This window comes from Saccostrea echinata, unplaced genomic scaffold (genome assembly GCF_033153115.1).
Source record: "Saccostrea echinata isolate AGI-Se365-2 ecotype Australia unplaced genomic scaffold, CSIRO_AGI_Sech_v1 ptg000025l, whole genome shotgun sequence".
Classification (NCBI taxonomy): Eukaryota; Metazoa; Mollusca; class Bivalvia; order Ostreida; family Ostreidae; genus Saccostrea; species Saccostrea echinata.
The window spans coordinates 5,425,497-5,497,585 of NW_026889774.1; the positions used below are offsets into that span (position 1 = coordinate 5,425,497).

A 72,089-nucleotide genomic window follows, 5' to 3' on the forward strand; every position below is an offset into this window, starting at 1 on the left:
CACTATTTACAACCTAAATGCATTCCTGATTTATATTAAAAACGGGATAGAAATAAGTTAATGAGGCATATGCAAATTTAAATGTGATTAAATCTAAAATTCGTACATCCGGAAAACATATAACAAAAATTAAGGGATTAAAATTAACAATGACAGATTCTCTTTAAAGAAAAGGTTATGCACATTAGCCTATTTAAAATGAACCAAAGAAAATATACATGTAGACGTACACGTGTAACATTTCAAATCGGTTATTTATCGAGAGACTGATATCAATTGACTATGTTAATGATAAGTCAATTCTATAATGAATCAACTAGTTTCTATAAAGTCAGATAAAATTCTATGGAATGAAAAAACGTTTTTATTCTGAAAGAATCCCCCCCCCCAAAAAAAAAAAATCAAGAAAATATATCTTTTGGGGGGAAAAAATATTTCTTATCTTCCTGTTCATAAGATATCGGAATCACTGCATGTTTTAATTATGCTGCATGCTATGTATATAACATAATATTGACAGAAATTTAAGAACATGTACCGTTTGTGATTTGTAAAAGTATTGGTGATGATTTTCTTTATGTTGTGGAATGTAAGTACTACTCAAACGACATAAAAATATTTCTCCAAAATAGATACATGCATTGTAAAAATCCTCACATTTCCAAGTTTAATGAATTATTACAATGTAGAAATACAAAAATCAATGTCGAAATTTATTAAGACAATTTTTAAAACCGTCTGTCTTTATTGAATCCTCTATAACTGACTATATTTTTACCTTTTTTCCCCTTTTCTTTCAATGATTGTCTTTTTTTAACTTTGTTATTTGTGTTTGTATATATCTATCTATCTATCTATCTATCTATCTATCTATCTATCTATCTATTTGTATATAGGTATCTCTTGTACCAATGATCTGGTTTTGAGGGAATAAAGAATTGAATTGAATTTCAATTTTAATTTTTAGGTCAAAGTGACTAAAGGTACATGTATAAAGTGTCATTGCCAAACCTCAAATAGTCAAATACAAGTATAGAGCTATCAACAGGAAACCATTTTATGCATTGTGTGAATTTTTGACCTTGACTCTTTTCCCCAATCATCAAAAAGGGCCTTCTTTATGACATTTGGAGCTATGATATAAAATTTCGTAGAGAAAGCTCAAAGAAAGCTTAAGTTATCATCTGGAAGCCAAATTTTGCATTGTATAAATTTTATGACCTTGGTCTTTAGTTTTGACTGAAAACTCAGTATAAGTCTGGGGTTTATCATAATTTAATTGATTGAAAAAGCTCAAAGAGAGCTACATGTAAAGTCATCATCTCGAAACTGTTATTAGCAATGTATAAATATCTGACCTTTGACCTTTTGACCTCAAAATCAACAGGAGTCTTCTTTAGGCCATAAAAAGTTATTCGCAAAATTTTTTAAAGATATTGTCCGGTAACGAAAGTGTTAAACACGGAAAAAAGTATTATGATAAATTGTTTAGATTGACCTTTGACCTTATCAATAGGGGTTTTCTTTAGGCCATAGGGAGCTGTGATATGAAATTTCGTTGAAAAAGCACAAGGGCTTTTTGAGATATCGTCCGGAAATGAAAGTGTTTCACTCAGACTGAATGACAAACAAACGGACGGACAGACAGGCCCAAATTAATATTCCTCACTTTCAGTGAAAATCGGGGACAAAAAATCAAAGTGAAACTGCATATTAAATGCTGTAATTTCATCTCAGGCATACATGTATGTCCGGCATATTTACATATATAGTGTATTTGTTATTGATGTGAAACACTTGGGTGATTTAACAAGAAAAACTGTCAGTTTATTTATTTTCAACTGGAAGAAAAATTATTTTTAAAAAGAAGCAAAATAATTATTCCTTGAAAATTAAAGAAAATATTTCTATTTCTCGATAAAATTCCTTGTGGTGATAATTTATCAAATTCTTTCTCCAGATTTCTCTTTTCTTTGATAAAATTATTTCCAGTAGACTGGGAAATCATGATTAAGATACAGTTTGTTTTACATTAAAGGTATACTTTCATAACAGTCTACATATATATCAAGAAGTGGACCGATTACAAAATGGAATAGAAAAAAAATTTAGACAAAGTTATAAGATTTGATGCGGTGCATGTACATGTACATCCTTGGCACAAAATTTAGTTATTGAGGGTTAAATCAAGTGATTTGAAGGGGGAAGGTAATGTGCAGGAGATTACTAGAAAACCAGCACCTAGTTTTGTTCCAGTCAGTTTTGCCCGAAGTCTGGGTGGGTTACATAATTTCAAAACCTTATATTTGTGATCTTGAGGATTAAAAGATTTAAAGGAGAATCATTAAATATCTGTTCTTTGATGACTGGATTTCACGTCTGATGAACAAGAATTTTGTTCTTTTATTTCCCTGTAATTAAAATAATAAAGCATTTTATCTTGAAATCTTGTGGTCAAAGTCTGTCTAACTTTATCAACACTCTGGTGCTCTTTCTTTGTGATATACGCTTTAGATTTCTTACATTTCTCTTTTTTCTATAAAGTTTTATTTTTTAATTTGAAATGTGATGAGAAAATGCAGAAAAACCTGGGGCAGTTTAGAAATGGTGGTTATTTCTATCTCTTTCATTAAATTTTTAAACATTGTGGCGCATTCAAAATTCAAATATGTGTCACTCTATATGAATGTACATTAAAAAATGTCGACTTTTTAACTGGATTCAATCAAAGAGGTAAAGAAGAGAGGATAAATATTTATATATGTATATAAGAGGAAAAAAGTTTTATGTGCATAATATGTCTTTTGCTTTGATAAATTGTTCTATCTATATTTCTTCCAAATTCTAAAATTCTAGAAGAATTTTACAAGCATTTGATAACAAAAATTTCTCTAATTAAAATAAATTGAATTTTTTGTGCAATATCCATCTTTTTTAAAAATGTTTTGAAGGGAAAGTCCCTAGAAAAAATATAATGATATGAAAGAGGAAAAGAAGTTAATTTCTTTATCAAACTCAGAGTTAGATTTTTTTTTATTTGTAGGAAAAAAATTTGGGAAATTTTCTTGATATGCGATTGATATATAACACATAAAAATAAATTAAACATCAAACATTTATCAAATAAACTCCCATCAAATTGAAGTCCAATTACATGTTAATATGAGAGTTGACTTTTTATAGATACTGCATTTTAAATTTGAAGGTGTTCATTTGTTTCCTGTTACTATACAAGGAACTTGACTTTGAAATCTCCATTGTTGCAACCCTACATTATCGTAAACAAAAAAAAATCGTTCTTAAAAGTTTTGCTATATTTATTCATGTATGATACATCAGATTTAGTGTACTTTTAAAATAGGGGGAAAAAACAGTTTTATTTGAAAAAAATGTTCAAGGGGATTTTAAGAGAAGACTGCCACTTGAGATGTTTTCTCTTAAAATTGAAAATCTATTTAAAATCATTTACATTTATAATTTATTGATATTCTAATATGAAACTTATGTATATTCCAGTTGGTTATGCGCATAGAGAGATCCGTATGAAAGTAGATATATGGACATCTATTGATGAGTTTGTCATCGTAATCTTCGTCAAATAACATAGAAATTTGTACTCTTTGTTATCCTCCACCTTCGCTGGCTGTTGTGGTGGGGGGGGGGGGATCCGCCCCTCTCCTCCTTTGGCAGATCCAGCCGCGGGCCTTCAGATCGATTTAATTCAACTGACAAACTTGGGGTATAAACTTTTTAAAATTATAATCAAGCTGTATGTCAGTCGGATTATATTAAGCAATTTAAGGCTTGTGAATCAAGCCGATATGAAAAGAGAAGAGGAGTGGGTCGTCACCGATGGACAATCTCTTACTTTCTTTTTACCTTGATCTGCTCATAATAGACTGTAAAAATGTACATGTATTTACAATGTAATTCATAGAGAGAGAGAGAGAGAGAGAGAGAGTAGTTATACTTTGAGATGACACAGTGATATATGTATTTTAACAAATAACCTCCTTACTTCCTAAATAAATACCTAGGCATGCTCGTCGGCCGTTTCTTGGTCTGTTTTCTTTGGCTGTATGTAACTTAAGATTCATGAGACGGAAAGATTTTAAAATATATAAACTCAGACCGAATTATAGATCCCATCTTTTCATTGTTATGCCTTTTAATTGTAATTTTACACTAGATATCAAATAATTTATTATTGTTGATAATATCCACTTGAACATGAGTATACTTCAAATTGAAAGAAACTTAAATATTTAAACGTGAAAATCGTCACAAAAATAATAGTGATGAGCCCAAATATAGACCAAGTTTTTAATATATCAATTGTAACCGTGTAAATTTGTATCAAGTTCTGTGCACCTCTTGAGAGTCATGCTGGCTGGGTACAACTTGAAACATTGTATTTGGAGGGAAAATAGCTCAAATCTGAGAATTATATCGGCGTTTGCTCTTTTGAATGTGTATCTTACTCTGTAGTTTACGATAATGCATTTAATTTCCATGAATTGAGCAACGTTTATATTCGCAAATTAAGGTTTCTTGACCCCCTGATCACTCCATATAATTTTTTCCTCCTTAACACTAATGATTTTTTTTTTCAAAATAAATTTTATTTATAATTAAAATGCGTACAATTTCAGTATATCTTGCGGTTTCAAATTCGACAGAAGTGGCTTTTTGATTTAACAATTTCTTGTCATTTATGCCAGTGATCACTTAAAGGAAACGTTCTTCCATTTTCCAAGGCAGGAGTCTTAACATGATCAACTCAAGAGAAAGACAAGCCAAGAAAAACAACTCTTAACGTTCATTTGAGATTCAAACATGACTTTGTTCCTCGTGTTATGCAAATAAATTTATTAAGGATATCCGATCCTCAGCCAGGAAGGATAACTGTTAAATTTATTATTTTATTTGAAAAGTTTCAAAACGAAGCTCGAAATTGAGATCTTTTCGTGCAACAATTTTCATTTTATGCATCTTAATATGATTTAAGGTTCTTTGAAGTCTTAGAAACGGTCTTGTAAAAAGTTAACATTTGTACCCCAAAAATGAATTCATTTTTAGATAAATTGAATTTCCTTTAGTCTAGCATTAGATACCACTGCTTATTAGCATGATATGAAATCAGATGTGATATGTGATGTCTAGCAATGATAGCGCAAGATTTTTATACTATGTTTTATATGACAACTGAAGTAAAAAGAGGAACTAAAATACTGCATAAGCATAAAAAAGATACATTTTTCTCCTCGCTTTTTGCCTGGATACCTATATTTTTCTATCCTTTATATTTCTTGATCAATTTTCATTAGAAAATGCATAGCTGGTGTTTTTATTCGCATTTCTGGAAAATATATTTGAGATTTGATAATTTTCCCTATATAATATGATTAACTATAATGAAGAACTTTGAAGAAATTCCATGGGTAAATTTACGTTACTATGTGAAATCAGAGACATTTTTGTGAACCTTTTCAATTACTTAAAAGCTGATTTTCAGAATCTGAGGATCGGACTACCTTTATCTACATGTACTTATGAGAAAATTGCTTTAAAAAAATACATATTGTCATTGTAAACGTCTATCAAAAATGTTAATGATTAAAAAAGTTACGAAAATTAAAATTAACCTCGACATACGATGCAGACTAGTTGCTTAAAATTTCCACTCCCCGTGACAGAAAAGACACACCCAAGGACGATACCGTCGTATATTTAAGTAAGCTATCATGTAAACTATACCTGTCGACCATGGCGGGTGTCTAGCAGTCTAAAGATTTTTCGAATAAAACTGTGTTAGCATTATTATGAATCCATTAATTATATGTAAAGGATATACATTGTACTTAGAATCACAAAGCTCGGTAACGAATTAAGTTCAGAACGTTTCGAATATTAGCTGCAGAACTGTAGTGTTTTATATTTAAGTCTTTCACCATAATGCAAAACTATAACGCTACAGTTTTGCATCTACATCTACTTGTATTCAAATATCTGCGAACATTCTCAAGATGGGTTAAAGAATAGATTAAATAATAAGACTGGTCCAATATTTAGACAATATACATGTAGATAAAAAACTATAAAGATCGCTAAACTCCTGAAGTAACTAAATGACCATGTTATATCATGGGCATTTATTTTTACTGTTGCTGGAATTGCTAGAATTACTGACCTGAGATACATGTATATTTTTACACTTTGTTTTCCTTTCACATGTAGATATTTAACCCATTTTTACTTTCTGTTGAAGCTCAAGAAACCCCGCGGTAAAAAGCATAATGTCACTGAAAGTTAGTAATAAAAGTGGTCACAGAAAAATATTTAAAGCATTGTCTTGATGTTCTTTTACTTAGCAAAATAACTAGTACTGTTAGAACGAAAAAATACGTACATGCATATTGGAAGACCTGTATATATTATGACAGCTCAAGAGCTCGAATGTAACCTAAGAACAACAACTCTAGTCAGATTTTAAAAGATTTGTGACATACAAGTAAAGGAGTTATCTTTCTTTCCTCTATCTGAAGTCCCCCTGAAGTTTTGAATTTTATCAATATGTACATTTTTAAAGTTACCACATGTTTGACATGAATTCATTCTAGATAAATTACACTCACGATATCTAATCAAAGATATAAAGGTGAAAGATGGAATTTTATCGGATATATTATTGACTTTGTATTACTAAATGTGATCCTAAAAGATGTAAGTATTGTATCCAGCATTGCATGAATCTGTACTGGGTTGACCTAACACCTTTGCATAATTAGATTTAGATGTAGTAAACTTCTTCCTAAAATTTTCCCCGTTATCTTACTTTTTCTTTCTTTCTTTCCTCTTTTTTTTTTTTTTTACACTTGTCTAACAATTTTACATATGTATGTTATTTTATGTTAACATTTTTACTCATTTTTATTTCAAAAATATTTACACATAAGTTTGATATGGATACAAAATTTAATCGTCGTAGGGCCTACACCAAGAAAGTAAAACAAAAATGACCTTGTAAAAAATAAAATGATCGCAATCCGGCGCAGCCCGCTATTCAATTCTCAACGTCAGTAACGTAACAAACGTTTATTGTTTATTTGTTTGTTTTTACACCCTCCTCCTCCCAAATTCCTATTCTCCGATCATTTGGCTACATCATTACTGGTGCCGATTCACCCATATACTGAAAAAGATTTAAACCATTCCGGATCCTAAAATTGATATTTCTATTGCTTTCCTAGATTCACAAAGATCGCTTAACATCATGTTGAGATTTCTTTTCAATCTGCAGAAATTGGCAAAAACTCGCAATGTGTGGAAAATTCTCCCCTTCACGAGACAGATGTAAACTTTAAGCATCACAGATTTCAGGCACCCCGAGCATAGATTGACTTAACTGTTTCCCGTCCGTCCCTGAATCTGATATGCTTCTTAAAAACTAAAAACTTCAATTTTTGAGTCCATTTTTTCTTCCTCTGATAGAATCAAATGAATATATTTTAAATGTTTCCATTGGCCATATCCCGAGTTTTAAACGAAACTGTACAGCTAGGCACTGATCCAGGATTTTTTTCCCGGGGGGGGGGGGGGGCACTTCAATCTCCTCAAAAAATCCAAACCCAGGGAGATCGTTAACGTTAACTCCTTTTCCAAGCGTGTGAAACCCGGGGGGGGGGGCATTTTCTTATTATAAGCTTCTTCCTTCTTCAACTTCATGTGCATGACTTTTCATCAAACTTAACAGGGGTTTGCGTTTTGGGGAGGGGGAGGGGGTCATTTTTAGTTACTTTACTATGTACATTTAATAACTCCGCAAATTCGACCGGGGGGGGGGTGTTTATATTTTTTAAAAACAATTTTAAAACATTATATAAAAGCTCTGTGCGGTCATACATGTACATGTACTGGTCATGTACTTATTTTGTTGAAAAGGTAAAAATGAGATTTATTTGTGCTTTGTTTACTTAATTTACCTAACGTAATTTGAGGTTGTGCCGCGTTTGCAAAACACTATTTGAATATTAGTCAGTACTTTTTAATATAATCAAACTGAGTCAATATTTGACAAGTATGTGCATTATGGCACTATCAGAAAGTGTGCAAAATTTGATATTCATATCTCACAAAATATCATTTGTATTGCGTTTGCACGAACATTTTGACCACCCCTCGTATAATTAAGCCCGTTGTACCAATTTTAAGAGTATAGATCTAAATGTGTGTTACACATAAAGAATCGTATAGTTTAGCTGAAAGCAAACGTGGCTATGCATGTATATAAAGTATTGTAAGTGCCCTCTAAAATGTATATTTTGTTCATTAATGCTAAAACAGAAAGCAATAATATTCATGAATGTTCAAAGCTGAATTATTCAACATTTTTAAAGAGAGATATCTGATTACCCTCTTCCGTTTGAAATTTTACTTTGTCAAAGTGAATTTAAAAGAAATGTAAATTGAAGGTATTATAATAATTGTTACAATATCACATAAAAGTAAAGAAGACTAAACGTTTACATTGGAATGTAACACCAGAGATTAAAAAAATGCAACTGAAGTGTTGATTGCTATGCTGGACATTTGTGTTTGATATTACGTATTTAACGAATATACTCGAATGGATATGCACGTTGAGGATCGGGTGGAAAAGACATCTCTCTCTCTCTCTCGTTCGTAAGTACAGGACTATTCATGGCCACGAGATTAAATTATCAGCGATAATTGAAATGTGTATGTACATAGGGTAAACAGATATAGATATAGAAATAAAAGTTATCAGATGAAATAGGAACATACATAACTTACTTTCAGAAAATAATTTTTGCGTTTTAATTTTATCTAGCGATTATACTCATTCAGTTGAAAAACAAGGGCAATGTACGCGCAGTTAACGAGAATATTCCGAGATACAAATGATAAATAGTGAATTTTGAAAATGTCATACCTACAGTACAAAATCAATTGGCGATTAATTCGATATATATTTCTTTTTACTGGTGAAAAAAACCTGGTTAAAACAGTTCATTTTTTAATGTTTATGTTTATTCAACAATCAAGCGCCCTCACGGGGCATTTACAATCATATCAGTATCATTAAATTCAATAAAATTAGATATTTTATAATTTATATGTTACACAGAATGACAAACAGATGGACTGACAGACAGATGGATGGGCTAACCCAGGCTTCGGGGCCACCAACGCTGAGATTTTCTCAAGTCTGAGATTTTTTCTCAAGTCTGAGATTTTTCTCAAACATGCGTGCCACTAATGTTTTTTCCGACTCAGCTGAAAAAAAATTCTGAGATTTCTCAGAAAAACTTGAGATTGATGTATACCAGTCTCAAACAAAATCTCACAGAATTATTTTGTGGTAAAATGATAGCAAATGTTATGACAGTGCAGATTTTAATCCATGAATACACAAAATTAACATACAAGCAGAGAAAGAATGTCATTTTCTCCCAAAACTTGATCATCCTGTGAGGAGGGGGGGGGGGGGGTTAATTACGCAGATGTAAATATTCTTATTACAATATTGTCCACGCATGGAATCGAGCACTTTAAACTTTACTACATGTAAAAGAAAAAAATAGAGAGAGAGAAAGAATAAAGAATAAAAGGAATATTCTAGTGATACATAAATGCATAACATTTATTTCTTCATTCATACAGGGATTAATTAAATTCATATTTTAATGTGCTATTTGTGGAATGGCATTTTTATTACATGTAATTCACAATGTTCATGTATTTCAGAAAAGGAAATATGACTAGGTAAAATATCAAACCTCCTCGACCCCGTCTTTGTTTGTTTTGTTTTTTTCCGGTAGTTATATTTTACTATTTATTAGTGTAAATTATATACATTGTCAAATATTAAATGAAATCTGTCTAAAATTCCATGTACAAATATTTCTGTTCTTTCGAAATAATACGTAAATTACCAGTTATTAATTACTAATGATAGCAGTCTGTCTAATTTGGTTCTTAATTAAATCTATAAAATTTTCAATTGAGAATTTGGATCGACTTTATATATATACATGTACTCACAATGCATTGTGCGTAAACTTAAATCCCTGACCGTTTATGTAATTATTTATAGAATAAACTTGACTCATGACCATTCTAAGATACATGTTTAAATCACAACAAGTACTGCATCTATTGAAATGTACTTGTTAGCTAGTACTTGCACGAATGGATTTTTTTTTAACAAAAAGTATTTTTTTTAACACGACAACTTACATTTTGAAGCAAAAAAAGTATGATCCATATTATGGTTTTTAAAAAATTTACATCATTAGGCAGTGAAACTTTTAATTACGATATGATAGTAGAAATGAATCAGTTTCTCATAACTCAAGCGTATGCGAGATTGATTTGGGTTTCCAATGTAACGATGATTATTTGTCAAGTGGTGCTATATTCGTTGTTTATTATTTATCTAAAAAAAAGACTTTCCGAGACATTTGTCACAGGGGATAATAGAAAAATGCGATGTGTTAGTTTGCCGCTTCCCTATACATGCCCTTAGTTCAAATTTCAGCCGGTTTTTCTTCCTTCTGGAGGGGGGGGGGGGTATGAACTGATAAACAGTGCCTCGAGAAATTTCCTTGATAAATAATCCCGTAAAACTAAGCATGCGCATGTTACCCGCTCCTGGATATGTTCGCTGTTCATCTTATCACCCTTATCCACAATTATGGTATACTCGCGATATTTATTACAGCATGTGAGAAATTTAGCTATATATGGAGGTTTTTTTTTTGATCTGCAAGAAAAAAATCACTCAGGTTTATTCTAAATTTAAATGGTCCCTATTGCTCAATTTTTCTTTCTTTTTTTTTTTTTTTGCTATGGAGAATTTAAAATAATACAGATATATCTAACATATAACAAAACAAAGAAAAATGATTTCTTTTCATCGGTCTGGGAAATATAGTCTTGATCCGCCTACCTGCTACACGTTTCGTCACAATCGTGGAAGTGACGGCTCGGTGTATGTGTTTGTGTGTTTATGTCGACAGACGAGCCGAGACTACAAAGTTTAGATATGTTTTTGTGTTATTCTTCTGTAGGGATCTTTTACGGGGGTTCGATGAAAATTTATTGTCGCGTATGTCGAATTGGAATCCTTTCTGTTGAATGACTCGAAACAACAAATAAAAGACGAAGGAAGTGTGGGATGTGTTTTTTTGGTGATCTTCACCAAAATATTGCATAAACAAGTGACTAAAAAGTAAATTCAATCATTGATTCAACAAATTCGTGCATCATCAGAAAAAAGGTCCTATATAACAACGAGAATAAGTCTAAGATTTTTCTCAAATCTCAGCTAACGTGAGACGAATCTCGGAAATGTTGGTGGCACGGTGTTTTAGGAAAATCTCAGCTGAGGAGAAATCTAAGATTTGAGGCTGAGATTTGAGCTGATATTTTTATATGTTGGTGACCCCGAAGCCAGATCATTATTCCCCACTTTTAGCACAAGTGGTGCACAATAAAGTACATAGGCACTACAGACTAAAGTTTTCTCCTATTAGTTATGCATCAGATTTAAACAAACATTTTTTTCGCACAAATGACCTTGGGTTAAGGTCCTCAAACACAACCTCAGCTCACAAAACATCTTCTTGCAATAAAATCATGGTTAAAAGAGGAATTATATATTTTGTAAAAGTGACCATTAACCCTGGTGCACGTGCAAAGTCATAATACAATGTACACCCTCTGGTTATAAGTTATCTTTCTGTGAAATGTGAACTAATTCTCTCCATTAGAAACTATGGATCGACATGGAATATACACATTTTTTGTCAGAGACCTTGACCTTATCCAAATGACCCTTGGGTAAGGTAATAACACATTCTCATCTCATGAGAAATATTTGTGTAAAGTGCAAACTCTTATGATATCTCAGTAAGAGACTTTTGGATTGGACACAACTTTCACACATTTGGACCTTGAACATGCCAAATGTTCTTGGGTAAATGGTAAGAGAATTATGGATTGGACTCAGTTTTCACACATTTGGACCTTGAACATGCCAAATGTTTAGGTCATTGAACATCCACAGGACATAAGCAACCTTTACAATAAGAATTAGCTCACAATGATTCTACATTAAAAGAACTTTCCAAAACAAAAATTGTATTTTTTCTGGAAGTGACCTTGAACTACGTGCATGGTTTTTAACAAATTGAACACACCCGGTGGAACGTAAATTGTTTGGTAAACAGGGCACGAGCTCTCAGACTGTTTTTGTTAACGTTTACGTGTCACCGGGTGTGTTCAATTTGTTAAACTCTGCACACATTACTGAGCACGGATTGACAATACTGGTGAGTTGGTTTTGCTTTCTCACATTTCTACTCTGAATTTTCTGGATTATATCTTTAATATTTTTCATTAATACACAACAAAATTTCTACTTTTCTTAAGTAGGGCTCCGCGTAAAAATCATGCAGGTAGCACAGAAAAGGCGCTACATCGATAATCTGCAAATTCATTAAAACTGAGTTGAATATATTCATTTGGGTCTAAAATGAATGATAACGAATGGATTTGTTATAATTCTTCTTTTTTCATATAGCTAGGGATAGGGTACTCCAAGGGTAATTTTGTATGGATAGTGTGTAAATAGTGCATATTTCAGAAAATAATTTCTTCTAAACCCAAGAAGATGTATAAAATCTAAACACATAATTACAGTGAAAATGGAAAGTGTAAATTAAATTTACTCTAATATTTTTGTGCAAATGAAGGATTGAAAAGATACAGGGTGTTAAAAATCTGGAATTTGTGAAGATGCTTCGTATGAGTGATCTCCCTTAGGAAATTTATATAGGTGGCGGTAGTTAAAAAAAATGGCGGCCTCCATGAAAAGCTGTACTCTGCAAAGTTATTTTGATGCATCATGTGATGTTCATTGCAAATATCCGTGTGAATTGAGTAAAAATGATTGAAAGGAATTTACAAGAACAGATTGGACATAGAGCTCGTGTAAATTAAGAGGAAAAAAATCCGTGAAACGAGAAAGTGTAGCTTGGGAATATTACTGTGATCGTGTTGATAAGGGTATCAGCAATTTTCCTTATTACTGACATCAGTATGGTCTATGTCGGAAGTTTAGCTTCTAAGTTAATCCACCAGAAGCCAAGAGTAAGCCCTCAGAGAGGAGTTGCAGTCCGATTGTGTCAGCTTACTCAACTTGGAGAGGGAAGATAATGTACCGGCGCCACCGGTACATTTGGACAGCTGTTTGAACAGCTTGATAGGTAGGATTTAGTTTAAATTCACTTCTTATATATGGTTATTGATATTTTATACAGTAAAGTATGTATTGGGAAAATTGTTGGGGATGGCCAGTTCCTACATATATCAATATCATGTCCATTTTGAAAAAAATGACATCTTACACATATATATGTTAGAATAATGTTACTGTGTCTTGGGACAGGCCCTGACCACAGTTAGAATGCCTTCCATATTCCCGCAATGTAGCAGAAAATGGTGGAAACACTCTGAAATGATTTTGGAGAAAATAAATGAAATTGCATTGAAAAATAACCGTCAAGTTAATAATAACAAAGTTAACCTTTTTTGTCACAAGGATACCTTTCACCCCCAAAAATTAATCCATATAATGTAAGAGTTCAACACTTTTTGTCAACATTTTTTTTTACACGATTCAAATTTACATGCCATGTTGACAGTCAGAAATCTCCAAATTGTTCAGAGTAAATGCATTGACCAGAGTTAGTTATGACACGATAGCTCAGTGTTTTTCTTTGAAGTTTGCCGTTCTGTATTAATTAGCAATACAGAACAGGACTACAGAGGGCAGAGCTGATTTCCATTCTGTATTAACCCTATATACTGTCTTGTATTAGCCAACTATTCTGTATCTAAAATACAGCACAGTCTAAAAATAAATCTGATTCAATTTATCAAAAGCAAGTACAAATAGTAAATGCTGAGTTTTTTCTTATTATAAAATTTGGAGAAATATATCCCTAGCAATGTAAAATATCAAAATTTCTCAATTTTTAAAAAATTATTCCACACAGAATCTACACGTTATTTCGATCCAAACAAAAAGGAAAATTCGCAGTTATGGAAAGCATCCTATGTTTAATAAATTTCTGAAAACCTGTTTGCTTTCCCTGCTTTTTTGGGGTCCCCTTCAAAATAGTTAAGCCAATGGATTCACGGGTGCAGCATACATTATGTGAACTTCGCACAGTCCCCCCCCCCCCCCCCATTTTCCACTCTTCTCGTGCAAACTCATTCAAGTCCATTTTGAGCATTTTTTTTTTAACATTTCATCTTAAATTCTTATCGCTGACGACTGCCGCACATCTCTTTCTCTTTGTTTTTAAATTTAATGTCGCATTTCAATAAGAAAATAAAAATTTGTGACATCAAAGTTCATTGAAGAACTGTCTGTATTGCCTGCATGTGTATCTAGTTAAACTGAGATTTTAAGACACCTGAAATAAATTAGGATCAGTCTCCATCTACAGCAAGGTTAAATCATCCACCTTATCAATTAAGACAACGTCTCCCCTGTTGTCAAACTAATCTGACTAAATCTTACGTTGTCCGTGGAAATATATATCTACTGCGGAGGCATACTCCCCATCAAGGCCTCATCTACAGAGAGAACAAACAAACACTGGCAGAAGTTTGAATGCTGCACAGCTATAAAGTGGGCAGTGCTTTTTCTTGATTGATCATGTCACAAATCATTTAGAGAACTCAACAGGTTCTGTATTGTAGATACAAATCTGGGGGCGGAGACACCCCCAAATTTGTATCTACGATACAGAACCCGTCTCATTCTCTAAATAATACTTATTGCCAGGTTTGTTTTGCTACATAACCTTGCTAATACACATTCTTTCATTAAAACGGGTCTGTAGGAGAATATCATCTTAACAATAGAACGTTTTATCATCATATAAGACTTAGTATGAAACATTGTCTGTGCTCTCATCATTAATCAATACATGTCCCATACAACAACCATTATTTAACGTGGCCAGATTTAAGGGATTCAGTGGGAAGGCCCAGGCCATTAGCTTAAAAAATTCTTAGTTTGCAGTTGCCGACCTATAATTTTTAGAGTGGATAGGTAGTTGTTTTTTTTTTTTTAAATAAGTTATTTTTCAGACTTTTATTAGATAACAATTTATAGAGATATTCATACTTCAAGGGTTACTTAACATAAATAAGCTTCACTTGATAAAAACAAAGATAAAAAATAGAACATTTTCAATATCCTGAAAAACTGAAACTTAAAAAAAATAATAATACAAAATGGCTGAAAAAAAAAAGTTTGGGTCAGGTGCATTTTCAGTGCGTGGGTAGGTAACTGCAAACAAATTAATTTTTATTTTAGGCCCCTGGTTTATGGTAATTCAAATTGAAAATGAACATGTAAATTTTACTAATTAAAAGAAGTAAATGCTTTATGTGATAGGTTTTGATTTTTTAGCTCACCTGAGCCAAAGGCTCTAGTAAGCTTTTCTGATCACACTTTGTCAATTGTCTGTTGTTGTTCCAGGTGTCATTGTCATCTTTGTTTAAAACTTTTCACATTTTCATCTTCTTCCAGAACTGCATGGCAAATTTCAACCATATTTGCCACAAAGCATCCTTGGATGAAGGAGATTCAATGTTGTTCAAATGAAGAGCCTTGCCCTCTTTCAAGGGAAGATAATTAAAGATTAGTAAAAATTTAATGAATCTTTCAAAAATCTTCCTCTCAAGAACCACTGGAACAGAAAAGATGAAACTTATGTGAAAGCTTTATTACATAATGTAGTGGGAAGTTTGTTCGGATCATGACCCCAAGGGATATGGATTGGCCGCAATAAGCAATCAAAGTTTTACATATAGAAATATATATGTAAAAAAAAAACTTTATCAGTCTTTTTCTCATGAAAAACTGGGCCAAAAGGATTGAAACTTTTGTGAAAAAGTGGCGGTAGCATGGGGCTTTAATGGGTGGTCAAAATTTTACTTTAAAAAATGTAGATACTAGGTAACAATCTTTAGAAATCTTCTTCTCAAGAATTAGACATACTGGTAGTATAGGGCCATAATGGGGGATCAAAGTTTCACACTAGATAGTGATAATTCTTCTTTTTAAGAACAGCAAAGCCATGATTAGTCATACAGATACATGTATATATTGAAGAATCCTCAAGTAGTGTAGATTTAAATCTGTTGAAATCATGAACCCCTGGGATAGGGTAGGACCACAATGGGGATCAAAGTTTTACATATGAATATATATTAGACTCAGGTGAGCATTGTGGCCAATTGGCCTCTTGTTTGCTCTACCCATGTCAACATGGCACTAGTCAGAAATGATAACTAAATAACAAAATCAAGTATGGACAGGAAAAAAAAATCAACCAAGATATAAAAAACCACCAAAAAGCTTGATTTATTTAATAAATATATATAATTTTTCAGACAAGGCTGTTTATGCACATTTTTTAACATTACTGATGGTATAATTTGTAAAAGATATATCACTGAAAATTCTATTAGTCTTGTCAAGCTATTGCTGACTTACATTTGACTGGCCCAACAACATTTTTAATCTGAATAGGGTTGTTAAATAGGTATATTTAGTTGTCTTTATACATGTACCTACTCTCTCTCTCTCTCTCTCTCTCTCTCTCTCTCTCTCTCTCTGTATGTCATATTGCATATAAATCTAGATGAAAAATATTCCTTGTTGTTTTTCAAAATGATCAAGAACTTGTTTGACTGAAGAGATAGAATGAAAAGGGAAGACCCAAAAGTGTTTTATAACAGGTACTGTGAGAGTACCGGGTATTTGATTTTGTAGTTTTAATTTAATCAGTAGCAAGATTACAGAATTCAGAACTGGTTACAGTTTAAATTGTAATATGGTTAAAACCTGAGACATAAATGATAGAAAATATGGTAAAGATATTTTACATATTTCATAAGTTAGTAATTTGAATTATATACTTTTGAAATGAAACCCTATATCATTTTCACAGAATGCGCAAGATGGTTTGCATCATGGTTATGAAGGAAAAGCTGACAGTATTTTTGAGACAGCAAGAAAAACATCATTGAACACCACCAACTAATAAGACTCCAAAGGTGGGGGACCACATGCCATGCACATGCAACCATTTGAGATTTTACATGAAATTACTGCATTACATACATGTAAACTTGAGATTCCATGTAAAGTAATTTATAAATTTAAAAAAAAAACCCTTTAATACCTGTAAATCAATGTAGAACAATGAGTTTTAATGTGGTAAATGATAATTATATGTAACTATTATTTTAGGAATAACAAAGATTAGAGTTTAAAGAATGGATTCAATGCTGGTACTTGGATAAAGATAATCAGGCATGGACTCTCATCTCCTATGGATCTTCAGCACCTTTAGGTTACAGTTTTATATTTCACTAGAAGAGACTCATAAATAAACAAAGGACAGTCAGTTACTACAAAAGAGAAGCATCGGAGATTAGTGATATTTTGTTCAGCATTGTTGCATCTTACAAAGATGTAAACTATTAAAATATTGTTTACATCTATCAATTAATGATTTTGATACATGTACCAGTAATTAATAATTTTGATGTGGGGTAAACTGGTAAAATTGAATGGAAAACAAGCAGATGACTTGGTAATGGTGTGTAAAAAACATCATTCATTTAATTAATACATGCAATTGCATGCAGTTAAAATTCGGTCAAAATTCTTGTGGTGTATATTGAAAGGTGTAACCAAGAGGGAAACATGAAATGATTTTCATATTATCATGAAAATAAAAGTCAAGTTGTATATTATACAGTTATTTCTGTTTTTGAGGTCATTATAATGGTTTGGCTTGCCTAGATGTATGCATTCACCGATCCTAAAGAAGGAAGTAAATATTGTCCCTCGATGGTTGTTGATCAATATATTAACCCCCCCCCCAAAAAAATAAATAAATGCAATTTCAATTTTTGTATAATACCATATGTATCATACCCATAGGGTATGGTGTGTACAAAACAAGTGTGACCTTTTGATTTGGCTGTTGGACTTAAAAAAAAAAATTTAGGCTGAAAAAAACCCCTCAAAAATGGGATATGATACTGTTTTTGTAAATATGGATCGTCTCCCTTTTCAGCTTAAAATTAGAACATTTTACTGGTCATGAAAATATTTTGATTAAATGAAAAGTAAAATTGTGTTGTATTTCAAATTGGAAAATTGAGAAATTTTTTTGAAATGTCAATTTATTCTTACATGCATACCTGGTATATATTCATGATATGTGTATAGGGCATATTTTTTGTACTGTGACAAAAAAAGGGAAATTGCCATTTTTTATATGAAACTCATCAATCGTTTTGAGAAAATAATAATCATTTGCACAAAAATGTTTTTATTATTTTATTTGCTATAGGGTATGGTGTCTATGAAATTAGCATGACCTTTTGGTTTGGCTGTAGGGTTTTTTAAATTTTTGATAGCTGAAAATCCTCAAAAAATTGATATTTTGCTGTTTTTGTCAATATGGATTATCTCCCTTTTCAGCTTAAAATTGGAACATCTTACAGGTCATGAAAATATTTAGATTAATTAAGATAAGTAAATAATTGTGTTGTATTTGAGTTTGGAAATGTAAAGAAATTGTGTTGAAATGTCAATTTCCTTTTACATGCATACATATACATGTATGGCATATATTGTACTGTGACAAAAAAAGGGAAATTGCCATTTTTTATATGAAACTCGTCAATCATTTTGGGAAAATAATAATCATTTGCACAAAAATGTTTTAATTATTTTATTTTCTATAGGGTATGGTGTCTATGAAACTAGCATGGCCTTTTGGTTTGGCTGTAGGGTTTTTTAATTTTTTGATAGCTGAAAATCCTCAAAAAATTGATATTTTGCTGTTTTTGTCAATATGGATTATCTCCCCTTTTCAGCTTAAAATTAGAACATTTTACTGGACATGGAAATATTTTGATTAATTATGAAAAGTTACTATTTGAGCTGTATTTGAATGAGAAATAAACAAAAATGTGATTTATTGTCTGATTTTCTTTTAATTTCATATGAAATATTGATATTTTTGCCTATTTTTAGAGGAAATTTCAGCCATTTTTTACCGAAAACAGTCTAACTGTTGCCATGGCAACCAGACACAGAATTGATAAAAAATCATTTTATTTTTTGTAGTATCTTAGCATACTCTACCAACATGCAAAGTTTGAAAAAATTCTGAAACCCCCCATGTATCACCCCCTGCATGATTTTTACACGGAGCCATACTTAAGTATTAAGGGTAAAGTTTACTTTGTGAAAGTGCAAGTATGTGTCAATCAAACGCGTCCCAAAATTCGTAGTTTCAATAATTTCCAGGTAAAATCAGTTTTTTAATTATTATATTTCCGTGTGAAATGATACAGCAACATATAAGTAATGAAATAATACAGAAAATTTGAGAAAATATTAACTGCAAATCTGTGTCTATGTCCCTTTAATTAGCAGCATACTATTGTATAGTGTAAAAAAAGGTGGCTTTAATGCATAGGGAACCAACTGAAGGTACGATGCCTGTGCACAGTCAATCTGACTGGCGATGTTTAGGGGGCGACCATTTAATTTCGAGAGGGGGGGGGGGGTCGTCAGATTTTTTATTTCCATGCCAGTGAAGGAGGACATATATTTCATTTCCAAGATAATCAGGGACAGGTTTTTTAAATTCTCTTCTTTACCGAAAAAAAATTTGACGAGCCAAAAAAAAGGGGGGGGGGCGTTAATACAGGTATACAACACTTTCCTAAGTCAATATTCTTCTGATATATGACGCCCTTTTTTCTGAAGGGGTCGTGTTTCCTAGGGGGATCCAAGATCATTTTTCGTTCCTTTTTTTTAATAGAATTTAATAACTCTGAAAATTCTAGGGGGTTCGGAGCCCCCTCTACCCCTTGTAGATCCGCCCATGGCACCACACAAGGAAATATAATTTATTTTCAAGTAATCAAATAGGTCATCTTTTGAGAAGTTTTAAATGAGATTTCATATAGGAAATACCGTTCACGGTAGCTCAGTCGGTAGAGCGCTCGCTCCGTGATCGGGAGGTCGTGAGTTCGAATCTCGGCCGCGACAGACCTAAGTCGATAAGAAATAGGTAGCAACTGTTCCTTCACCATGCGCTCGGCACTTTGAAGTGAAAGTTGCGGGTCTTTCGGATGAGACCTTAAAAACCGAGGCCCCGTGTCACGGCAGGCGTTGGCACGATAAAGATCCCTCACTGCTCAATGGCCCTGAGTGCCGAGTAAAGGTCAAAATTTGAAGCCCTTCACCGGTATATGGTGACGTCTCTATATGAGTGAAAAATTCTCGAATGGGACGTAAAACAATATACAATCAATCAATCAATCATATAGGAAATATTAATACAAATCATTTTTATCCCTGAACCCATGTGAGGTGTGACTCTTCCCGTGTTTTTCAAGCTCTGAGCAGCTTTTCGGTAGTACATGTATTTGGAATTTTACAACTAACGTAGAAATTTTTACCGAAAATCAAATACTGGGTATGTTCTAGTAGATTTTTTTTTCATTTGCGTAGAAAATATAAACCGACTATAGATATTAATCAGAATCAACTTAGTGCACATTTGCAGAATGAATTTACAGACTGAAGGCCAACTCGAAGTATATGGGTCGATTTTTTCCTCCCGATAAGAAAATTTATATAAAGCATGCGTGCTGTGTGCAGTCAAAGACCCGTCACTTGTACAATAACCGAATGCATTAATAATATACAGATATGTACTCAAGTGTTCAGGTACATAGACAAGTTTTATCCTACATTTTAAAGTTTTAATCGATCTTTTATTATTGATTAACACACTGTTCAAAACGACATAAAATGCTTTTCATTTGTTTAAAAATATATGTCCGTATAGGGTATCTCCAAGTTGTTCTCAAAAAACATACAAGACAGCAGGAGCAATGTCTACTTTTGCTTTTGTTACCGAGAAAAAAAAAGTTTGTCACATGACGAAGGAGTTCATAATGTATTGGCTGATCTATTCCGAATGCACGCATTTTTTGTAGAGTAACCAACCCGACACCACACTAAACAAAATAGAAGAAAGAAAAACGACTCATTCGACCAGGTAATTTTTATTTTGTTTTAACTATTGCGGCATTATGATTTTCTGTTCCAACAGTATATGATCAGATGATGGTTTCTATTTTTATTTGTTAGAAATGTTTGTATGTGTATTTGTATACAAGTATATTTATTTGCTGACTCGGGCACATGAGGTAGTTTTTTTTAACTTCCTTTTCATCCTCTGATATAATATATATTTATTTTATTCATTCGCCAAAACAGGTTAGGGGCAAAATGACCCATCATGAAATGTACCTTCAACATGCTTAAGACTTTTTGCCTTCGACGGCCCACTTCAATTTGCGATCATAGCACGATTCATTTGAAATATTTTTTTTCTGCTTAAAAGCCATTTTACAATTGTGTAAGATTTCTCGATACGTTTGAGTCATATTCTTGGTTATAAATGCACAAAGATGTGAAATAATCTGATAGGGCATGTACAACTATATGATGACTTTGTTGTATGACTATGTACATATGTAAAAAATAGATGTTAAAAATTCGGTAAACTATAAAATGGAGATAAAAAATTTAGTGTTGAGATAGTTAATCAGGTTGTTTCGATGGCCGATGCGGGCCGGGGCAAAAAGTAACCACGAGTTGTATTGGAGTTGCCGGTAATACCTAGTTGGCAAAACGAAATCACGAGTTGTATTTGATTTGCCGGCAATTCTAAGATGCCGGCAAATCTTAGGTACCAGTAATTCTTACGGTACATATAATATTTAATTAAAATGCCAGAGGATATCGAGGTCACAGAAGCCAAGTTAACTTAACAGGGCAAAAGGTTTGACAAAAAACAGAGATAAGTGAGTGGGAAATCGCGTACATGTAGACATTGTTTAGGAACCCTCTCTACGCTGCACACTAAAGAGTTCTGATTATGTGGTATTTTTCTGCAGGTAGAGTGACCTGCCCTTAGTAGATCTAAATTCAAATAAATTGAGTGTATTTCTCAATTTGTAATCAATTCAAGCATTCTTAACATATAAGAAGGCCAAAATAAATTAACTGAACACTTCATTTGCATATATTTTATCCACTGAAGTAAACAACAGTGATTTTTGTTCATTGATACTTTGTTGTCTTTGAACATTTTTTCCTGGGAGTAAATGAAACTTACCATATATTGAAAATTATATAGATGAGCTCAAAATTTACACCTATATACAATATAATTTTCTCAATGTCCAAAAAACATTTTGCACTGGTGTACATGTATAGAGGGTCCTTAAGGGGTTTCCAGACCTGTGCACTCCACTAAAAGTATAATATCTTTATTAAAAATTCATTACCAACTCATATTTTATTTGATCATGATCTGTAATAGTTGCGTTATTTAATATTAAAGCTTGTGTTTCCTCAAATACTAAATGAACGCTGTGCACGCTGCCTGTTGATCATGTAGTCAATTGATTAGATGTTTAAAAAACTTGCCTGGCTACATGTAACTACCATTAACACTTAGGAGGGTAATCATGTGAATACAGAAAACTTCTTAATTTGTTAGTATTGTCCATTTTTATCTAGGCCCTGTCATATCTTAATCAAAGATTATGAAAAACTGGAAAATGAACTTCTATTTCCCTTTTAATGAGGATGAAGAGCAGTTTACACTTGTCGATTTGCGTAGGTATATCTGCAGAACCTCATATATCAAAGAGGTCCAATGTACATTACACAAGAAATGTTTTATTTTCTTATACTTGATTTTTTTTTAAATATTTTGTATAAACGACATCCAACCAGTGTTGAAATTGACCCCCACTCTTTTTTTTTTTAATTTTTCGGGGAGAGGGATGTTGCTTCCTAGCCATTTCAATAGCTTGACTTCGTTTTGATATATCTTACATATACATCCACTTCCGGAACTTCCAGCTATGTAACTTTCGTCTCATTTCCGATGCTTGTGCTTACTATAAGCACAGTCTTTCCGTACTGCAAATTTGCCAGTGAGGATGCTTCCCACACCTTTATATCTTTCTGTTTTCCCAATGTTCATCCATAGAATTTTTTTTTTGTGATAACACACAAGGACATTATAGATGTGTATGAAATATAAGTAATGCCTAATTTTTAATGATATTAAAGAGAGCAAGACTGTTTTTACTTTCACATACGTCGTCTGAGATCACCACTTTCGGATTTTTCCATCAAAGAATATTTTGTAAGCAGGCGCGTAGCCAGAATAGAAATGATGTGTACGCAGAGAACGGCAGGGGTTGGTAGGGGCAGGGGGTTCTTGACCCCCCCCCCCCCCCAGTGTTTAGGGGCTCTGGTCAGGCACGTAATATAGTTTTTGCCAGCCAGGAAAAAATTACAACTTTAAAAATTTTGAGAAGCAAGGACGAAACGGAAGATTGTCAAAATTCGAAGTCCTATTTCTTGTGTGTGTGTTTATGTGTTTGTTGAGGGGGGGGGGGAGGGGATGGGTGTCCATCTTTCACAAACCAAATTTTTATTAATACATTACCAAATTACCATGATTTAACAATGGTGCAACAAACAGTGGGGGCCCACCATTTCAATGTACACTGATTTTCAATAGTAAAAGGTTAGGTTCTGGGAATAAGTTGGGGGGGGGGGGTCCCCTGATACTACGTGCCTGCTGGTGAGGGACCAGAAGCTCCGGAGTTTTACCAAATATTTCATTCATTTTCTTGAAATATAAAAATTATGCCATTTAGTTTTTGTTTAGGAAATAAAAGACATAGTAATACTTATTGTTTTAACGAAAATTAATATTCCATGGAAACTTATTGTACATATAATTGAGGCTAAAAATTTAACCGATATAATAATTGGTATCATATAATCATTCTTAACGTTTAAAAACAGGTATACAAAATTTAAATGATGAACAAAAAAATATTGTATTGTAAATCATACTAGTAGCTTAGAGTAATCAACGATGTGACTGAAATTTAATTTTTCAAAGATCTTTAAAAAAAATATCAATGTATTATAGAACAATGACAAAATAATGAATGATTTATTTGGATTTGGCAGTTATTAAATAAAAGATTTCAAATCTTATCATACAGCCATGATAATTTAAAATTTAAATCGACACAGTATGGCACAGAATAATTTGAAACACGAATATTTGTTGGATGGTACTGAGATTTTTTTTCTCCGAATAATTCTCTCTTTTTCCCTTTCTTTTTTCCTGAAAATGATGTGTACGCACTTGCGTATTTGCGTATAGACAGCTAAGCGCCTGGTAAGTGTCTTTATTCAGATTTCTCGTGTTTTTGTTTGATTTTTACTTCTTCCACGACAACGCAATATTAAAATTCATTCTTAGGCCCCAAATACTAGACTAAGTTAAAGATTCCAGAGACAGCGAAGCTTCATCTTTAAGTAAGAAGTTTATTCATTTCCTCATTCTATTATTTTCCTTGTTCTAATGAAAAAAAGTAAAGGAGAAAAATATTATATTGGAACAAGGAAAAGAGTAGAATGAAAAATAAACAAACTTCTTACGTATGCAGATCATCAAGCGACAGTCTTTCATCTGGAGGGAAGGGAAATGATAAAGATGCAGCTTCATTGTCCTCTGGAATCTTTAACCAGTATTTTGGGGCCTGCGTTGTCGGATAGGAGATTAAAATCAAACAAAAACACGAGGAATCTGAATAAAGACAATTACTAAATATTCTTTGATTGAAAAATTTGAATCTTGAGATCTCAAACGACGTATGTGAAAGTAAAAATAATCTCGCTGCGTTTTGTGATCATTAAAAATTTAGGCATACAGCATTTATTTCACAACAACAAAAAAGGGGGAGGCGGAAGAAAAGAGAAGAAAACCAGACAGATGTGTTTTGTTTTAAGACCGCAGAACATTGGCAATATGCAGCTTACGTCATTTCCATCTGTTACAGTCAAAATGTTTCATGATAGACAATGACATGGGCGGGTACAATTCGACACGGACGTCCTAGAAAATATTGGATTGAAATTCTAGTTTGAAATTCATTTCAATCCACCTGAGCTGTTTTCAAACCTAAATTGTGAATGTATGATCCAAAAGACAAATAATTTCAATTCCCAAATACATGTTGTTGAAATTCCTATTTGTATGAGTTTTTAGCCTGTAATTTTAAGGACACTTGCATGTAATTGACGTAAAAGTCATAATACACAGAGATTATTTTTTCAGGGGACGACCATTTGATTCGAGAAGGGATCTGACTCGGCTATCTGTCAAAAATTGTCGAGTCAGATCATGCCTTCATATGACATAATATATTTATTTGTAGGATGACAAGATTTTTTTTAGTTTCGTCTTCACTGATAAATGTTTGACAAACAAAACAGGGAGGGGTTGTCCAAACTAAAATTTTTTTTTCATAATTTTCAAGATTGTTCAGCCCCCCCCCAGCACACTCATACACATACCAAACAGAATATTTCTTTAAAATACTGGACAGAAAATTCTGATTTATATAAATTTCAAACTATTCCGAAATTGAAATAATTTGTCTTCTGGGTCAATCAGTAACACCGTGCGTTCTAGCGTAGCTGAGCTGGATTGAAAATGAATTTCAAAGTAGAATTTCGATACATTGTTTTCTCGGACGTCCGTGTCGATTTGTACCCGCCCATGTCATTGTCTATCATTAGGACGTCCCTGTCGAATTGTACCCGCCCATGTCATTGTCTATCATTAAATGTTTTGACTGTAACAGATGGAAATGACGTAAGCTGCATATTTCTAATTTGCCAGTTAATGTTCCGCGGTCTTTGTCTCTGTCTTAAGTTTACAGATAATCTCCCCAATGAATCTGAGGAATGTTGAGTAGTTTCAAATGTATTTTGTCATAAGATTTGTTCATGTACACATTTATATTACAACTACAGGCGTTTTGTCATTGACAAAGAAGTACATGTACAAAATGATATTGGCAGTACAGACTGTGAAAGTCAATTCATTCTGCGTACATAATAGTTACTTTTGTAATTTGACGGCTCATATCGGCCATGTTTTCCAACATGGAGAATAGGACACCCTGCCTTTATGATTTTATTGTTAAGGAAAAAATTACACAAATTTTTATTTCCAGAAATCAACAAATTAAGATCAGTTAGATTTTTATTCATATTATAGATAAATTGAATAATGTTTACCAAAGCAATTGTGGAAATTAATTAGGTCTTTCCACCTTTCTGTGGAAAGACCTATTGAAATTGTTCTGTTTATTATTATCTTTCCGCCAAGTGTGTTTTTTGAGTTTCAAGATTTATCAAAAAGATTTATAGTACATGAGAATGTACTCCTTAAAAGATTTTTGCAGTTGACCCTGCGTATATGAACTTTGACCCCTCCAAGAGTTATTACCCCTTTCGCAATAAAAGCTTGTTATCGCTACTCCTCCGAAACCGTAAACCATAGAGATACTAATCCATCACCAATATCTTCGACTAAGTCAGTAGATGCTCTGACCTTTTGAGTGCGGAAGGAGTCATCAACCCCATTAAGTAGTTATTGTCCCTGAAAGTTTTTGAGGTTTACGAATAATGAAAAATTTTCAAAACGATAAGTTGTAGAGACATGAAACCAACTGCATTAGATTCCTTGACCTTAGACATTGAAGTTTATGTCAAGGTCAGAGGTCAAGGTCAAGGTCATTCCAAATATGAGGAATTAAGCTCTTTTTATAGCTCTTTTGTCTTTCATCATATAGTGTATATCTTTGCATCTTTAAAATGTACTCTTAAAACTATTTCAAAGATTTCAATCTTATCCCCTAAGCTTAACCCCTTCAAAAGTTATTGCCCCTTGTGCGAAAAACCTTGTTATCGCTACTCCTCAGAAACCGTAAACCATAGAGACACGTAACCTTCACTAATGTCTTCAGGGTCTTTAGACACAACTTCAGTCTTTTCAGTGCAAAAGGATCTGATGACCCCTTATATGAGTTATCGCCCTTTAACGTCTTTGCGCTTACTATTAACCCTTATAACTTTAAATATAAGAATATAAATGTATAATAAATGTAAGAATATAAGTCATAGAGGCATGGGGTCAATTGCAATGTGACCCTTGACCTTTGAGCTTGAAAATTCAATGAAGGTCAAAGGTCAAGGTCATTTCAAAATTATTAGAATTTTCATTTTTTTTTTCTATTCTCAAGCCATATCTGAATTCTTTTTGCATAAGAATTAACTTAGACAGTAAAATATAAAAAAATTAAGAAATTTAAAGAAGGTGGAAAGACCTCTAATTGTTCGAGAACAATTAGTCTACTAGTTTTGTAAGATTTTGTTAACATTATAAACGGCAAAGATTTCCTACGGTTTTTATCCTTAATATTTTAGGAATCTATTATTATTTATGTTATTTCTTTTTTAATTAATCAAAAAATATATATCTTATTCCATATATGTTCTATCCTTAAGATATTTGAAATATAAATTGTAAGAAAAATCTGTTCTGATGTTCTGATACTAAGAAAAATATTATTAAGTCAGATCCAAAGAAGATGGGCGTATTTGGCGGGTGATCTGCAGGAATCGTGTAGAAAACATTTATAGTTTAAATGTCCACAATTTAGTCGACTGACCACAGCTGGACAGTTTTTACAAAGCTACGCACGCAGGAAAACGTTTCATTTATACTTTTAAATACCATATCAAATTGTTATATTTTAGTTTTCTGGTCTTAACTCTTTAATCCCCAGTAATAACGCTTCACATAAATAACAAGCATTCTGAGAGTATTGCATTAGCAATACTAGTCCCCTACCGGCAAGTGTAATCTGGTTCCCGTTAAGAATTGAAAATGCCATAATTCCGTCAAAAAGTAATGAAGCGGGACGAAATGCAAACTTGATCTATAACTAATCAAGGTAAAGCCACATACCAAAAATCAGCTCAATATCTACAAGCGTTTAGAAGAAAATTGCGGAAAACCCCTTAAAAATTGAAAAGGCCGTAATTTCATGGCCCAGAGTCAGGGGTTCTGGTTTTAGGGCGGGGCTCTAATGATTATATAGTGAAAATGCATTAATTCTTTGAAAATCTTCTCCTCTGCTCCTGGGTATTGAGCCGATGAACTGCACTGTAAGTACAAAGTTATAAAGAGGAAGAGTGCCTCTTCCAAAATTGTGAATTTTATGGCCCAGGGGTGTCGTTGGGGGGGGGGGGGGGTGGGTGGGTGGGTGGGTTATTTATTATGTACTGAAAATGAATTAATGCTTTGAAAATCTCCTCCTCAAGAACCACTGGACCAAAAAAGTTGAAACTTTTAGGAAACCATCTTTACATAGCGAAGATTGAAGTTTGTTCAAACGATGACCCTTGGGGTAGGGTGGGGCCACGATGGGGGATCAAAGTTTTACAAAGGAATATATAGGGAAAAAACTTGTAAAATCTTCTCAAGAACTGCAAGGCCATGATTGGTCATATTGATATGGAAGCATCCTCAGGTAGAGTAGATTCAGGTTTGTTCAAATGATGACCCCCGGGGGTAGGGTGATGTCACAATAGGGAATCAAAGTTTTACATAGGAATATATAGGAAAAAATCCTTAAAAATCTTCTTCTGAAGAACAGCAAAGCCATGATTAGTCATTTTGAAGTAGAAGCATCCTAAGGTAGTGTAGATTCAAGTTTGTTCAAATGATGACCCCCGGGGGTAGGGTGGGGAAACAATGGGGGATCAAAGTTTTACCTAGGAATATATAGGAAAAAATCTTTTAAAATATTTTTCTCAAGAACAGAAAAGCCTTTTTTAGTCATATTGATATGGAAGCATTTTCAGATAGTGTAGATTCAAGTTTGTTCAAATCATGATCCCGGGGGTAGGGTGGGACCACAATGGAGGATCAAAGTTTTACCAAGGAATATATAGGGGAAAAACTTTAAAAAGCTTCTCAAGAACAGCAAAGCCATGATTAGTTATATTGATATGGAAGCATCCTCAGGTATGAAAGATTCAGGTTTCTTCAAATGATTACCCCCCGGGGGGGTAGGGTGAGGTCACAATAGGGGATCAAAGTTCTGCCCAGAAATATATAGGCAAAATATTCTTTTAAAGAACAGAAAAGCCATGTTAAGTCGTATTGATATGGAAGCATCCTCAGGTAGTGTAGGGGTAGGGAGGGGCCACAATGGGGGATCAAATTTTTATGAAGGAATATATAGGAAAAATCTTTTAAAAATCTTCTTCTCAAGAACAGCAAAGCCATTTGTTATATTGATACATGTATGGAAGCATCCTCAGATAATTTAAAATTCAAGTCCCCCCATGTAAACTTTTCAATACTGAACTGATATGTGCTTTTTCCTATCTAATATGCTCAGTTGAGCGATGTGGCCCATGTGCTTCTTGTTTTTAATGAACCTGCAACATTGGTATTTTTACTTCCAATTAACACGTAATAAAAATATGAAAAATATGCCAAATTACATATAAGGTATGCATGTGACTTTAGGAAATACATACACAAATTTAGGTACATGTAATTCATGTATACATGGAATTAAATTAAGGTATCTTTACCTTTTAAGTCTTTATGATTTGAAAAAGATGGATGTTCCTATGCTGAAACAGCTGAACATGTGCATTTGATGACAAAAACTCATTATGGCGGAAGTACCAGGTAAGTAAATAACTTAATCTAGAGATAATTCATGTCATTTCTTGATCACCTTGGTATTAAAACATTTTTATTGAAAACAATATACACAGGTATTTTTGTTACTTTGATTGATATTAATTTATGAAAGAAAACTGTTACTTTGCATGGATTTTATTGATTGTGGAATTTTATTCTAAAACTAAAATTGTGAAGACCTAAGTCTAGTTTTTAGCTCTCCTGTTTGAAGATCTTATATTTACTTGTTGCATTCGTAGATACCAACTTTCTGTATCACAGTTTATATCTAGCATCAGTCTGTCAAGCTGCACACATTTTTTACTTCTCCGCATTAGATGTGCTTGATCAGTTTCAACCAAAATTGTAACAAAAACATTTTTCTTCTCCATATATAGTCATATTGACTAGTCATATTGATATTGAATTTTAAAATTATCCCTATGTTGCGTGGATTCAGATACAGGTTTAGAGTACGTAGGGTCATAATATAAGGTTAGAATTTTTCATGAAAATATAAAAAATGCTTATAAATATAAAACCTAATTAATTATAGATACAGGGAGGTTTGATCCCTTTAACAACTTTCCACTTCTTGGTTGTAGTTCCGTTTTAAATGCGCGCTGGCAACGCAGGCGCTATGCTCAAAGTGCATCTAATACTAAAATCGCAGACATACAGAAAAATCTGATCCTGACCTTGCATAAGAATATAAACACCTGGAATGATAACACCTGACCTGTATTGAGTTTCATGATATTTATTAATGACACTTTGAGCACAAGTAACAAAGATACATGTAGTAAACACATTTGTTGCAATACATAAGCATTATTGGAGTTAAAAGGCTGCAATTGTTTTTTGGGGGGATTGGGGGTACCTACAAATGTACATAATTAATTGTGGGCACATAGAGGGCCGAGTGTAAGCTCAAGTGCCCGATCCGAACGGTCACCACATTCTAGACCAGTGTATGTATGACTGCCCCTCTAACTGTCTCCAGCACTACTGGTTTACACATTTACTTTACCAGACTGGCTTCAACTGTGGGTTGAAAAATTTGACTCACCGCTTCCAGGGGTGTTTGTATTTGTTGCTGGTGGTGACAACATTCGCGCAGAAGGGGGAATATCCACAGATGGTGGAGGTAGAGATTCTGATAGACTTCAAACTGTTGATGTAAAACTTTGATCCCCCATTGTGACCCCACCGTACCCCCGGGGGTCATCATTTGAACAAACTTGAATCTACACTACCTGAGGATGCTTCCATATCAATATGACCAATCATGGCTTTTCCATTCTTGAGAAGAAGATTTTTAAAGATTTTTTCCTATATATTCCTATGTAAAACTTTGATCACCCATTGTAACCCCACCCTACCCCCGGGGATCATCATTTGAACAATCTTGAATCTACACTACCTGAGGATGCTTCCATATCAATATGACCAATCATGGCTTTGGTGTTCTTGAGAAGAAGATTTTTAAATATTATTTCCTATATATTCCTATGTAAAAATTTGATCGTCCGTTGTGGCCCAACCCTACACCCAGGGTTCATGATTTTAACAAACTTGAATCTACACTACCTGAGGATGATTCCACATGAGTTTCATCTTTCCTGGCCCAGTTGTTCTTGAGAAGAAGATTTTTAAAAGATGCTATTAATTTTGCACTAATTTGTAATTATCTCCCCTTGGAAGAAGGTTTGGCCCTTCATATGAACAAACTTGAATCCCCTTTACCCAAGGATACTTTGTGGCAAGTTTGGTTGAAATTGGCCCAGTGGTTCTTGAGAAGTAGTCGAAAATGTGAAAATGTGAAAGACAAAATGTGATCAGAAAAGCTCACTTGAGCCTTCGGCTCAGGTGAGCTAAAAAGAATAAAATCCCCATGTCCACGTTTCAGTTTATGAACATAAAGTCGAACATAAAGACGACCCTTTACCGTGGCAGCCCCTATCTTCTGGTAGTGTAGGTTTAAGCTTGTTCTGATTATGGCCTCCATAGGTACGATATCGATGCAGACGTGCCAACCCTTCCACTTTTGTGTAGTTCTTCCACTTTCTACTATTTAATTACGCTGTTATACCATTTAAACCATTTTCACGCTTTAAGAATTTTGATGCTTCAGATTCTGTAGAATTTTTATGAAGACTTACTTTTGTGCTTAAGCCGAACTATGAATATAAAAAGGAGACCAATAAAACGTTTGACATATAGGGTTCTTTAATTAATATAATAATACATAATACAATGCTATTTTATTTTAATACTGAAATGGCTTTTTAATGTGCGGCATGTAAAAGATCCAGAGAAGGGAAGGGGCCTATCATAGGCAATGAAATTTTACTTAATTTTATTGATAAGATGATAAGTGGAATTAGTACGGGTAAAATACATATATTGCAATCTGCAAGCAACCTTTCACATGTCTATTTAGTGCCTGAAATTGAAATATGATACCGTTGTTGTACAACAATGGGCTATATTTACATGACCGCAGAGGGCTTGCATTCTTGAAGGCAATATTACAATTGTTATAATCAATTGTATTAAATGAATGAAGGGCAATGTTTTACTCCCTTTAGTTATACCATATATAATATATCAAGTTTTATCAAATAAGGATTTTAATTAGAATGGAACCACTGTTCTAACGAACAGCAGGACAAAGGTGACACAGGTGACCATTGTGACATATTGACCTTTCGTTTAAAGGCTCTTTGAAGAAGCTATCATAATTTTAAAACCAGCTACCTAACACCAAGTATCACAAAAGATGGTTAGATATATTTATTTGCAAGATATTCATGCAACAGGAGTGCAATTCATTCTGTTGTTTACTTTATAAAAAGGCAATTTGTGAGGTAATATACATTGACTATTTTAAATATTGTTGCTACAGTATAATTAATTGCTTTAAACATCTATCAATCATAGGAATGCAGCACCATGCATTCATTAGAAATACCCTTCTTGATGAGCTACAAAGTATTCTTCACGAGTATCCAGATAATGAACAAATCATCAAGGTAAGATAGACGTGAAGTGATTGTCACTCGATCTGAATTTATTATAAAATATATATATAGAATTGTTCAGGTACACAATAAAATGGTTTGCTCTCAGAATCAAGCCATTCCAAGTTTTTTTTTTTATGTTTAGCGTCCGCTTTTGTTTTGAACACCCCTTATCGAAAAAAAACCCAACAAAATAGGGAGTCATGAAATTGATTATTGTCGATATCTTTGATTTCTGTCAGTTTCTCTTAAATTATATGTTTACAGTATGTCATATATAAAGCATATTTTATCATCTAATAAAGTAACCTTGATTTTGCTAAAGAATAGATCTTTCTACCAGAAAAAAAGATCAATGATCTCAAATCACTTGATTTTTATGATTATAAAGTGCGTGTTTTATTTTTTAGCTTATGTTATTATTATTTTTTTTTGCAAATACGTACATGTAAGTTGGACGCGAAATAAAGGAGGAACTTGGAATGGACTCAATTAAATGTTGCAAGAAAAAAATTTATCGAAGCATTGAATGATTAGATTACCTGAGCTATACATGAAATGTTTGATATAATTATTACGAGAATTGAATGAGATTGTAAAGAAAAATGTGAAAATTTATTTTCCTAATCATTAAAGCTGTACTTTTAGGAGCTGTTACAAAATGCAGAAGATGCTGGTGCCCGTGTTGTCAAAATGGGATTCTGTCCCTACTCCAGATCAGATCACCTACCCGATCCGTACAGACAGTATCTATCTGTGAGTCCAGTTTTGTTTGTACAAGCTTTGTCTTTTTTTTACGTTTATTTTTATTCAGGAAACATAAAATACAAGCTACAGAAAAGTTCATCCTCCAAATATGTATGTATTTCATGCACAGTAATATATGCGGAAAATAACTCGCAGTTTTTGTTTTAATTAAATGCTACATTCATGATATTAACTGAGCTGTCAATTCAGAAACTGTGAATATATTTGTCCAAAAACAAATTGATTATCTGTGCGAATCCAAATACACAGGAAAAGATGCAAAAGAAAAATACTGTATATCAGCAAATTTTCGCGACACTTTATTTTGCGAGATATTTTTTGGCATTAATAAAATAAAGAGGTTATTAATTCATCTCAGCTGAAAGCTTAAGTTAGCTTTTCTGATCGATGGGTGTCTGGCGTCCGTTTGTCATTTATCGTTTGTAAACTTTTCAGATTTTCGAATTCTTCTCAAGAACAACTTGGGCAAATTTGAAAGAAACTTCTCGCAAAGCTTCCCTTGGTAAAGACCTTCCTCAAATTAAATGAAGGGCCTCAATATCTGAGAATATTGTGTTTGTGCATAGGAAAAATTGAATCATAATTTATCATACATGTAATTTGCAGGAAATTCATCAACCCGTAATGTCCGGATGTATTTCCTTTGGAGAAGTGGGCCACAACACGCATCTGAGTCACAATTTGGCCAAGCAGATTTTTTAAAAAAAAAAAAATTCCCTCTTAACGTTGTGAACAACAATTTAGATCTAAAGGAGTTACGATTGGCAACATTGGAATGCTTCAATACCAGAAAAAAAATTAACATGGACATGCAGTTTAATTGGAATTTTTCCTCCTTTACATATATATGCATGTAATAAAATGTGGAGTTTTGTTTCGGCTAAACACGTACTCCAAAAACGACTAAAGATGCTTTAAAAATCTACTCTACACTTTTTTCGCTTATCAATAAGATTTAATTTGATCTTGAAACTCTTTTTTTCCCCCAAAGACTTCGTTCTGTGTACCCCCATGTAAAACTCTGATCCCCTGTTGTAGTCTCAACCTAAGCGTGAGGGCCCTGATCGGAACTAACTAAAAATAAGCTTTTTGAGGATGTTTGAATATCAATATGCCTTATAATAGCTTTGCAGTTCATTAGAAATATTTTTAAAAAGGTTTTTCTATAATAATCATATTATAAAACTTTGATCTTCTATTGTAGCCCGACTCTACATCTGGGGAGTAATGATTTGAACAAACATGAATCCACACTATCTGAGGACGCTTTCACTTTAATATGACTAAACATTGTTATATTGTTCTCCAGAAGATTTTTGAAGTTTTTTTCAAATATTCTTTCTTATAAGAAATACGTGATTGGAACAAACTTCAGTTGAATCTACACTCCCTAGTGTGCTCTGTAAAAATATGAATAATCATTGATCTGATGTTCTTAAAAAAAGATTGTTTCTAAATTAGTTTTTTTGTTTCGATTTTTCCTATATTCTTAAATGCAGAACTTTTATCGCCTAATGTGACCCTGCACAGGCCAAAAGGATCATGATTTTAACAAATATGAAAGCAATCTACCAGAGAACCAGCTTCTCTAGTTTTGAAAAAAAAAATTACCTATACATGTCTATGTAAAACTCTTATCGCTTTTGATGGCCCCACCCTAGCCAAGGATCACGGTTTAAACAATATTGAGTTTACACTATCCTGCAATAAAGCTTTCACGTTAGTTTCAATCACTGTGGTTTTTGAGAAAAAGATTTTTAAAAGTTGCCTTTAAATTTTAACTACTTCATTTTCTCCTCTTGAAAAAGGGTGTGACCCTTCATTTGAGGAAGCTCTTCCACCCAAATTGTAGAGTTCATGGCCCCTGATTGGTCTAGGGTTCAATTTCGATTTTATATTTGGGTTTTTGAATACTGTTAAAAGGTTATTAATATTCCTCTTACAGTTTTAGTTTATTTGCACTAGACATGATACACAGGAGAAGTAATTCTTTAATCAGACTGTATTAATTTCAAGGAAAATTGTTACCATGGTTATTTAAGACAATTTTTTTGAAATGCTATCTACTTCTCTAACATTTGTGGTTAGACTTCGATGAAGCATCAAGATGTTACCACGTACAAAGCTTTAACCTTACACAAGATTTCTGGTTTCTGAATGCAGTGATATTGCTGAAGATTTCCCCTATAATTTAAAATAAAAATCGTAGTTCAAGAATGACCCATGGGCCTTTAATTATGTTCCCCAAACGAAGTTTGGGAACATATTGTTTTTACTCTGTTTCTTCTTCTTCTTATTATTACATGTATGTTCCCCAAACGAAGTTTGGGAACATATTGTTTTTACTCGGTTTCTTATTATTATTATTATTATTAAGGTCTTCCGTCTTCAGCGGAAGACCTTCTTGTTATTCTTAGGTTTCTTTTCCACTATTTTTATTATTATTATTTTTTTTCTTACCGATTTTGTGCACGCGAGTTCTCGGAAACGGCTCGATGGATTTTCATGAAACTTTCAGGTCTGATAGAACATCAAAAAATCTAGACATGTATTTTTTTATTTTGATGACGTCACTTCCAGTTCGGAGATTTCTACGATTTTGCGATTTTTAGAGGGTCACTTTGTCCGGCAATGTTCTCAAAAACCACTGAACATAGACGTATGAGATTTTCAGTGATGATAGAGCAAACTATGGAGAATTGAATTGTGTATATCATATCCACCGGAAGTACGAAGCGCCGACGCTCGCTATTGCTCGAAAATAGTATTATTGAAAACTTCAAAATTTCTTACACCTTTTCTACAATATCTTTTTACCTGTAAATATTTTGTTAAAACATATAGAACAAAAGTTGTGTAGAATGTTACGATCTTTCAAAGGATATCAACAGTAAGGGGCTGGTCCCTAAAATTAGGGAGCTAGAGGGGCCAAAATTGTTTTCCAGATATCTCAAAAAGTATTGAGAATTTGTAAAGCATCATAGAGGCAAAGTTGTTTAAAATGACAAGAAGCAGCTAAGGAGATCATTAAAAGTCGTCAAAATGACGTCACTTCCGGTCAAACCGGAAGTAATGGTAAATGGCTCATTCTTGCTCATATGACCGTAGATGTCTCTCGATCTCGATCCCATCTCCTTGAAATTTAGACGGAAGACTTATTTGTTGTTTTGCAACAAGCTCGTCTAGTTAAGGTCTTCCGTCTCCAACGGAAGACCTTATTGTTTTCGTTCGGTTTCTTTTTCCCTATTATTATTATTATTATTATTCTTCTTCTTACCGATTTTGTGCACGCAAGTTCTCGGTAACGTCTTGGCCGATTTTCATGAAACTTTCAGATCTGATAGGTATTGATCTGAACCTTATTGGAAATTTTTTTCGTTGATGACGTCACTTTCCATCTCGAGATATTTAGGATTTTCTGATTTTCAGAGGGTCGGCCTGTCCTGGAAACTCCTCCGAAACGACTTAAGATATTGAGTCAAGATTTTCAGTGAAGGTAGGGGAAGGTTTGTAGATTTGCAGGCAGGTGTCCAAATCTCTCTAGCGCAAAAGGCGCCGAAGCTCGGTAGGGCTCAAAAAATGTCTCAGAAACATCTCACAAAATTTTACACCTTTTCTTTTGTATCTTCATACATGTTAAGAATTTGTTAAAACATATAGAAGAAAAGTTGTGCAGAATGATACGACCTTTCATTTGATATCAAGAAAAAGGGGCTGACCCCTCAAATTAGGGTGTCAGAGGGGCCAAAAGTCTTCAACCTATAACTCTTTAACGATCAATAATTTGTAATACATTACTGAAGCAAAGATGCTTATCTTAACGATTTACATCAATATATGATAAGAGTCAGATCATATGTTACATAATAAGGGGTCACAAGGGGCCAGAATACTAAATCTTTGACGCTTTATATCTCGAAAAGGGGGAATATTTTGATAAGCAATACTGAACAAAAGATGGTCAGAATAATGTTCTAAACAATATGCACCCTTTCAATTTTTGTCAAACGGCCCCATTAAGGACTTGGAGGGGTGGCCCCTAAGTATTTCCATTCAGCATATCTCAACAACGAAAAGAAATCTCTGAATAGTTGTTGAACAAAAAGTCTTCAAAATCACAAGACCTTTCATTTGATATCAAGAAAAAAGGGCTGGCCCCTCAAATTAGGGACTCAGAGGGGCCAATAGTCTTTCACCTATAACTCTTTAACGATCAATAATTTGTAATACATTACTGAAGCAAAGATGCGTATCTTAATAATTTACGACAATATATGATAAGATTCTGATTATATGTTATGTAATAAGGGGTCACAAGGGGCCAGAATGCTAAATCTTTGACGCTTTATATCTCGAAAAGGGGGAATATTTTGATAAGCAATACTGAACAAAATATGGTCAGAATAATGTTCTAAACAATATGCACCCTTTCAATTTTTGTCAAACGGCCCCATTAAGGACTTGGAGGGGTGGCCCCTAAATATTTCCATTCAGCATATCTCCATAACGAAAAGAAATCTCTGAATAGTTGTTGAACAAAAAGTCTTCAAAATCACAAGACCTTTCATTTGATATCAAGAAAAAGGGGCTGACCCCTCAAATTAGGGACTCAGAGGGGCCAATAGTTTTTCACCTATAACTCTTTAACGATCAATAATTTGTAATACATTACTGAAGCAAAGATGCTTATCTTAACAATTTACGACAATATATGATAAGATTCTGATTATATGTTATGTAATAAGGGGTCACAAGGGGCCAGAATGCTAAATCTTTGACGCTTTATATCTCGAAAAGGGGGAATATTTTGATAAGCAATACTGAACAAAATATGGTCAGAATAATGTTCTAAACAATATGCACCCTTTCAATTTTTGTCAAACGGCCCCATTAAGGACTTGGAGGGGTGGCCCCTAAATATTTCCATTCAGCATATCTCCATAACGAAAAGAAATCTCTGAATAGTTGTTGAACAAAATGTCTTCAAAATCACAAGACCTTTCATTTGATATCAAGAAAAAGGGGCTGACCCCTCAAATTAGGGACTCAGAGGGGCCAATAGTTTTTCACCTATAACTCTTTAACGATCAATAATTTGTTATACATTACTGAAGCAAAGATGCTTATGTTAACGATTTACAACAATATATGATAAGATTCTGATCATATGTTACGTAATAAGGGGTCACAAGGGGCCAGAATGCTAAATCTTTGACGCTTTATATCTCGAAAAGGGGGAATATTTTGATAAGCAATACTGAACAAAAGATGGTCAGAATAATGTTCTAAACAATATGCACCCTTTCAATTTTTGTCAAACGGCCCCATTAAGGACTTGGAGGGGTGGCCCCTAAATATTTCAACTCAGCATATCTCCACAACGAAAAGAAATTTCTGATTAGTTGTTGAACAAAAAGTCTTTAAAATCACAAGACGTTTCATTTGATATCAAGGAAAAGGGGCTAACCCTTCAAATTAGGGGCTGAGAGGGGCTAAAAGTCTTTCGTCTATAACTCTTTAACGATCAATATTTTGTTATACATTACTGAAGCAAAGATGCTTATTTTAACGATTTACAACAATATATGATAAGAGTCAGATCATATGTTACATAATAAGGGGTCACAAGGGGCCAGAATGCTAAATCTTTGACGCTTTATATCTCGAAAAGGGGGAATATTTTGATAAGCAATACTGAACAAAAGATGGTCAGAATAATGTTCTAAACAATATGCACCCTTTCAATTTTTGTCAAACGGCCCCATTCAGGACTTGGAGGGGTGGCCCCTAAATATTTCAACTCAGCATATCTCCACAACGTAAAGAAATCTCTGAATATTTCTTGAACAAACGTTTTCAAAATCACAAGACCTTTCAATTGATATCAAGAAAAAGGGGCTGACCCCTCAAACTAGGGGCTCAGAGGGACCAAAAGCATGTCATCTATAGCTTTTTTAATAATGTTATATAAATTAAAAGAATGAAATCTAATTAGCGAAGTCTATGTATTATTATCTTTTAACAAAGATCATAGTCAAAATCATGTCTCATCTTATCGAAAAATCGGACGGAAGACCTACTCGTTGCTCGCAACGAGATCTCATCTAGTTATTATTATTATTCTTTTTTATTCTTATTTCTTCTCCGGTACTTTTTTGTCCGCGAGTGTTCTCGGAAACTGCACATCCAATTGAGTTAAAACCTTTTTAGGGTTACTAGGTATGTTATGTAGATTTGCGGAACGAAGGTCATTTTGCGCGCACGTGCACGCACGTGCGTGCGCGTGCAATGCGTAAAATGACCAATATACATGATATAGCTGTAACTTTTATATTTTTTGATGAAATGCTTTGATACTCAGAATACAAGGATATATTAAAAGTGTAGACAAGATGACATGGTCAACATGCACATGCATGCACGTGCGCGCACGCGCAAATCGTAAAATGACCAATTTACTTGATATAGACGTAACTTTTATATTTTTTGATGAAATGATTTGATTCTCAAAATATTTATATATATTAAAAGTGTAGACAGGATGACATGGTCATCATGCACATGCATGCATGTGCATGCACGTGCGCGCGCATGCAATGTGTTAAATGACCAATATATTTAATATAGTCGTAATTTTTATATTTTTTGATGAAAAGCTTTGATATTAAGAATATACAGATATATTACAAGTGTAGACAAGATGATGTGGACATCATGCACATGCATGCACATGCGCGCACGTGCAATGTGTTAAATGATTAATATACTTAATATAGCCGTAACTTTTATATTTTTTGATGAAAAGCTTTGATACTAAGAATAAACAGACATATTATAAGTGTAGACAAGATGGCATGGTCATTATGAACATGCATGCAGGTGCGCGTGCGCGCAATGCTAAGATGACCAGTATACTTGATATAGCCGGAACTTACATATTTTTGATGAAATGTTTTGATACTGAGAATATAAAGATACATTAATAGTATAGATGGGATGACATGGTCATACTGCACATGCATGCACGTGCGCGCGCGTGAAATGGAAAAAACGACCAATATACTTCATTGCCTTATTTAATGAAGCTTACAGGAAATAAGACACCAAAAGGGAGTTGGGGAGCGTTTGGGGAACATCTGTAACGGTGCCCGTTACAATTATAACTAGTTATTATTCTTTTTTTCTACTTTCTTCTCCGGTACTTTTTTGTCCGGGAGTGTTCTCATAGATCCACTCATCCGATTGACATGGAACCTTTTTAGGGTTAATAGGCATGTTGTGTAGGTGTTCGGAACGAAGGTCATTTTGCGCGCACGTGCATGCACGTGCGCGCACGTGCAATGAGTGAAATGACTGATATACTTGATGAAGCCGTAACTTTTATATTTCTTGATGAATTGCTTTGAAACTCAAAATATAAAGATATATTAGTAGTCTAGACAAGATGACATGGTCAAATTAGCGTGAACTCACGCGCATGCACGTGCGCTCTTCTCTGATTGGCTGATACAAAAATCTCAATATTTTCCTTGTTTTTTGACAAAATACTTTGAAAATTAGAATATAAGTATATATTATAAGGTGCTACAACATTTTATATAGGAAATTTCTTGAAAACACGCGCATGCAGGTGTGTTGCAATCTGATTGGTTGAAACTTTAAATGTCTATAACTCCCTTGGTTTTCCACAAAACAGGATGAAATTTACGACATGGAAAGGCACATAGAGCTCCTACATTATGATACTATCAAAATTGAATGCAAGGCCATGCATGCGCGTATGCTGAATTCTGATTGGCTAATACTTAAATGGTCACATCTCTCTTATTTATCAATGAAATTCTTTAATATTTAACACAAATGTATGTATTGTGAGACACTATAAGAAAATTAATGTGAAAAATGTAGAAAACATGTGCAAGCACATGCACTGAAATTTGATTAGCTAATACCCATATGGCTATATTGGAGTAGTTTTCCAATGAAATACCCTTAAATATAAAGTGTCCATCTATATTACAAAAGTATTGTCTAATTTATTGAAGCTTGAAGGGAATGGGGCATCATAAGGGATTGGGGAGCCGTTTGGGGAGCATCTGTAACGGTTCCCGTTACAATTAGCACTAGTTACAAATGTAGTTTGTTGATACTTGTATTTCATTATCATATACATATTTTCAGGGACCTGCTCTTTGTTTTTACAATGACTCAGTCTTTGAAGAGAAGGATTGGGAGGGAATCACAATGGTCAGGAAGAGCAACAAACAAGACGATCCACTTAAAGTTGGGAAATTTGGGATTGGATTTAAGTCCGTGTTTCACATAACAGGTGAGAACTAATCAGTGAAATGTAAATTGTCTAAAATGTTATAAGGATGATATTTTTAGACTAGCATTAAATCAACAAGCAAAGGAGGCATTCAATCCAGTATTCCAAAAAAAAAAACAAAATCAGCATCGATTTTATAACTAAGTTGTTTAGTTAATAACTAAATAACATGCTTGCAGTTTACTTGTTAAAGAAGTGTTAAATGGTCAGGGGGATATTATGGATCAGTAGAACAGTACATAATGTAAGTCCAATAAAAAAAGACACTCAGTGGGGGATCATTTGTTTATTTTAAGATCTGATAATTTCAGAGCCCTGAAATTAATAATAAATGATTAACAAACACATGTCAATCTGCAAGTCAAATAATTATAAACACAAAACAAGACAAATATAATCATCATAATATGTTGACGGTGCGACCGTTAGGGCGAGCGCAGATACACCTTTTCAGTGTACTATTTGCTATTTAGACTCATCTCTTCAAACCGCACGTGGCATTTGGTCCGTCTAGATACTCTGACGACACATAACGTTGTAAATATAAGTTGCATTACTAAACCGAAGCCTGAGCAGTGCTGATTTTAATGGAAAAGATTTATTTACTATGTATCTGCAACATATTCAAGGTGAGTTTGTTTTTTTGTTGTTGAACTTTTATTGTTATTCTCGCGATAACGTAGCTTAAACAAGCGATGCATTGTGGTCCAGAAATTACTGCGAAAAAAAAATCATTTGGATCAATGTGCAAGTCCGAATTTTCTCTTCGCCCAGGCGTTGTCGTTAGAGCTCGCAGTGAGCGCCGCTCGCTGCGCTCGCTTATATTCAACATTATTATATCATCATTCATGTATATGATATACTGCACTCTATTCAAGGGCAATAGATTTGATTTCAACTGAGCAAATTTATAAAACTTTACAGATAAAACATAAGATTAAATAGATTTTTGTAATTTTTCTTGGAAAATTATAAAATATTTCTCAAATATACTTTTAAACCAATGATTTTATCAATTAATTTAAAGTGTTAAAATATATCTAAAATATCTTCTTTCAAAATTCTCAAAAAACAAGTATGTCTGGAAGTCGAATACATTTGATTACCTGTATATCATACAGCTTTAAAATGCAAGAGAAACCAGCTAGCACCTGCATCAACAAATTATACATGTAGGTATAAAACAGTTAAAGGTCCTGTACATGTATATATACTTTTTGTATTTCTAATTTCAGATATTCTGTAAGGCAGGGTATTACTGAAAACCAATAAAAGTAACTTTGAATACGAAAAATGATTAACTTTATTCAAATGTTTTGCTTTAGATTAACTTTATATTTAATTTGAATGTAAAAGTCAAAAGTAAGGAATACTAATTAACCACCAAAATTGGTAAAATTAGTTAAGAGGAAAATAACCTGCTTCTTACTTAGACCAAGGTCTGGGTTGAGAGTGAAATATATGCACTGCATGGCTGACAGGCTAAACTATACAAAATGGAGGGATATTAAACAAAACTATTACACCAAATGATACTACAAAACACGATCAGGACAAAAACACTCTACACAACCACATTGCTAGGAAAACAATGAAATGACATAATCGAACATACACCGTGTATAGCGTTTTCATAAAATTTGTTTAATCTGATTATAAAGTGTACTACAAATACTGATGTCCAAATTATGATTGACAAAATCAGCATAAATTGCAATGCAAAATTTGACAGATGTCACCTTTATGCTTAAAAAATGAATAGTCCTATCATAGGGTCAATGAACCTGAAGTCTCATACATGCTTCATCAATGAAACAAGGTTATGATTTTGAATTCAAAAAGGTCCAAGGGTGTGATAGATGTTTGCAATCCTCTAATGAAAATATAAATTTATGGATGTTATGCGGCCTTTTAGTTCGTAATTTAATACATGTTCAATGACTATAGGAAGAAGTGTCAAGAAACATTGTGGGTGCTTTTGTTATCAGTCTAAAGTCGTGAGCGTTATTTTTACCACAGGTATCCTGGGATAAAAAAAGTCCCAACAATTGATTGCACTATTCTATTTGTGAGTCTATATATATATATATATATATATATATATATATATATATATATATATATATATATATATATATATATATATATATGTGTGTGTGTGTGTGTGTGTGTGTGTGTGTGTGTGTGTGTGAGAGAGAGAGAGAGAGAGAGAGAGAGAGAGAGAGAGAGTGTGTGTGTGAGGGTGTGTGTGTGTGTGTATTATGGTTAAGATCAGATGACACGTTCCTCAAAATTATGTTTTGTATACCTTGGTATTTTCGATCAAATATTACTCATATTTGTCATTCTCTTGTCATTTTAAATTGTTTTCAATATGATTCAAAAAATAAGTACACCAACAATTGTGACTTTAGAAATTCAAAAGATTACCCATATGGTATCTTGCCTAAATGCCTTGTAAGGTACCTCAATTTTTGGCGAGGAAACTAGTTTAAGTAGCAATACTTCAATGACAAATTTCTATGAAAAATTATATATTTTCAAGGAACATGTCGTCTGACCTTAAAGCTTATTTAGAAATATTAAAATAAAATAATGCTTATTTAAAAATATTAAAATAAAATATGCAAAATACAGCAATTGCTACAATTCTTTAAGTAAAATAAACAAAAATCAAAGGAAACAACTAGGTACCTACTTTTTTTCCTGCTAATTAAACAAAACTTAAATAACCCTAAAACAAAACATGGTTATTTTAGAACTCTATCTGTATAGATATACTTTTAACATGACTTATGTGATTAAAACTAGTGTAAAAGGATTGAAAGAAAGTATAATACAGTGTGTACATGTAGTAAAAGGGCTCATTTCTTCCAAATGAAAAGTAACAAACAACAACAACAACAAAACAAAAAAAACCAAACAAACAAACAAAAGACAAATCAAAAACAAACAACAAAAATTAAAAACAGAAACAAGTTAAATAAAAATCATTTAAGTGATTTTACTATGTAGACAAAGGTCTAAATCAAAGTTATCAGATGATTGACTTTTGTGTTCCATCCTTCTGTTGTCTGACTGTATGGTCAATTTTCACATTTCCACTTCTCAAGAACCAAGGGGCCAATTTCAACCAAAGTCACATGAATTTCTGAGAGATGGGGATTCAAATACATGGCATTAGGAAATTGCAGTGGAGTTGTTTAACTTTTTTAAAAGGATTACTGAATCAGAAGTAACAATTTCTAATTGTTATTTGAAATCAAGTTTCCTTTTTGACCGTAGATTTATTTTTGTTCAAAACTTTGGCCTGGTGTTAGTTTACGATAACGGATAAACATAGGGATATATACAATATATATATATATATATATATATATATATATATATATATATATATATATATATATATATATATATATATATATATAGTGGTCGGTGATAAATATGAAAAATATTCAAAATATAAAAACACAGAGAACGAGTAAAACATTTCCACCTCTCCAGAACCACGGGGCCAATATACTCGTTCTCCAGAACCACGGGGCCTATATACTTGTTCTCTGTTTTTGTATGTTTGAATATTTTTCATATATATATATATATATATATATATATATATATATATATAGAGAGAGAGAGAGAGAGAGAGAGAGAGAGAGAGAGAGAGAGAGAGCAGAACATCAGGTCTGTTTATTAATAGTCTAAATTTCTAGTCCTTCTGGATACTCGTAGATAGAGCAAGAATTGGATATAAAAGTTTAAGTAGAGAAAATAATAAAGAACACCAGTCTTAGGTTAGTCAACATCATAAGCAAGAATACAAATGTAGTTAGATTTAACTTTTTTTTCAAATCATGACTAACTGGAGATAGACCATAATATTAAGTGATAAATGTTTACACAGGAATCCATGAAGTGATAGGATCCTTAAGAGGGGGTGAAAGTTTACTTTGGAAGACAAGGAGAGTAATCTTTACAATTGTTTTATGCCGGGACATATTCAGTAAATAAAAATAGAGCATGAACATGTTCATAAGATTCATAATTCTAATCATAGCTGCTTGGACTAGGTCACAATTAGGATTTATAACTTACTCAAACTCTATTAACGTCTGCAAAATGCACAACATAGCATGCTGTAAACTTCACAATAGACAGCAATAAACTGTATATTAAGTAGAATTACAAAAGCACTTAAGATTTGACAGCTACACTAAGATGTTTTCATTTATGACTACAAATGTATTTGTCAAGAAGAGAAATGCAGCCTGTGGGCATCTTATTTAATTTTTGCCTGTTATTAACCATATACCTGCATTTAAAAAAAAAACAAAACATTCGTTACAGATACAGTTTGTGTCATCAGTGGAACCAAAATTTTGTTCATTGACCCTTTGTCTGAGCTTCGGGATCCTAACAAAGTTTGCAGTATTGCTCCAATAGCAAATTATGTGCATCCAAATGTGTGCGGACCAAGGGGTTTGGAGCCATTGTATAACCTGTTTGACATAAATAAAGAAACTTCCAGAAATGGAAAGTTCAAAGGGACTTTTTTCTGGTTTCCCCTTAGAAAATCACCATCACAATTGTCAGAGAATACATACTCACCTGAAAAAGTGGAAGATCTGTTCAAGTCTTTTAAAGAAGAGATGAGCTCTGAACTGCTGTTTTTAACCTCAATTGAAAAAATCGGAATATACAAAATTGAAAATGATAGATGTGAATCTGAGTGTACCATTGCTTTAGATCAAAGCTGTGCAGAGAAAACAAGAAATGAAAGACAGATCTACAAGGCAAAAATCAGAGATATTGAGGTAAATATGGCTCAGGATGACAGACGGATCAGTCAATGTAACCCAGTATGGATGAAAAATATGGTTACATATAGGATTAAGATGAATAAACTAGAGATACTTCAGGTATGGTTCATTGTCCACTATTTTCATGCAGGAAGAATGAATAAAGAGCTTTTCAATCTTATCAGAAATCGGCGGTCTAAATACAGGCCATATATCGGAATTGCAGCCAGGCTTGATGAACCTATTCAGTGCAGTCAGTTATTTTGCCTCCTGCCTCTCCCTTTTGAGGATGAAAGTCCGACAGGATTGCCTGTTCACGTAAATGGATTCTTTGCTCTTGACAGTAACAGACAGCATCTTAAATGGCCATCCCATGATCAGAAAATAAGCCATTCACACTTAGAAAATGACATGCTTTGGAATGTACTAATGGTACAAGAAGTTTTACCTGTGGTTTACTTAGAATTTTTGACGTCATGGAAAGATGATTCGTTTGCATCTGAGTTGACTAGAAAGTACTTGAAAATGTTTTATCATCACATCCCAAGAATGACAATGATCAAGAATCATTGGACATGTGTTGGCGAAAAAATGCACCAGCACCTACTCGAGTCCGAAATTCCTTGCCTTGAGAGTGGAAAATGGATTCAGACTAAGGAAGCATATTTTGCTGTCTTTGCAGAGAACACCCAGGAAGATGAGAGGAAAACTGTGAAAAAACTTTTTCAGAAATGTACAAATAAAGTCATTGTTTTAAAAGGACATGAGGAGCTCTTTCATCACTGGTCAGGTTCTGATACCAACTTTGTTTTGAAATGTACCAATCCCAAAGAAACCAGGGATCTTCTTAGAAGAGACCAAACATACAAACAGCTAAGTGCCAATAGTAAAGGACATCTTCTTGTCTACATATGTAGCGATAGAAAACTTGCAGATTTAAATGAAATAGAGTTATTACCACTGCAAAATGGGAGGTACGGAACTTTGCAACTGAGAAGGAGGGGGCCTCAAAATACTGTTTACTTATGCAAAGAGGATGAACTGCAGATTCTGACTGGTAAAGAGAGTGTTCTGATTTTGAATACAAATGCCACCTCTGAAGTTGGAAAAGTTTTAGAGTCTCTTGCATCAACAGGTACACAATAACAGAAAAATTAATAAAGAAAGTTTTCAATTCAAACAGGAGTAAAAAGAATTTGCTTAATTTTAAAAATCTATACTCTTTGAAAGCCTTTTGCTGATTTAGCTAAAAAATGTAAAAAAAAAAATGAAACCTTGAAATTATTAAATATTCACAACATTTTAATAACTTTGCTGAAAATAGCCGTTTGGATCATAGTACATTTTTTTTTATATTTTGCAGGATACTACTCATTCCAAAAATTGAATGTCAACGCCTTTTTAAACTTTTTGACGGAAGTTACTCAACAACAAATGGAAAAAATTAGAGATCCCGTGTTTTTGATGGACAGCAGCGCTGTTTTTGGAGAATATTGGCTAAGGAAAGTTTGGCTATATCTAAAACATAAATGTCCAACATCTTTGGACCCTGTTAAAGAACTTAATATAATCAAAACAAAAGAATCAGGGGTACTGAAAAAATTATCTGATGCATTTATCAGCGAAGCTGATACAAATGGGTCTCACATAGAAATTTTGAAAAAATTCAAAATTTGGATAGTTGATATGAATTTTCATGACCATCCATTGCTTGCACCAGGAAAGGGAATTGTTGTAGAAAATACAGATGACGGGAAGGCAAAGATTTTACAACGTTGCATACAGTATGGTGTAAGCCCATTTAACACCTTCTGCTCAGATGCTGATAGGGAGTGGTTCAAAGAATTCCTACCTGTAACCCTTCCAAAATCATTAATCCCCGCTTTAGAAAATTTAAGGTTATTCAAATGTTTTTCTGGAGTCGAGAAATCAAGTCAAATTGGTTACACATCTGTTAAGGAGTGCCATGATGTTTTTGTTGGAGACGAGGACTTTCCAATTCAGTTTCCAAAGAGTATGATTATGACATCGACAAAAAAAGAAGAACGACTTCTATCAGAACTTTCCTATGAAAAAGTGGATCTCACAATTTGTGTCCAAACATGCATTGAAAAAATAACAACTGGTAGTCTTCCACTGAGTGAGGAAAATAAACGTAGGTTTTGCTTTTATGTATTAGAAAAGCAATCGATCCTGAGAAACTGGTGGAAAATTCAAACAGATTTGAGTTCAGTAAGGTTTATCAAAAATGGTACGAGAAAACTTCACTCTGCAAATGAACTTTATGATCCAAATGACCAGCTTTTACCAGAGCTTTTCCTTTCAGAAAACAAATTCCCAGATGAGGACGGAAAGAAGATGGACTTGCTAAGGCATTTAAAGTTTCAGAGTAGAAACAGTTCAGCGTACAAAAGCGATATTGTGCAAACATGCCAACTATTTGATTCGACTATTCATGAGCATTCCATTAAAGAAAAAAAGTCAAAAGCCTTATTGCAAGCTTTTCGACAAAACCAAAAACTTTTCAAGTCGGTTTACAACACAATTCACGGTTTCAAAATATTGCCCTTTAAGCAAGACAGGGACAGAAACTACCCCTTATCAATGGCGTGGTATTCAAATTCAGAAAAATTTGTCTCCTTAGAAATGATTTTCTGTTCAAAATTCGAGTACATTGCTGGATCAGTTCTACCCACATGTATTCAAGAATGGGAGGAACTTATTGATACTGATAAAGCACCTCAGTTGAATCACGTCATGCAGCACTTTTGCCTGGCTATGGAATGTTACAATGAGGATGAGCATGCGGGATACAGTTATCTCATGAGAGAAGTTTATCAACATTTAGCTAAAAGAAATTTGAGAGATTTTGCCTCATCAATTCCGCAGAAATGCGTTTTGACAGAATTAGGATTTAGAAAGGCAACGGACATTTACATACAACGCAACAAAACGGATGTCGATTTAGCGCCATATTACATTCTACTACCAAAGGAATACAGTCCACTAAAAGAATTTTTTGAGAGGCTAGGTTGCAGTAAAAAACAGTCTTGTTATCTTCTTGTTGAAGCACTGAAAAAAATAGATGGAAGGCAATTGGAGGCAGAAGACAGTAGTGATGTCAGCGAGGACATGGAAAAAGTGAAGAAAATTTTGAAGAAATTATCAGAATATGCAGAAGATGAATTAGCTGAAATAAGAGAAGAAATCCTGGTACCTATCCACAGTAAAGACACAAGTGCACTTATGTTTCGACCCTCACACGAATGTGCATACTCTGATTCAGATTGGTTCAGCAAGACATTCACAGAAGAAGATAACATTTGTCTAATTCATTCAAAGATTGACAAGGAGATTGCAAAGAAACTTGGCGTGAAGTCGTTAAAAAAATTTACACTATCAGATGCAGAAGAAATTTTCTCGGAATTCGGGCAGTCAGAACCATTAACCCAACGCTTGAATCGTCTTTTAGAAGAAGGGTACACAGATGGATTATCTGTTCCAAAAGAGCTGATTCAAAATGCTGACGATGCCGGAGCATCTGAAGTGTATTTCCTTTATGATGAAAGAGAAAATAAGGATGCGAGAAGTTGTCTTATAGACCCTGGAATGGAAGGATGTCAAGGACCAGCACTGTGGGCTTTCAACAATGCAGTTTTCTCTCCAAGTGATTTTCAGAATATTCAAAAACTTAGTGGCGCGACAAAAAAAGAGGACACTACAAAGATCGGGAAGTTTGGCTTAGGTTTCAATGCAGTTTACAATTTAACAGATGTTCCAAGCTTTGCAAGTGGAAAGCACTTGGTGTATTTAGATCCACATGGAAAATATCTAGGAGAAGCCATTATTCATGAGAAAAGTCCAGGGATCAAGCTTAACCTTTTGAATACAACCATGCTTCGTAAACTTGAAAATCAGTTTAAACCCTTTCAAAATGTGTTTGGATTTAAATCGTCAGAGTTTTCAGAAAAGAAAGGGTATAATGGAACGATATTCAGATTCCCTCTGCGTACAAAACATCAAGCTCTTGATAGTGGAATAAGTAGTAAAGAATACTCTCGGCATGAAATGGACAAACTACTGAAAATGTTTTGCAAATCAAGCGGGAACATGCTCCTATTCACTCAGAATGTAAAAAAAATTAAACTCTTTCATGTTGGAGAAAGAAGTACAAATCCTGATAAAGATATGGAGCTGGTACTTGCTGTCGAAAAGGAGGAAAACTTTGGAAATTCAGTGACACTCAACAATGAAAATATACTATGTGCAGCTTCAAGACAGTGTAGCAGATTGGATAAGTCCGAACACTTTTCATCAGTATGTAAAACAAAGATAACAATTGCTTCTTGGGGTCATTCATGGGTTGAAAATTTGACATCCAAAGAAGAAACCAACTGGATAATTTCTTGGGCACTTGGAAGAAAACAGTCTTTAAAACTCTTTCGAGAGAAAAGAAGTGACGGAGCACTTCCATTATCCAGCGTTGCAATTCCAGGGGATGTACTGAATAAACAATTTTCGCCTCGCTTTCTATGTGCAAGATCATCTGCTTTCAAAAGGTATGGATTCTATGAGACAGGCCATCTGTTTTGTTTTTTGCCATTGCCAATAAAGACTTCATTGGCTTTCCATGTTAACGGAACATTTGCAATATCATCTGATCGCCAGCGGATACTGGTAAGAACAGAGGATGACAAAGAAAATACAAAACAAACGGTGTGGAATAACTGTCTGATATCAGATGCAACATTGGAGGCACTTCTTGAACTTCTCATTGTTTTGAAGAATACCGTAACAGAAGAAAATACATTTTATGAATTATGGCCTAAGAAGGGTGAGGACTGCTTCTGGGAGACATTTCAACAAGAATTTTATAGATGTATTGTAGAGCGTGAATTACCAATTTTCAAAACGCATCTTGGATACAGGAAATTTCAGGACTGTATCTTTTTGCACATTGATGTGAAAGCTGACAATCGATTGCATCAGATTGCTCTCGACATTTTGAAGAAAACTCACTTAGAAGGAAGAGTCATTACAGAGATACCTGATGATGTCTATAGTGAATTGGAAAATTGTCTGGGTACTTTATTTTTGGAACATGTGGTGACATATGAGAGGTTCATCACAGAAAGCTTTTTACCGAGTATATCTCTTTTTAATGGGGAAGAATATGATCACATTGTCTTGGGTGCATTGAGATCAAGAAATAATGTAATTCTTTCAGCGTTGCAAAAAAGCGAATGTATCACAACTTCTCCAAGTGGTACAAAGAAATCACCAGGAAGCTTAGTCCATCCACGGTCCCTTGTGTCAAGAATATTCATCACAGAGGATGAACGATTTCCTGCAGAATTATTCTGCAAAGAGGATGACTTAGAAATACTTGTTAGAATTGGAATGATGAAGGATTACGTACCTTTTGAACTTTTGCATTCACAAACAAAAGCTATTGCCAACATGTCAGAATATTGCACACAGTGTGCATTGCTCAGATCTAAAGAAATTGTTAGTTATATACACAGGACGTTTCAAACCTTTTCCAAGGAAAATTTAGACAAAATATCCTGCTTAGCTTTTCTACCAGTGGGGAAAAAACCAATAAATTGGCCTGTGAAATGGCACAGTGAAATTGACAAGAAACGTAACGAAGTAATGAAATGCAAAACGCACAAAGAAGTTTTTTGTAGCATTGAATTATTTGAAAAACCATATAATTTGTATTTTCCTTCCATGCAAAAATTGGTTGGGTGTTCACAAGCAGTGATAGGTAGATACGATTTGTATCAATATTATGAGAGCGAGCTACAATCTCTCGGTGTCAAAAACGAAAAAGATGTAGATTTGGAAACCCTTAAACTTCAACTTGCTGAAATAACAAAGGTTCGAGAAGGTGCTCAAAATAAAGAAGTTGAAGATATTTGCTTTGAAATTTACAGGATTTTTTCAAAGCGAATATCAGAACCAGGAGTTGAAGAATTTATTCAAATGCATTTTCCATATTTGCCTTGTGTCATAACAGAAAAGACATTTGCATATCCAAAACAAGTAATCTTTTCCTTGATGTATGATTGTAGTCCTCATTTTTTTGGTTTAAGACCGAAATATGCCAGTCGATTTTCTTCCTTGATGGAAATTTTTGGTGTTCGAGAATCGTTTGAGGCAGAGGATATTATGCACGTGTTGTTTACAATGAAGGAACAATATGGCGAGACACAGATGCCTGCAGAGGAATTGGCTTTAGTTTGCCGGATGGCAATGCTGTTTGAAAATTGTCATTATATTCCAACTGAAAATCTCTACCTACCAGATTCAAAGGGTTTCCTTTGTCACGTAAATGATTTGTGCATTGATGATTTTGACTGGATTACAACAACAGACTCAATGAGATTTTTAAATGCTGCAATACCTTTGAGCGTGGCACAATTAACAGGAATCAAGTCCAAAAGAGACCAGAGCATTTTAAATGATTCTGAGGAGTTTGGTGATGAATTTGGACAACATGAAGAACTCACAACTCGAATCAGACGAATTTTAGATGGATATCCAGAGGCTTGTATATTAAAGGAACTTCTTCAAAATGCTGATGATGCTGGTGCATCAGAGCTGCATTTTATCAAAGATTTTAGATCACATGGTACGAAACACATTTTTAGCGACAATTGGAAGGAATTGCAAGGCCCGGCACTATGTGTTTATAATGACAGTGTATTCACTAAAACAGATCTACAAGGAATTCAGAACTTAGGAATTGGAAGCAAAGCAGACGATCCCACCGCTACAGGCCAATATGGTGTTGGATTCAATGTCGTTTACCATCTCACTGATGTTCCGTCATTTATTACCAGGGATTTTAAAGCTGGATTAGATACTTTGTGTATACTAGACCCTCATCTGAAATATATACCAAATGCATCTCCAACGAAACCAGGCCGAAAATTTCAGGATGCAACAAAAAAAGTGGGTACAAAATTTACAGACATCATGTCTGGCTATTTAGATAACAGTGGCATATGGAAGTCATTACGTGGTACTTTGTTTCGATTTCCACTCCGCTGCAATGACGAGTCCCTTCTATCTCGGAGAATAACTACTCGTGAAGGATTGGAGACACTCTTGGATGAGCTGAAAAAAGAAATGGCCGAATGTCTTCTATTCTTAAACAATGTGAGGGAAATTTCAATTTCATCTGTAGAAAAAGACGGTAGTCTAAGGCAGGAATTTATTGTTAAGGCAGAAGTTTCGATTGAATCATATGAAAGGGTAAGGTTAAACCAGTTCGTACAAGAGGTTCGACATCAAATGAAGAAAAACGCAACTTATGTCTGCAGTATGGGTAGAAAAGAAATTATGTATCATTTGAAAGTCGATGTTGACAACCAGTACACACAGGAATGGCTGATTGTTTCTGGATTCGGTTTTAAAGATGAAAAAAGAATTCCAGATAGAGTGAGAAAAGCATATGAGGAAAGACACCTAGCCTTATTACCAAGTTCTGGTGTAGCATTCAACCTGATGAATAAAAGATTAATCCAGAATGAAGATGGAACAAAAACTGTTTTTACACCATTAGATCTTTTCAAAGCATACTGCTTCTTGCCACTACCACTCATAACAGGTTTGCCAGTTCACATCAATGGGCATTTTGCCTTGGATCATGAAGCACGTCGCAATATTTGGTGGCCAGATGATGCATCATCTGATCTGAAACTAGCATGGAACACATGTCTGATTGACAATGTCATTGTCCCAACTTATATTTCTACTATTCAATATCTAAAAACTGCATTGTTCCCAAATATTGATACCAGAAAACCATGGAGACAATTGGATAAATTTCATAAAGCATTTCCATGGAAGGCAAAGTTAAAGGACAAGGTTTGGGAATATATGGCAAAGATTTTATATAATCAAATTGCAGAAACAGGTTGTCCTGTATTTCCAATTGTACGGAGAGACTATCAAATGTTGAAAATGGTAGATGGAAAGGATAATGTGAACGAAATGCAAAGAGATAAGGAACAGGAGGTTAAGAGGACAGACAAACCAATATTACAAGAGGAGTTATTGGAGATTAGATGGGTGTCTATACTGTCAGGTTCATTTCCTGCTTACTTCGATGAAATTAAGTACCAGCTGAAGGATGATTTTGTAAAGCAAAATTATGATGGCTATTACGGGCAGAGCTATACGGAATTAATGCGTTGGGCATCAAAACAATCTGAATTTCTCGCCGGTATTTTAAAGGATCTTGGGATGAAGCTTATCGAATCACCAATATGGATGTACATGAGCATGAAGAACGCAGGTGTCAATGTACACACGGTATCTCCAGAAGCCGTCTTGAAGTTCTTGAAATCATATGGTTCCAGTGATGTTGACAAGTGCAATGTTTGTAAAGTAAATGTGCACGTAACAGACACCAGATTTGGAAGTATTGATGGGGTGTATTTTCTCCTTGATTACTGTTTGAAGGATAAGAATTTGGATAGTGCGGAATTTGAACACGTTCCTCTTCTTTTAACAGCAGATGAGCAAATTCGTGAGTTCACCACAAGGGAAAACATGTACTTACTTTCGTTACCTGAATTGTTACCTGCATCTGCAAACAAAATTGTACATTTTTCACAGTTTGATTTATTTACAGATTTTAAAGTGTTCGAAAGCTTTGTGTCACATCTCCAAATTAAAGATTTTGCTAATCTGATTTATGACAACATTCCACAAAGATATTTAAGTGGATTGGTACAGCCATGGAATCAGCAGGAATTTGATATCCCAAACATGAAGTGGATAAAACAGTTTTGGTGCTTTCTCTCAGAAAATTTAGGATGTCTTGAACATGAACAAAGGTTGACAAGAATAAAGACAGAGACAAAAGGAAGCAATGTGGATTCCCCTGTAAATATACTAAGTAGCAGTATAAGGAAGCATTTAGCAGAATGTTGTTTTCTCCCTGTCCTTGTGAATGATGAACACAAACTTTATCCTTTCAAAGATGGTAAACATGTGTTGAAAATAATTTCTAATGTTAGTGGACCTGAACAGACAGCATTGACTTCACTGAATGTACCATTAGTAGATGAAGAGTGTTTACCTTCTGTGGAAGATGGGTATTTTTCGGAATATCATACTTTTGAAATTCTGAAGTGTTTAGTGACAACAGTTGAAAGTGTCACAGATGTATTGGACTGTCTTTTATTCAACAAAAGGCATTTGCATCTGGACAACGATTCCTCTCAATGTATGCTGGATTTCTTTGCCAAACGCCTTAAAATCCTTAAAAAGGCAGAAAAATGTCAAACCAAGCTCAGGTCTTTGCCCTTTTATTGTGGATTGAACAACAATTTTATTACTCTACCCAAAGGAACCATAATCGTGTTACCAGAGGATGTTCCTGTTGATGGCTTGGTTAAATTTGGTTTGCAAAAAGATATCTTGTTCATCAGAAAGAATGACGTATCATTGACGTTGCTTGAATATCTGGGTTGTATAGTGACATCAAAAGCAATATTATACATTCATTATATTCTGCCATATTTCCAAACCTTGCCATCGACAACTGTTATGATCCACTTGAAATATATCAAAGATATTGTTTTACCAGAAATGAATTATTATCAAGATGAAGACTCCGAAAAGAATTTGAAAGTATTAAAACAATTACTGCAAAATATTGCTTTTCTTCCGACAGAATCTAATCGATTAGCACGTGCTTGTGAATTCTTTAACCCACATAAAGACATTTTTAAGATCGAAAACCAGCTTTGCAGGTCTTCCGAACTGCCTCCAGCTCCTTTTAATGAACAAGAATGGGAAGATTTCCTCGTGCTTTGTGGAATGAAAAGTAATATTACTCCAGAGATTTTTCTGGATTTTGCAAACCGGCTGCAAAGATTGGGTAAATCAGAACTATTGCCGGTAGTAATGACGAATTCTAGACTTATGATGAATATATTATTTCATGAAAACCCTGAGTTGTTGAACGATTTTGACTTGGTGAGTAAAGTACAGGAAATCAAGTTCCTTACCCCTCATTCAGTACAACAAATTTATATGACTATAGCACCAGAGTTTGAAAATGGAAATAAATTGGTTTGTTTTCGTAACTCAACTACGCCAACTAATGCTCTCCTTGTCTGGTCAGTGATGGGAATCGTATCAGAAGACCTGATAAATATGATGCGAAAAACAGATATAATCACAGCAACAAATACCTTGGGTCTTCTTGAACATCCTCCCATTCATGTTGTGCTAGATCACACAAGAGTTGTTTGCAGTGTCCTCAAAGATCAGTTGGAAGAGCGTATTGCAAGGAATAATGATATTGAAGAGGCGGTGACAACAATGATGAGTAAAATCTACGGGTATTTACAGAAGAATACAAATGAAGAGTCTAAAGATAAGTTAAAATCTATTCCATTTATCTTTATTAAAGACAGAAAATTGCTTGTGTTGCCTGAACAAGTTGTGTTGGACATTAGCGAATATGAGGAAATTCCTCCATATCTGTGTAAAGCACCGTTGTACTTTGGTCAGTATCATACCATGTTTGAGGTGCATGGTGCAGCAAAATCTTTAACATGCAGTCATTTGGCCAAAGTGTTGGATAAGATATGGATTAAATCAAAGGGGAACATTTTAGAACCAAACGAGAGATACAGTGCAGAAAAAGCAGTGCAACTTTTGTTCTCGAAACTTAAGTTAGAGGAAGTAGTTGATTTAAAGGTGTTGACTTTATACCTACCAAGTAAGAAAGGGAACTTGCAACGCAGTGATTCTTTGGTATTTGTGGACCATAAATTTTTAGAACAAAGAATCGGAGAAAATATGCCAGATTTGGATTTCTTTATTGGATTTAAAGAGTTGAAGATTGAAGCACATGATCCGGTTCTGGAGATAAGTCGACTTCCTGAGAAATATAGGCCACATTTACTGTCAAAAATTGTGATTGAACAATTAGACACGGATTGTGAAGACTGGGTAATTCCATCTGATTATGGGAAACAACTTCAGAAATTCTTGCATTGTCCTGAGTTTGTATTGGGAGTATGTAGACTAGTTAGGGATGAATATTACAATAATGACAAGAATTTCGGGGAAAAAGATAATTTGGAAATTTTGGAAAAACTTCAGTCAGTGGTTGTGGTTTGTGTTGAAAGACTAACAACAGTGATGGCATATAAGAACAAAGCTTTACCTAATACGGCAATGCAGAGAGACGTATTCTCAGCTCAAAGTTTGGATGAAAAGGACTGTGAAAAATTATACATATATTTTGGAGTAGCAAAAGATTCAGAAATAAAAACTTGGATCAATCGTATTTCAAAGCATTTATCAACTATCTTGAATACATATCTTGGTAAACCTTTGAAAGAAAACAACATTCACCTTCCAGATGTATTGAAATGCATTGGAGACCCAAGTGCCATTGAAATAGAGCTTGATCAACAAGAGATTCGAAAGATTGATGTGGGAATAATGACAAATACTCTCCTATTTATGCCTGAACTTGGTTCAGAAATCCCAATATCATTACACCATCTCTTAGATAACTCTTGTACATACATTGAATCTGGAACGTTTGTAGCATATGAATTATTTGACCCGATTATTGATGAAGATGATACATGTGATGCAGATCCTGTATATATACTTGCCAAAGTGCTGCAATTGATATCTGATCACACAAAAAGTTGTCCAAATGCTGATGAGTGGAATATCCTCTACATTATAGACATAGGGAGTGAAAATGCAATTGAAGCTGTTGCATCTAGTATATATAAGTTTTTCCGGAACGATGATAATGATAGAAGTGTTGATGTAGTAGATGGTGCTGTTGTGTTCAGGTGGAAAACAGATCAAATAAAGAGTTATATCAGGGATGTTCTAAGAAATGCCTTCAGAAGAACACATCGGGATTTCAAAAGAGCAATTAAACGACTTCTCCTTCAATATCATCCAGACATGCATCAAGAGAACCAGGATTATTTTAATGAGTTGACCGTTTTCATATTCTTCATAAAAAAAAGGTTAGAGGAAGGCAAGTCCGTCGATGATGTTGATATTTTCGAAAACTTCAATAATATTTCACATTCGCCCGCATCTGAATTTGAAAAAACGTGTAACCGTCGTGCGGCAAATTATGTTAGAAGAAAGAAGGAATATAAGTCTGGAGGACTAGGAGGAGGAGGGAGATCAAGCTTTTTCAGAGATTTTATTGTGAAGGGACCTCAACCAGGACAGGCCATGCGGTGGTTTCGACAAGCAGAATTTGACTTCCTAGCTACCTCTACAGATAAAAACCAACCTAATGCATACAACTGGGCATGCTACAAGTCCCATCAGGTAAATCATTATTTTCATCATATTTGTAATTGATCCTTAAAAATTTAGCATAAAGAAATTTGATATACAGTATATTTGAAGTTTACGGGAAGAAATAGTTATCTCTAGGAGAATAAAAAATGTGCTTTTGATTAAAATGATTGCTGAGGGAACAGAAAGAGATAATTTTCTGTTTAGAAAGGGGAAAAAAATCAGATTTTAAAAAAATAAAGTGACTTCTTATTTCTTGGTTCATAGTCTGCAGAAAAAGCCCTTAAAGCACTGTTGTATCAAAGGGATGCAGACCAAGTAGATCGCGTTCACAATTTAGCTGCACTGGTTCAAGGACTTAATGATTTTGAACTCTCTGGACTTGCCCGTCAATTGGAAGGAATAACTGGCAATTATTTCCGAATGCGATATCCAGATGCTGTTCCAGGGGGGCACGGCAAGGCTACTCCCTCTGATATTTACACCCCAAATCAAGCTGAAGAAGCTGTTGAAATCGCAGGAAAAATTCTGGAACTTGTGAGAAGAAAGATTCCATATCTTTAACAAAAATGGTAAGAAAAATCATTTTCTTACCAAATACAATAATATCAAGTTTAGAATGTAATCTTTACACGTTTAGAGGTGGTCAACTAAGAGAGCATTCTTAGTAACCAAGGGAAGGGATAGATTATTTGTTGTTTTCTCTTTCTTTGACTTTAAATTTTATATAAAATTGCATTTTAAAAAAACCAACGCTACTAATTCATTTTAAATGAATCACAAAAAAACCAAATACACACATAATCAAATAAAGCATAAAATAAATATGGTCTGTTTAATAAAATTTAAACTCACGTTGTTGTTTATTTTTATAGCTTTTTCTGTGTGTGATAGTAGATTCTGTAAACATTTTCTTTCACAGGAAACCAAGAAGACATGATGATCAATATGCTTAAAATGCCGGGGAATTAACAACATGGTGTACCAACAAATTTAACTACATATTGCAAAAGAGAAAAGAGTGAAACAGTTGAGAGGCCTTTAGTGTGGTAATCAGCAAAATGTCACCAAAAGCTTATAAAATAATTTGTACTACATATATGTATAAATGTATACTGTTGTAAATATTTTAAGATAATATGTAGGAAGTAAATATTTTAAGATAATATTTTGGAGGTTTATATGTACTTAGCTACCTGAACTTTTATTTCGTGCATGACATGGTACGTGTATGTTTTACAATTCATGTTCATATAGAAAATGTTAATGCACAAACTTAGTGGACTGTGTAATGAAAAGGATTTTAGTTTGATGATTTTAATCTTATAAAAGTAGGCAATTTTTTTTCTACTGAATTATGTGTAGAGGAAATTGCCTGAATATGTGTAAATAAAAATGTAAAATGTAATTTATATAATTTTATTTGCTCTCATTAATTTTGTAAATGATTTTAATGATATGTACAATATATGTTTCATAGATTTGTATATATATATATATATATATATATTTATTAGGGATGTCAATTTTATTCGGACAGCGTCGAATAGTCGGAGGCTTTAGTCGAACGATAGTCGAAAATTCGTTGAAATTTAAATTGATTTTTCATGTCATTTTCACTATTTGTCTTTTATAGACTAGTTGTACAATATTTAACCTACGCTGTTACCATTATACAACGAATTTCTGAATTGTAAACATTTACGCAGTACAATAAATACTGTACATCTACATTAATTTTATCCAATGCATTTGATTTCAAAATTAATATAATATTTACTGCAAATTTTATCTAAATGCAGGATATTAAACGCTTGCATTTGTCCTTTCTTTTCATAACGATAGTAATTGAAGCCATTTCTACGTGTCGGTGACCTTTGTTTGGTAGTTTAGTAGTAGTGCTAGTTGTTTTTGCTTCTCTCTTTCCTTTGTTTTTATGACTTCTTAACTTTTTTCTTTGTCCTGAGGAAGGGACAGGTCGTCCCGAAAATTTGACAATTATTATTGTTCGTGTCGTTGGTCATTTTTAGTGCTATATATATATATATATACGAGGGGTGATCAAAAAGTTCGCGAACTATCTCTATTTTTACAAAACCACAATTCAGATCAGAATGACATTTGGCACACATACAGTCATACAAATTTTCTATAAATAGCAGATGTTATGTGATGTTTTGCTCCATGTTTGTGACGTCACAATGTGAAAATGACGTCTATGTGTAGAAGACTTGTGACAAAAAATGGTTGACTCAGTCGTACTCGAGCAACGAAAGGCTGTAAAGTTTTTCGTACATTTTGGAAATTTCTTTGCTGTAACATATAATAATTTGTAAAAAGTTTATGATGGCAAAAGACTTGCCAGAAGTTCAATCATTAATTGGATTGATTGTTTTAGTGAATGAAGGGAGATGGTTAAAAATGATGTTTGTTCTGTTGCCCTGTGGAAGCAAGCTTGGGAAAAGATTTGTCCTTAGTTGAGCAATCTGTTATGAAAGATCGCCAAGTTACAATTAGAAAAATGGTTGAATATCTTAACAATAATATAATAATTAAATCCCTTAAGGGTTTTTATCACGTATCGAAATTTCTTAAAAATGAAACACTATTATTTTCTTGAAACATATAATTATCGTTTAATTATGAAATAATGTTGAAAACGGCCGTAATTAGACGATAAAACGCCCGTAATATTGGGTCCTCGAAGTAAAAATCTCCACTAATTAGATAGGGGTCACGTGGTACTGAAACGTCATAGGTGTCAATGGTCAATAGAACTCGTAAAGCTTATCGTAAAATATATTGAATAGATTTTTACGCTAAATAAATAGAATACATAGTATGGCCGGTTGAAATTTTGACATCGACTAGATATTCCTTTAGTTATGGACAGTCAATCTTTTAGGTATGAACGTCTAGAGAGAAATAACCAGAAAATATGCCGACAATTGGAGAGAGGTCACCGAAGACGAAGCCGTTGACAACTCGGGACTTCAACTAAATAGAACGAATTACTAAAGTTTAACTTCGTAAACATTTATAATATGGGAATTTTAAATTATCGTTCATTATTATTTTAATTAATTATAAATAAATGAATCCTGTATATCTTCTATCTGTTCTAGCAGTGAATATCATGTACTAGAAATGACACTTCTTCAATGGTGCCGTACGCCATTACGAAGTTCACAACATTCTTACTAGATTCTGTGCGACTTTTAAAAATGCGTGTTTGCCATTTATTATTTTTTAAAAGTGTCTTTCCTTAAAATATTTTATAGGACAGAAAAAAATTGTGATCGATCGGGCATGAACTATTGTTCTGAATGGAGATAAACGCCATAGCATTTGCAGAGAAAGGGCCCCCTTTCTTCTCTCGACCAAGTCCAGGAAATGTGGGGAAAAATTCTATCTAAAACCTTTCTTGTGCACATTTGTGCACCATAAAGCCATAAATTATACCTTACAAGCTGTCAATTATTCAATTTTCACTTAATTATTTTCTAACAGGTTTAATAGACACAACAAATGAGCCCTTTTGTATACACAATAAGTACTTCGCTTGACCAGGATTGACACCTATGACGTCAGAGCAATAGCGCGTAACATCGGCGATCAAAATATGCATATTGAGAAATTAAAACTTTGAATCGCTGAAACATCAAAAATATTAATTTTCTAGCAAAGATGTTTAAATATATGATTCTAATAGCATGTAAACTTTGTCATATCAAAAAATTTTGAGACGTGATAAAAACCCTTAAAATATCGTTTACTTTAGACGTTAAACATATCAAATATGATAAGAAGAAGGCGCCCATGCTTTATCCACATTGGATAAACGACCCTCCCAAGACAGATCGAGGACTCGGATTGTGATGGTCACCATGCTCATTCTGGGAAAGGATATCCTTATCCGCCCATCCTATTGCCGGATTTAGCCATTTCTGACAAATGGACTGTTCTTGTTATAAAAAATAACTTTCATGGAAAGAAGTATAAAACTTGGAAAAATCTTAACGCTTCTGTGAACAGAACGCTAAGGAGCATGTCACGTGACCGCCTGGATTACGTGATTCGCGCACGGGCAGAACGGTGGAAGATGTGCATTAAAATCGGAGAGGACTACTTTAAAGAATAATGAACACTGAAATCTAATTTTATTTCTTTTATGGAAGCAATTCAATTAGTTTGCGAACTTTTTGATCACCCTTGTATATGTTATCAAAAAGTTCGTGGACTAGCGCCATACAATTAAAACCGCTTTTGGTACATCAATGGATTTAAACAAATTTAATTTGAAAAATCTGTTCTATCCATAGAATAAACCATAAATGATAAGTTTTATTTTTTAAAAAATGGTAAATGTTTTTGTAAACAATGCTGTGTATAGGCGGCGCAACCTCAAATAGATATATGACGTTTTTTCTACCTGAGTATAACAGAAAAACTCTTTTGATATGAGCATTTGTCATAAAAAAGGCATGTGGTATGACACAATTGTTCCGTAAAATTTGCAATTTTTATCCCATTCTGTAAGTTCTTTGAAATTTTATCGTAAAGTTTATATGGAGTGTCTACAAAAAAAAAATAAAATGCATCAAGAGGACATTTTTTAAATACCCAAAAAGATTCAGAGAGACGAAAGATACACGGTTAATGTGGATTTGTAGTTAGGGTGTCAAAGGTTAGTCACGTCGAAAAGTGACGTTGAACATGTGTCGTTGAAATTTAACTCCAGAAAGCTAAGTATTCTGGCATACATCATGTAATCAGGTGAGGATCTTTCCCTATGTATAGATCCATTATTATATGCACTCAAAGCAGCAGTTCAAAATCAGTAGCAGCAGTTCAGTATTGTAAAGTCATATATTTGCATTTGCAAATGTTTTCTTTTATATAACACTTTATACATGCGCGGATCCAGGAATTGAAGTTGCGAGGGGGGGGAGAGACAAAAAGTAGGCAGGGGCTCCGCGGGCCTGGATTCTAGAGTTTTGTAGGGTAAAAATGATGTCTACCGAGTAGACATTTTCACATTTTCTCGACAAAACTATGATTTACGCTAACGTTGACAGTGCACCCCCGCTTAAGGTAGGTCGCGGGTTTGCTTTTGTCATCAATATTGGTACACAATCTCGACCATTCGAGCGGTTGTTTTGTGCACATCTGATTATGACGACAGTTCACAAAGGCGAAGTTGCATTGCTTCCCGTTAAATTCTCTAAAAATTACTTTAGCAGTAGTCCGTACGAACCGTAAATTAATACAAATTATTACAGTACATGTTATTGTAGATAAACCTCGTACAATGTATGAACCAAGAGGATTATAAGTTTTAATTCTGTTGTGATTATGTGTACTGTTCTAGAATAAACTATAATAAAAATTAATAAATACGATACCAAATGCAAGGAATAATTTATATCGTAAGTAATACTAAACTGCTAAAGTTCAATCAAAATGAGTAAGTGTAAAAGTTATGGTATGCAAAAAGAAAGTTAACAAAAATTGCTTAGCAGTTTTAAATTTTGAAAGGTTGTACAATGTATACTGGTGTCTAATAATATCGCGGTACTTATTTCTTTTGCGTAAAAATGTTATTCCAAATTCATACATTAACTTTTCATTTAATACTATTCATAAACCTATCAATGGCCTAACTTTTTAGTGGCTAATTATTTTCTTAGCTTTCTTCGTTTACTTTGTAGTCTATTTTTAAAACAAGAAGTCTTATTTACCTCCAAAAGTGGAGAGTCTCATTGTATCGCGATATTGAAAAACATGGAGGCTTGAAACTGTCACAAAGTACAATTTTTATTTTTTAATTTATGATGTAAATCTACATAAAAACTTAACAATAATACAAACTTAGGGCTTTCAAAATATGAACTTTATTATGGATTTTACTTGATTATATATTCAATGGTCTAAATAAAATAAAAACGGGAATGGAAATCTGAAAAACATCGTTTTATTTGAAAAAATGTTTTTCCAACGGGTGTTCCATACTTTTTAACCATCACAAAAGTTAACATTCAGACGACAGACAGATAGTTCATCAACAAAAAGGATATGAGCTATGTATCCTAATTTTTGGAAAATACCGCGATACAATGGAACCCGCCATATAATGAGAATGCAGTACAAAGGGAACGTACGTATTACACCATGTTTGACATCAAAGCCGGGGAAAAACATATTTGTATATTTTCAGGATAAAATCAATCCTCAACATTTAAAACGGGTGAAATTTAATTACCTGTATTTTCCTGTCATTTTTTCTTTTTTTAAAAAAATTGTTTATTGTTTATTTTGTATTTGAATCCTGTGGAGTCGCTACACGTATGTATATATGCAAGAAACTGTGATTTATTATATAGTAAATGCATAAAAATAAATTTATCAAACACCCGGCCTATCGGACCTATTTGACACTGTAAACAAATAATAATATACTATTATACACGTAATACAAGAATCAAGTATACATATTTTTTCTACATAACAAAAGCTGTATATATATAAACTGAATGGAAGTACATATATTTTACATTTTGCCAATGAACAAATGTGTGAGAGTTAAGGCGATATACTGGCTTGCGACTGATGTAAAAAGAATATTGCCGGTAACAACCCTCCTTCCTCAGTAGTGGGGTGTTTTTCACCGTTTTTGAAGGAAGCGATAAAATCCATGATGAACTACACAGTCATGTAGTTCTAATTGTAACGAAGACCGTTCCAGATGTTCCCCAAACGCCCCCCCCCATTCCCTTTGGGGCCCCATTCCCTATTAACCTCAACAAATTAAGCAAAATCTTTGTAATATAGACTTTAAGAACTTATTTTTAAACGCATTTTGAAGAAATAACAATGCAAATATAGCACAGTGAGCATAAGCAAATCAGATTTAAGTAACGTGCAAGCACATGATTTCGAAAATTACCATTTACATGTACAAAAACTGATAGAATGCCATAATAAAAAGCTCCATTTTAAATTTTAAAGAATTTCACTGAAAACATAGAAAGTTACAGCAACATGAATATTAAGCTATCAGAAATCAGCGCTTGCATGCATGTCCTCATATTAATTTCTGATAATTGAATAATGTAGGAACTTGTATTATTTGTATATACTCTGAATTTCATTTTCTTTCGTTAACAATTAAGAATGTTATAAATACTAACAACGTTAGCCAGTCAGATTTCAGCACACGTGCTTACGCGTATTTTCTAGATTTCTCACATATATAATCTTATAGTGCCTTATATCATAAGCCAATGTCTTAAAGGATGATTCTGTATAAGGTCATTTTCCAGCCTACGATAAAATCACTTTAAAATGAGATTTTATGTAACTTTAATCATTATATTTTATGATTCTGGTGTTTGTTTTTCAACATCGATCACCTAAATCACGTGATTTAAAAATAGCAAATTGTGGTCAAGTAATGAAAAATTGAGGGTAGGTCTATTAACATCAGGTTTCTATGCATGTTTCTAAATTTAAATGGTCAAAAAATGTTTATTTACGTCGAACATACATCAAATTAAACTAATGAATACAAAGATTGTTTAATTTATGGATTAAGATATCTTTTATGACGTGAATTTTGATGCATTCACATTTTGCATATTTTGAATGTAAATCTTTACAATATGCACACCGTATGATGTTGAAAAATGTTTAATAATCATTTAATTGAAATGTGTTACTTCATATAAGTTTTATTAAGTTTGTAATTGTGTATTGATTTTCTAGATGAGCTACCTGTTTTACGCATAAAATGCTCATATAAGAAATATGGTTTCGAAGTATCTATTAAACATACACAGTTGTGTGTCAATTGTTGAAAACACTGAAGGGCTTTTGTTTGTGATTAAATAAAAATTGAGTTAGTATTAATAGATTCTATATTAAAAAAAATAAAGACTCCATTAACATGTATTAACGTGCAGGATTAAAATATTAAATAAATGCAAGTACGTGTTGATTAATCATATGAGTAGTGAGTATAGAAAACTAAGAACGGCTGTATTAAAAATATATTGTTAACAATGAGTTAACAACGTAAGAATTGCTTTGATTTCATTTTATTTCGTATGTATAACAATATATTTGATAAAAAATGCTTTCTAAAATATAATAAACATATGTATATGTAAAAGTCAAGTTTCTAGCTGTCCCCTTTTAACGACACTCCATTAAAACGGGGAAGATTTTCGACAGCTCCTTTCACAATGCATATTAAAAGTTTTAGTATATCCACGGACTACCATCCCAGGTACAAAATGGGCCCTAAGGGTTTGATGATTGCTTCGAACTCTTGAGGCCTAAGGGTTCAATTCTCGTTCCCAGTGCTGCGTCAAAAACTAATGCATTTAACGCGGCTAGTGACTGTTCCTTTGCTAAGTCTTCGGCGTTAAAAGTCAAAGTCATGGGTCTTTTGGATATTATTTCAAAAAGAAGGTCGCGTCAATAATGAAACCATAAATCAAAATTGTGACACTTCACCTACAGCGGATAATCTCTTTATTTGGGTGAAAAATTCTAAAATGCAACACTCATTTACATGTATCTATCACATGTGACAATAGGAACCCCCCTCCCCCTTGACTTTTCTTTCTCTAAGACAGAACTGCTGTTCTTGTAGCTAATAATGCTACCAAAGAAGTTTGTTGCTTCCTGAATCCAAATAGATTGAGTCCTCTCAACACCCAGGTAACAGAAAATATTTGGATCTTATGTCACTCATAGAGAAAAATATGAGGGTTCTTCTGAAGAGTTGAGGTGAGAATTCCCATTATGAAACCATCCCATCAGTAATTCCCTATCTATAAAAGTTAAATGACCGTGTACCTATAGAAAAAAGTTAATAACACAAATAGCAAATGTATCTTCCCAGTACAACATAGATATCTTTCATCACTTCTAGTACTAACAGATAAGGGTACTACTAAGGAATAAATGCAAAAATTAGCATAAATAAACTAAACTATGATAATTAGAAAATGAAAATTATAATAAAACTTGTATTCACACCTGAGTATGTAAAAAAAAAATCTTTATTTCGAGCAGACAATTTTAAAAAAGTTGTCTTCACGTGTAATTTCATAACTTCCATCTTTCCAGTACTTTGATTTAGATTTTTTGGCAAAAAGTTGACATTTTTCGAATGAAAATGCATGACATATATTTTTTTTTGGTTTATTCAACAGAAACATGTGCTCTATCTTAAAGTTTAGAGTATGAAATAGTCTACATATGAGGATAGCCTTCATTTTCATTTGTTAGATTTTTCTACAAATATCGTAAAAATGAAGCGAAAAGTTTTTATTTACATGCCATAACCACCTTAAACCAAGTTCATATTCTGGTAGTCACCTTTTATGTTTATAAGAAATTTACACGTAAATTTTGTTGTTGGTTTAAGGTGGTTATGACATGTGTAGGAGTTGCCTATCACACCAACCCTCTTGAGATTTCCCATTACCCTAATGCTAATACAGACTGAAAGTACATTACTTTGTGACCTTGTATCATAACAAATACCATAGCCTCATTAACCAATCAACATTTATCATTAAACTGGATCATTAGCCAACTGATTCATGCAGTTTCTAAAGAAAAAAATACAACTTGAAAATTTGAAGTCATTGTAGGCCGCAAAACGGCCTTATAGAGAATGGTTCTTTCAAAGAGTTATATTGGATAGTAAGAGATACAACCTATAAAGTATTAGCCAATTAGATTTCAGCACACTTTCCTGTATATCCTTGCACCTAATTTTGATAGTAGCATAATGTAGGAGTCCATTATACCTATCTATATTCTATATTTCATTCAGTTTTGTTGAAAACTAAAGAAGTTATAGCCATTTAAAGTTTAAATCTATCATGAAGTCAAATGCTGACTGACTTTTTTCATACTATTTGTTAGGCCGTTATTTACACACTGAATTGTCGACGGATTTTCCCGTTATTTCCCGATCATGACAAGGAGCACACGACGGGTGTGACCGGTCGGCAGGGGATGCTCACTCCTCCATGATACCTGATCCCACCTCTGAAGTGTTTGCTCTGCTTTTATTTTGTAATGTTTAATGAACTTTTGAGCTCGAATACTGTTCGTTATCTCCACATATTTCATTTATTCCGTTACAATTGACTTTCCCGGTCTATCTTATAATTATGCTTTTGCCAAATAAATATTATTATGCCCTCCATTTATCTTATGCTAAACAAATGCCTGTACAGTAAAGAATGAGTGGAAACCAGTTCCATCTTGGTCCCGCAGCTTTGTTAATTTTTTACTTCAATAAAACACCACAAGACATGCTTTGATGAATATTGTCATTTATTAATGACGAAGATAAACAACTAATTACAAATAAACTACCTTAACTACCAGGGAGATCCCAGATAAACGTAAAAGACTTATTGAGCACCTAATATCACACAGGCAGCGGGATCTCCCTAATGTCTAAGTAAGACAATATTATCATTGATGAATGTACATTTATAAGATGGGAGATCACCAGGTAACATATATATACAAACTAGTCCACAACAATGGCAGGGGGATCTCCCTGTGATATGAAAAACCAAAACAATGTAAAACTTAAGGTGGCATATACAAAAATTTCGCCACAAATCCAATGACAATTGGATTCCGCCACCACGTGATCATAATCCTGCAATTTCATTGGTTATTGATGAGGTACAAGAACAAATATTTTTAAAAATAGATATAGATGAACCCTCAGGTTAAAAATAACTATAAAAACCGAATACTAAAAATAGATTATGTGATAAAAATAGATGGAAGGATACAATGATGCCATAAAACATATTATTTAAAAATAATATTTCATTTTGTTCTCCTTTTATATATTAAAATAACCAAACAAACAAACACAAAATTTTACAATGTAATTATCGATACCGTTTTCTGAAGCTCACTGATCAAAGAGGAACAACTCTATACAAGTGGGAAATGTTTGTTTTCCCTCCCTTTAGTTCAGTTATTCCTCCTGTTTTCCGAACAATGAAATATTTTTTCACAAATACATTTTCAGTGAGTTCTGGTGATTAGAAGAACTGAAAACTATAATATATACTAAGTAAGTATCGGAATGAAGAAAAATTGTTTAGTGAAGTTATCTAAATTCATGAATATCTCACTGTGGCAAACTGTCCGACCTTCTGTCACTGTCAACAGTGTCGGTTCGCATTTCCTCAAAACAAAACGTTTTTATCATGTACACATAAATAATTTTTAAAAAGATGAAGAATTTACACTTTGATACATTGAAGTTAATATGGACGTATGCGAAATTTCAATTTTATCTATAGGAACAACGAAAGAATGCATAGTATTACAATATCGGGGAGGGAGGATATCCCCACACCCTTTCTATGTAAGGGCTTTCATGTTTGAAATAATTAAGACACTATATTAATAAAATCTATTCCATTTACATCACTTGAGAGTTGAACATACACCATTGGGGGTTTACTTTTAATAAAAAATAAAATTAAAATTCAATAAATAAAATGAAAATTCAACATAAGTTGAATTTATATCCCAGTATGAAATTGAATGCATATGAATGACACACTGGACACGTTGACATAAAATCCTTAGTAAATAAGTTTTACTAAATACGAAACATACAGTGAGGTCGCCGATAACGAATCACTTAGTAAATTTGCTTTGATAGTTCGTAACCGAGTCCGAGTCAAATTCATAATACAACATTGTTCGGTGGTACCATGTTTGATTAATAACATATTTTTTCCCAACAACCACTGATTAAACAAGAGGCCCATGGGCCACATCGCTCACCTGAGCACATTGGGTAGGAAAAAGCAGAAATCACTTCAGTATTGAAAAGTTTAAAGGGGAGGGGGCTTGGATTTTGAACTACCTGAGGATGCTTCCATATCAATATAACAAATGGCTTTACTGTTCTTGAACAGAAGATTTTTAAAGATTGTTTTCCTATATATTAACTTGTTAAAAATTTGATCCCCCATTGTGGACCCTCCCTAAACCCCCCCCCCCCCATCATTTTAACAAACTTGAATCTAAACTACCTGAGGATGCTTCCATATCAATATGACTAAACATGGCTTTTCTGTTGATGAAAAGATTTTTTCCTATATATTCCTATGTAAAAATTTGATCCCACATTGTGGCCCCACCCTACCCCTGGGGTTTATGATTTGAACAAACTTGAATCTATACTACCTGAAGATGCTTCCATATCAATATGACAAAACATGGCTTTGCTGTTCCTGAGAAGAAGATTTTTCAAGTTTTTTCCCCTATATATTCTTATGTAAAGCTATAATCCCCCATTGTGGCCCCAGCCTACCCCCAGGGGGTTATGATTTGAAAAAACTTGAATCTACACTACCTGAGGATGCTTCCATATCAGTATGACAAAACATGACTTTGCTGTTCTTGAGAAGAAGATTTTTGAAGTTTTTTTCCTATGTATTCCTATGTAAAATTTGATCCTCAATTGTGGCACCACCCTAACCCTGGGGGTCATGATTTGAACAAAGTTAAATCTACACTATCTGAGAATTCTTCCATATCAATATGACTTAACAAGGCTTTGCTGTTCTTGAGAAGAAGATTTTTCAAGTTTTTTTTCTGTATATTCCTATGTAAAACTTTGATCGCCCCTTGTGGCCCCACCCTACCCCGAGGGGTTATGATTTGATACAAACTTGAATCTTCACTACCTCAGGATGAATCCACATCAATATGACTAATTGTGACTTTGTTGTTCTTGAGAGGAAGATTTTTCAAGATTTTTTTCTACATATTTCTATGTAAAATTTTGATCCCCCATTATGGCCCCACCCTACCCCTGGGGGTCATGATTTGTACAAAATTTAATCTACACTACCTGAGAATGATTCCATATCAATATGACTAATTGTGGCTTTGTTGTTCTTGAGAGAAAGATTTTTAAAGATTTTTTTTCTATAAATTCCTATGTAAAATTTTGATCCCCCAT

General features: G+C 33.6%; 1 protein-coding gene and 1 long non-coding RNA gene across 2 annotated transcripts; both read left to right on the forward strand.

Moving 5' to 3' along the window:
• The first annotated feature begins 16,779 nt into the window (after window positions 1-16,779).
• Window positions 16,780-17,699, forward strand: LOC133192522 (uncharacterized). The gene is made up of 3 exons (XR_009721822.1): window positions 16,780-16,848; window positions 17,061-17,166; window positions 17,363-17,699. It is a non-coding gene; the product is annotated as an uncharacterized LOC133192522 (long non-coding RNA).
• Window positions 17,700-32,755: 15,056 nt separating this feature from the next.
• Window positions 32,756-60,056, forward strand: LOC133192836 (sacsin-like). The gene is made up of 7 exons (XM_061328842.1): window positions 32,756-32,848; window positions 33,485-33,592; window positions 41,786-41,933; window positions 46,284-47,870; window positions 48,099-59,083; window positions 59,321-59,625; window positions 59,976-60,056. Exons 1-6 carry the CDS (start codon window positions 32,759-32,761, stop codon window positions 59,615-59,617), a joined length of 13,215 nt encoding a protein of 4,404 aa, XP_061184826.1. The 5' UTR covers window positions 32,756-32,758; the 3' UTR covers window positions 59,618-59,625; window positions 59,976-60,056.
• Window positions 60,057-72,089: the final 12,033 nt, after the last annotated feature.

Coding starts and splice junctions, on each gene's coding strand:
- LOC133192836 (XM_061328842.1), top strand. CDS start 32,759: ATGCAGCACCATGCATTCATTAGAAATACCCTTCTTGATGAGCTACAA. Junction 41,934..46,283: donor GTCCGTGTTTCACATAACAG/GTGAGAACTAAT, acceptor CATTCGTTACAG/ATACAGTTTGTGTCATCAGT. Junction 47,871..48,098: donor AGAGTCTCTTGCATCAACAG/GTACACAATAAC, acceptor TATATTTTGCAG/GATACTACTCATTCCAAAAA.